General features: G+C 44.4%; 3 protein-coding genes across 7 annotated transcripts in view; all 3 read left to right on the top strand.

Moving 5' to 3' along the window:
* Positions 1 to 2440, top strand: part of LOC119436932 (pro-resilin-like) — a 16033-nt gene extending 13593 nt beyond the window's left edge. For both annotated transcript variants that reach the window (XM_049660120.1, XM_037703974.2), the window contains one exon: positions 1 to 2440. This exon is cut by the window's left edge and continues 1274 nt beyond it. The gene's annotated coding sequence lies outside the window, so the exon portion shown is untranslated.
* A 21203-nt stretch (positions 2441 to 23643) lies between these two features.
* Positions 23644 to 46108, top strand: LOC119437799 (proteoglycan 4). The gene is made up of 4 exons (XM_037704747.2): positions 23644 to 23781; positions 36823 to 37190; positions 40350 to 40646; positions 44928 to 46108. Exons 3-4 carry the CDS (start codon positions 40485 to 40487, stop codon positions 46011 to 46013), a joined length of 1248 nt encoding a protein of 415 aa, XP_037560675.1. The 5' UTR covers positions 23644 to 23781; positions 36823 to 37190; positions 40350 to 40484; the 3' UTR covers positions 46014 to 46108.
* A 19590-nt stretch (positions 46109 to 65698) lies between these two features.
* LOC119436931 (holotricin-3) lies at positions 65699 to 69565 on the top strand. 4 transcript variants are annotated; one of them, XM_049660124.1, is made up of 3 exons: positions 65699 to 65829; positions 68883 to 69045; positions 69121 to 69565. In XM_049660124.1, exons 1-3 carry the CDS (start codon positions 65812 to 65814, stop codon positions 69339 to 69341), a joined length of 402 nt encoding a protein of 133 aa, XP_049516081.1. In that variant the 5' UTR covers positions 65699 to 65811; the 3' UTR covers positions 69342 to 69565. The 4 variants fall into 4 exon arrangements, with proteins under 4 accessions (XP_049516081.1, XP_037559901.1, XP_037559900.1 ...); XM_037703973.2 differs by having other exon boundaries at positions 69109 to 69565; XM_037703972.2 differs by having other exon boundaries at positions 68883 to 69048; positions 69100 to 69565.
* The last annotated feature ends 2524 nt before the right edge of the window (positions 69566 to 72089 follow it).

The raw sequence follows: 72089 nt of genomic DNA, 5'->3' as shown, positions 1-72089 counted from the left end.
CTTAACCCCTTGTTAACAGTGGACCAGAATTTCTGGACATCTGCCTGAGTCGTTCCTTTTGTGCTGTATGTCTTTGTTTTTGCAAGTGTTGTGCAAATGTTTTTCTGCCATCAAAAGTAACAGGAGCAGCAAGTCCCAACCAAAGGTGTGGGCATCTTTTTTAATACGATCATTCAAATATATTTTCCAAGAGAGTTACACTGCCAGCAATCTTTACTGCAGTCCTTAGTTTGAGTTGGAGAACGTTTCAAGTGAGAAAAAAAAGCTATCATTGCGTTGATGCCACTTGCGGGGAATTCTCGACAAACACTCGATGTGTCAGAATACTTCACCGGATAGTATCCACACATTGTTGAAAAATACCGTACCATTGTCAACATACCGTCTAGTGTGCGAAGGCAGCGTTGTAAACGTACCATTGAAAACTATAGTGTTATCATTGCTTCTAGACGAAACTTGTCTTAGCAGACGAATGCATGGCACTAAACGCAATTTCTGGACCTGAAACGATGCTACTGCTTTCAGGTCCTTGTGGTTTCGTACTGCAATGTGCGGCAAGCTCATAGGCGTCAGTGCATATGCTGTTGTTACTCCAGCATTCCCTTCCTATTTTTTTTGCTGAACAACACTCTTCTTTACAGGGTTGTTTGTAATTTAGCAATTCAGGAAAGTTTGCTTTTCTTCTTGTGGTGCGCTGCTTCTTAACCTTCTGACCAACTATGGCACTACCAACAATTTTTTTCTACTGTATTATTGCTTGTGATAAATAAATGGCAATTTCTTCTGCCCATTCGTTGAGGTAAAGTGAGCGCAAACACAGCAGCCGCAATACGTGTTTGTTCATCTGTCACTACGACGCAATGAAGTAGGGCTGATTGTGTAATGGTTGTGCTATTTCTACACCTTGTAAAAGGCGCGATGAGTCTTTTGCCACAGAGATGTGGTTTTACGTGCATACAGGCTACGCTTGCACCACATTATTATATGACAGTTCTTACTCACAAAGCCCGTGCTTACCAACTATCACAAGTGCCAAATACAAAAATCTGCAAATGGATCATAACTATAGTGCCAGTTTTGTTTACGTATTAGAGTGCACAAGCATGACAAATCCTGGTCTGGGGATAAGAGGTTTGCTTGCCCAGAAAAAACTGTACTGATTGCAGGAAGCCAAGTTCTCGTTTGAACGCAACTTTAATCCTACGCTTCGCGCCAAATACGAGCTAGTTTCGGAGCAGCCTTGATGCATTCCCTCTTTGCATAAGTAAGTCTTGTAACGTTTTTCGAGGCTCTTATATTAAGAGCCTGTAATAGAAAGCCGCCATCGTCAGGCTGCTTTCAAATGCGTGCATAGAAAGATTTATTCGTCAATTAAGAATAGAGTGAAAGATAGCACGTCGGATGGCAAGCGAAAAATGAGATCTTATAGCGCAAACAAAGCGTGGCATGCACTGTAAGGTTCGGTTACAATTCCGAAACTCCTGCCGTCTTCAAGTACTAGGTATATCTGTTGAGTTTTGAACATTTTGTACTCGTATATGAGTACAAAGTGTTTAAAATTTAACTCGCACTTACAGAGTATACACGCCGTCGTTTGTTTCAGATTTAATATTGCTGTGATATCGATACAATTTTGTATTGACGTTGAATTAAACCCTTTTCTTTTTGTTATCCACATTTTCTTTATTGGCCATCTCTCTAGCCTTGCAAGGTCAACTTCCCTGCTTTGTGTTTATAGCACGGTCTTCGTCGCTAGAACGAGCGCGACATCAGAATTCTCTTGTTCCATGACACTACCATGCTCATTCGTCCCATGCATGATCTCTTGCCATACACATCATGATGAGTGAGTTTATGCGAGGCATGATGTCTCATTAGCATAGGAGGCCATCTGCGATCCAATGTGAGGGAGCCATCGTCCACGAGGGTTTGCTGCTTCTGTACGAAAGAAGGCTGGCAGCTGCAACAGACACTGCTGGCATAGGCGTTCACTCATTTGCATGATCGAGATGCATATTCAAAGTGCGAAACGTGTAGCGATTCCATGTAGGTTATTTGACATGGCGTATTTATACCAAAAGAGGAATTCGATTTAAGTAGCAAACATCCTAATTTTGCTGCTTCAAGGCTACCAGCCACCAAGCAGTGGATAAGATCGAGCCAACATCAGGCTGACCGCTCGCATTGACCGACTCGTCTTTCTCTTGTGCAACGACTACGTCACAAATTTGTTCAATTTCGTTAGCACGTGTGTATGGGACCTAATATTCTACACAGACGCCCTTTGCTACCTACAGGACACTGGTTTGATCTCCAGAACTGCATGCTTCACGGTCGGTAACCATGATGAGGATCCATAGTGGAAATTTGGAAACGTGAAACCACATCACGAACCCTCCTCCCCTCACATTACAATTCAATACAATAACTTCCAAGGGTGCAGGCCGTATAAGTTGTAACGTATTAAATATGTATTTATGCAAAACTGTGAAACGATGTGTGTTTATAGCGAGTTTGTGGAAAAGCTGCGAAAGAACTAACGGCATCACTTACCTCTCTTCATTAAACGAAAAAAAAAGAATAAGATTGAGTTGAGAATGGTGTGGAGAGCCTGCACAAAATTTCTGTCTAGCTATTGCCCTTCAATCGTTGGAAAGCTACTTTTGGATACTCTATTTAGATGAAAGCAAAGCTGATTTGTAGATTCCTATGTCGCACGCCAGAATGAAGTGCTAGAACTCGTCAGTATGCCTAACAGATAAAGTGTACTAGAAAACGAAATACCTAGAGCCATGTTATAACGCATAAAAGTAATAAGAATAAATGAAGAAAAATTATCAAACGCAAGAAACAGTGCATGGAGACAGACTAAACCGTTTGTAGAATTTACTGAGCGCACATATTACAGTCGAGCCCTGATATATAGAATCTGAAAGGGATCAGAAATACGCTAGATATATAAGTAATTCAATATATAAGAAAAAAAATTCTATGCAAACGTATTCAAGGTACATAAATGCTGTTTGTTATACACAATAATTTGTTTTATGTGGGTTCGATATATCCAAGTTCGAGTGTATGTCGTTACTCTAAAGTGTGCCACAAACATACTCTCATGGTAGACTACGCATATTTTGAAGTCTTGAAGCGGAACATATGGTCCAAAAAATAGCCTCCCAAGGCTACAAACTACTAAGCGCTGTAAGCTTGAAGCCTAACGCCGGCCTCTGTTGAAGCATCGGAAGGTTCTACACGCGAACAAATTCTCACGCTATTCGAACCGCATTCATAATAAAGGTTCAATGAGACAAATTTTGAACAGGGCATACTTTGTCTAAATGACATTCAGAACAAGACGCCACACATTTTCTCATTTTCGGTGTAAGTTCATACGAGGTTTAAAGTTGTATGGACGGTATATCGGGATGTTCTGCGGAGGCTTCAGAGCAATGTTTATATGTCCCCTGTGGCCGATAGCACATTTCTGATCCTTGACCTGCAGTTCTCAAACAGGGGGACATTACTTGCGCGAGAAATCTAAATTTATATTCGACTAATTATCAAATAGTCCTTATGAAATTTTCCATTAATTATATATGGAGAATATTACAATTGAAAAATTGTAGCCAGTGCGTTCGCAAGGCGTATCCACTTATAACAAATTTTTAGAATGTCACCAGTTTTGAGATATTAATCCCCGTACCAGGCGACAAAATACATGGGCGTCCCAGTTACTTTTGTGCGTCAATGTATAAAATGACGTTTCTTTAAAATGTAAGTGGAGCAACAGTTCAATTTTACCTCAAGTTTGGCTGCGTATATCTCGAAACCGGTGCCATCCTTAGTATTCACTCCAAGTGCACGTGCTTTGCAAGGTCACTGGCTACAATTCGTAAATTGCAATATGTACCCTAATATAATTAAGTGTAAAGATAATTAGTGATTGTTTGTTAATTAGTCGATTAAGCATTTCAATTTATCGGGCGAGTAATGTCCGCCCCTTTGAGTGGACCAGCTCGAGGACTAGAATTGTGCTATCTTCCACAGGAATTTTTTGAAAATTGCTTGAAATCTCCGCAGAAACATCTGGTATATACAGTATATGTAATTTTTTGCCGCTTTTTAAAACACGTTGATCAGATCTGTCCAGAACGTTTCAGCAAAGCATTTGTTATAGCTTAACTGACCAGAAATTTACTCTTTGCCGACAGTACAGTCACAGTGGTTTGGCATTCATTTCCTTTCCCTTTTCACACAGGCCAACGTCGCTACGCCCAGAGTGCAATGCAGGTTCCTAACCACAGGTGCTTCAGTGTGATTGCGATTTATTCAAAATTTTCTTTGCACATACACAAGACCAACTTGAAGAAGCATTGATGCTTGTCTGCTGGACAGGGCAGCTCGAGAAGTTGTGCAACAACGGCTAGAAACTTTGGATCTTGTACTAATCAGAGAAAGTACCTTGCAGTACTGAAGAATAATTAACATATAGCTGTTCATTTAGACACAGTGTCTTCACAAAATATTGTTGATATAAATAATCATGAGGTGCATTCCTCCCTTTAAATCAAGCATTAAATAATGCCGTAGGACAAGTCGCGTTTATCTTGTACGACTAAACATTTTAATATCCAATCCTCAACCGCATCACCCCCCCCCCCCCCCCCCCTAGTCACAGGTCGACTAAACCATATGCATTCCGATTAACTTACACGCTGCGCAAAACACGATATTCAGAGTTACGAGATACACACACACAAAAGAAACGAAAAAAACTGAAACGAGTGAAACACAAAAAGCAACCCAACTTCATCGTCCAACCATAAGCAAATAGGTGTACTGTACTTCAACACAGATAATTCCAACGAATGCGTTCAGTCACGCACGCACGCACGCACGCACGCACGCACTCACTCACGCACGCACGCACGCCACGCACGCACGCACCACACACGCACGCACGCAACGCACGCACGCACGCACGCACACACACACACACACGCACGCACGCACGCACGCACGCACGCACGCACGCACGCACACACACACACACACACACACACACACACACACACACACACACACACACACACACACACACACACACACACACACACACACACACACACACACACACACAAAACCTTTTATAGCTCTACAAAGGAGCTTCAGTGCATTCCATGATTATCTTGAGTGATATAGGCTCTATTTAAGAGTGGCCAGCATAAAATTTAGAAACGTGTCCAGCATGCAGTCTCTAGCACTCAAATCGTGACAATCCGCGTAAAAATGGTCCATTTCGCTAGTTTTACCTTCTTTTAGCTAGATGCAGTTCAACATTCAATCATTTATGTTATTTGTAAGTTAGATAGCAGAGGCCGCTTAATAAAGTGAAAATGTATGCAACCTGGTCTTGTCCTTTTACCGTAACTAGTATGAACTTTTGGTCTTTAAAAACTTTTTATTGAGCGTTTTTCACGTTTATGGCTGCAAATTTTTTATGAAATGGTGTTTCGTTATTACTACCACAACAAAAAATGTCTGTACAATTAATAAATCGAATCGAAGTTTATTTCAGTTCAGTTTCAAACAGGATTGCGGGGTTTAGAGAAAAAAGCAGTCGAGATGACCACTTGACTAAGCTCTCGAACCCTCACAACAACATTGACACGTGCGAGAAGGATAAATTAATAAAGACATAAGACATAAGTTTGGTCCAACGGAACACATGATTATGCAAAAGTATGATTAATTACAATTCAACACACCGAAACACTTTTAAAAAAGAAAGAAAGGCAAAAAGAAAGAAGCCAGCAAAAAAATCTAAGCGTATAATTGTTATGCACTTGTACAGCATTGTGTTGCCTGACTGACTGAATAAACTTTATTAAAACCAGCAAGCGGTGGTGGCTGGGTCTAGGCCGCCCACGTGGGGACGTCGAGGTGTTGCCTCTTCGCCGCCTCGCAGGCTTGCTGGGTCGCCCAGAGTTGGTCGTCGAGGTTGTAGCTACGCAGGACAGCGTCGTCGAGATGGCACGCCTATAAAGCTTTGCTTTAAAAGCTGTGTATGCCTATAAAGCTTTGCGAAATGGACGAGAGGGTCGTGGGGTAGGTATCGGGGTATTGTTGTGTACAGTCCCAAAGCATGTGTGTAAGTGTGTGGCTGGCTGTGTCTTGCAGATATGGCACGTGGGATTGGGGTAAATGTCTGGGTAGATCTTGTTGTAAAGGTGTAACGAGGGGTAAGTGTTGGTTTGTAGCAGGCGGAAAGTTGTAGCCTGCGCTAGGGATAGCTTGCTGTGTGGGCCGGGGAATGTCCTACGCTCTAAGTAGGATTTCACTACATCATTGTAGCCTGTCAGGCGATCCCTACCGGTGAGGGCAGCCTCCCCCTCTCCCACGCGGTTAACGAGCCCTCGTGCTAGGGAGTATATAACCTCGTTGAGGTTGGGGTGTGTTGCCTAAGACAAAAAGATTTATACAATAACAATGGTGACAATATGGTAGTTACAGAAACAATGTAGATGAGCTACCTGACAAATGAATCTTGGAAGGTAGAAAAATACATAGTGTTTAGGTTCTCATACTATTCAGTATTCAAGCATTTAGGTAAACTATATTTGAGCATAGTGAAACCGTAATTAGTTCTACATCCAAGTAAAACATACTTGTTGCAGTTTCGAGTTTCGTACGGTGTTTTATGTGGGGTCAGTGTTGCCATTTGAAAAAGAAAAAGGTAATTTTATGCTATTGCCTTTTTCTAGAAGCCGGCAAGCCTGTACTGAAAAATTCGTTTTACTGGCAGTTATATTGCATACCTATAGGATGAGGAGTTAGCAATTATTCGGAGCGTTTTCTTTCGAAGAAGGAGTAATCTTTTTATGTTTTATACAGTCGTGTTACCTCAAGCCACAAATCAATAATTTAAGAGAGAATAAAAGAAAGCATAGTTTGGGCTTAGTTTATTTTTAATGGGTAAAATCTGTTTACTGCGGGACACAAAATTCCTATAAACCTGGAAAGACTGATGCGGATTTGGCTAATGTTGGTGTCCAGCGTCATAGCAGAAATGAAAACTATACCCAGGGAAGTAAATTCCTTAACATATTCAATATTAGTTTCATTTATCAGAAGAGGAGGCCGGCTCAACACTTGCTTGTTTCTTGGGTGAAACATGAAAGCCTTTGTTTTTTCATCGTTTATTTTTAATTAAGTGCGTGACGGACATTGTGTTAAAGACGCGAGAACCCCCTTAGCTGTGTCTGTTAGCAGTGTCACGTTATCAGAAGAAAAGAAAAACAAGGAGGTGTCATCTGCGTATATAATGCATTTAGACTCCTTACTATTGTTGATTACATCATTAATGTAAATCTTGAAGCGAAGAGACCCTATTTGACTGCCTTGCGGCAGGCTATCTGTAATTCAAAAAACTACAGTTGTACAATGACTCTCCATGACATACTGAAGGCGAAAATTAAGGTATGATTTAATTACGTCAAGTGCTTGCCCACGTACAGCATAGTGATCAAGCTTTGCCAAAAGTGTGTCATGGTTAAGCGTGTCGAACGCCTTGCTAAAGCCCACAAATACGCCTAACGTAAGAAGTTGGGACTCAAAGTTAGTTAATACGAACTCTTTCGGATCAAGCGGAGCGTGTTGTGTTGATATATTTTTGGTGAAGGCGTACTGACAGTCAGTAATTCTAGAGTGCTTAACAAAAAAAAAAACAGTGAAGGTGATAGCGAATTATTTGTTCGAATTCCTTTGAAAAAAATTAAAAAAGAGAGAACGGAAGCATGGACATATGTCTGTAATTGCTCAAAATATTCCTATCTCTTTTCTTGTAAATGGCCCCAACTCTTACTGACTGCATGACTGCGGAGATTTGTGCTGACCAGTACAGTACTACATATGCATGTCAGACATGGCACGATAAAGGATAATACATTATTTACCGGTCGGCTTTGTATATTAAACGCGTCAAGGCTAGAACTGTCTAGTAATTCAATAAAGATAGAGTAGACCTTACTTTCATCAGTTGGTTAAAAAAATATCGAGTGTGGCATTCGATCGCCTAGAAAGCGATAGATTTGAGAATTCTAATGACTGTCAACGAACTCGCAACAAAAAAAAATTATTGAAAGCATCATCTACAATTAGATGATGCTTTCTGGCCTTGTAGTTCCTGTCCTTGTATGATTGGGCTTCATAGAACCTGGGTGGTAGTTCTGTTTAGTGATTCAGGTATCTTCATTTATGCTTTGGTTTGCGTAAAAGAACTGCGTTAAATAAATCATTGTAATTGGCATTCTTAGCTGAGCTGATTTCGCTTTTTATGTTGTTGATTAGAGATTTGATAGGGAGAGTTTGTTGATAAAGTTGATTAATTTAGGAAATAGTTTGTGCTTATTTTTTGCAAGTTGGATAAGTCGAGCTGTAATCCAAGGCTTGCGCACTTTTTTACAGACTGCTATATCAATGAACGGAAAACAATGGTTGTAGATGGGCAAGAAAAGAATAAATTCGCTGTATGCACCCTGAGACCTCGTATTCTCGTAAACAGAACCCCAGTTAAAAAGTGCCGCCTGGTTTTTAAATATGGCAAGGCTTCTTACCGAAATTACTTGGTGCCGTGATTTCACAAGGGCTTCTAGGTTAAGTCGTGTTGAACTCGTAAGAAAACAGGCAAATGATCGCTGATGCGAGCAGCAGTACGTCCTAAATGATAAGACTCAGTGTGATTGCTAATTATTTAATATAAAAGTAAAGAAGTTGGTGTTATTAAACGTGTTCGCCTATTTATTACGTTCATAAAGTTGGTGGCCGAAATGAAGACAAAAATTTCTCTTCGACTGGACTGCGGGCGGACATGTCAATATTAAAGTCACTCCCCCCCGTAGGAGGAAAATTTATCAGAAAGAAATGCTATTCTCCTAATATAATTTTGATATTTGCACGCAGATACAATGAAGAACTACCCACCATCGGGGTAGCTTTGTGTCTATTGAGCTCTGCTGCTGGTCACGAAGCCTCGGGTTCACTTCTCGGTCGAGCTGGCAGCATTGTGATGGAAGTGGAATGCAAAAACATTCATGCACCGTGCTTTTTTAGTTCACGTTAAAGAATATCAGAGGCCTAATTCACAAAGCTCTTTGTTCGTAAGTTCTCTTTGCCATTGGCCGACCGCCTTCCCTGATGATATGTCTAACATCAGGAGTGCCAGGAATTTTTTAGCCACGAACAATTTTAGCCTAAGAACGTTTTGTGAATACGGGCCTAGGTGGTCAGTAGAATCCGCAGCCCTCCAAAACGACATCCCTCATAGTCCACTACGCAGCTTCGTGAATTTAAAACAAATTTTTAGAGTAGAGATCTATGTCCGGCCTGATGATCATGAGTTGAACATCATAGACAAGCGTTATTTTTTGAATTATTGGAAGGCCGAACCCTCAGCCTGAAGTATCCTAATTGCGTGGACCCTCTGTGGAATCCCGTTTTTGTCAGCGTGGTTCAGTTTCAGAATTTATTAGTGTAAAGTAACGGTACAATTGCATAGATAAATCTTTTTACATACTAGGGTTCCATAGTCCGAACATTGTAGGGGGACTCATGAAAGATACAAGCTAACATCATCCAAGTAGGCAGCAAGATAACCATGGTAATACTTATGAAACAGTAGGTAATAAAGACGATAAAAGCATACAGGTTTTAGTTCTTCCAAGGCTCGCTCTCAAAGCAGTGAAAGAAGCAACGGCAGCTTATTTTGGTTCAGTTTATTTCTACACATGTTTGTTTTGCCAGCCCATAAGTTTATAGCAAAAGTGCAGAATGTTGGGCCTGTTGACTATTCATGACTATAGGCACAGCGCGAAGTAGACGACTTGTGTGTCTTCTTCTGTGTGTCCTGTCTCCTTTGCGCTATGCATATAGTCAAGTTTATAGCGTTCGCCGACACTAATGACGAGCACAGATGGTGACAATATGAGCGGTATCCGGAATATTGGTAATGTAAATTAGAACACAATTTCAAGTATAAGCATGGATGGCAGAGAACTTCGTTAAAAACATGAAAACCAGGCAGCTGTTTTTTTTTGTGCACGTGCCTTGTAAGATTTCTAATAGTGAATTCAAAGAAAAAAAAGGTAATGATCCTCTGGTGTGACAAACATCAAGAGGTATCCCGCTATCGAAAAAAAAATTTTTTTTTGCTAAACCTGTGCGTACAGTGATGTAACTTTGTATGGAATTGGCAGCCACACTGCAACGAAGGGGTATTTTTCCACCTTCATTTGAATATCACTCTACCGTGCCTAGCGATCCGGGTAGACACAGTTTACCGGGAAAACACGTCCCCGATTAACGCTCGAGTCACTGAGAGTGCGAGTGGCGTCATTGCTAAATGTCTTACCGCCGGCTGTATTCGAATTAAGTCATTCGAGTAATTGCGCTTGCAGCCATAAATACTCGAAACGCAGTATGACGAGTCGTGCTAAGCTATGGTACAGTAGGTTTGTGTTTTCGCAACCAATTGAAATGTTTCATGTGGTGAAGGTTTTTCGGAATAGATGTAAAATTAACGGTCGTGAACAGTTGTGCATTATATCGCATTGGAAATAATTTTATTCGCAATGAAAAGTAAACGCTGACCAGTAATTTAGCGGAGTAGGAAGAGGAAACAACTTTATTTTGTTAATTTGGCTTAGTGAGGGGTGGCTACCAGGTGATGCCTTACAGCCACCTCCTCGGCGCTTTTGATGGCCCGAAGTTGACCCTCCAGGTTCGGGTTCATAAGTATCGCTTCCCACGCTTTAGGTGAGGGAGCGGCCAGAAGATCTGGTGGGGGGGGGGGGGGGGGCATCTTTTCTGCAGTCCCAGAGAATATGATTTAAGGAGGCTATGGACCCACATAATGAGCAGTGTGGGTCCGTCAAGTCATGGTAAAAGTGTGCGTATATTTGAGGGTTGGGAAAGGAGTGCGTTTGGAGTCTGCGCCAGGTGACTTCTTGTCCCTTGGTGAGCTTGGAACGAGATGGGGCTTTGTCCGTCTTGCGAGGCACATGTGCACAGCTGCCTACGAAAGCTCTGCGGAACATCTTGCTTGCGTACGTTATTTTGCTTTGACAGGAAGAAATTGAAGGAAGACAGACAGGAAGGTTAACAAGACGCACATCCGGTTTACTATCTTGCATAGGGGAAATGGGACATAGGGAAGAGATGAAAAGAGGAGAAGAGAGAGAGAGAGTGCTAGTTGCGCGCGCACTTGAACATGTGCAGCGAGTCAATAAGTGGTCTCAGAGATATGTCGACTTGAGCTACTGTAGCACCTTCATCGTTGCTTTCTGCAATAGTGAGGCAGTGGCCCAAGGTTATTCGTTTGCAGAATTATCACTTTTGTGTTATGGCTGTAGGGCAAGGTGCAATAACTGCGTCGGAAAGTTCGTGAACGTTGTCGCCAATTGAAGATCATGACAGACGAGTCTAATGAATATTGTAAGGGTGACACGAATAGTGTAGTGGAATCTGGAATCTATGCAAGCACTAGAGAATGCTCAGGAACGTCTAGAAGGACGATCATGCATGCATAAATAGAGGACGCCATTTAGCAACTCGATTCGATTGGGCGACCGCTGGGCGAGCTCGCCACATTTGTTGTGCTTTAAGTGTTGGTTGGCATTGTGGGCACAAGTTAGCCAAATAAAGAGTTTGATTCTTTCATTCACTCTTTCTGCTATTGTTTTCGCCCCTGCACCGTAATTACCATGTGACAATATAATTACATACCTACTGAAATCAAGAAAAAATGGCGTTGAAACAATTAGATGCACGGTTTTCGTGCACAAAGAAAAAAATAATAATATGCTTGCGGGCACAAACGTTTCTAAACTCATTACTTACTAGTGCAAATCTTTTGATAGTAAGATAAAGCATGATGTGATGGGAGCAAAATGCGCGCCACGATACACAATGATTGCGTAAACAATCTTTTGAATATATTGTGTATCGTTAGGTATACTTATTTGCGATTGTGGCTGTATACAATCGACCGAATCGGGGGCGTCAATCTCAATCATGCTCTCTACGCGGACGACATCACCATCTGGTGCGGCGGTGGGTCGGACGCAGCGGCGGAGGGGGCTCTGCAATAGGCCCTGGACGTCACGGAAGAATTCCTCGAGGGCACGGGACTGGTCCTGTCGCCGACCAAGTCGGAGCTCTTGCTGTATCGGCCCGACAGAAAGGGTCGCAAGTTCGACACGCCACTGGATCAAGTACCGATAGATCTCAGAACGAAGACGGGTCAGCACATCCCGAGGGTTGATTATCTCAGGGTGCTCGGACTGGCAGCAACGTGCAAACGATCGCGCGCCGGAGGGCGAAGATGGAGAACATGCTCAGACTCGTTTCACGAGTGACGAGCCGGAGGGTGGCATCAGCGAAGCCAACCTCCTAAGGATCTACCACGCCTTCCTCATGAGCCATATCAACTACGTGGCTGCCGCACTAAACTGGTCGCGGTCTGTGGAGAACAAGATTGATGCACTCATCAGGAAGAGCATTAAACGAGTGCTCGGTATCCCTGTGACGACCAGCACGGAGAAGCTAATGCAGATCGGGGTCCACAACACCCTGAGCGAAATCGTAGAAGCACAGAAAACGGCACAGATCGTTCGCCTGTCTGCCAGCAAGTCCGGCCGCCGAATACTCGAGATGGCGGGTCTCACCGACATGGCCGCGGAGTCGTGCCCCGTCCCCCTCCACCAGGAAGAAAGGGACACCTTTCCAGTCTCCGCGTTCTCGAGGAACGTTCACCTACAACACAACGAGGCCAGGCGCGCAGCCAGGACCCGAGGACTCATCAAGACTGCCCTGCGGAACCCAGAGCTCGCGTCCTTTGTCGACGCGGCACAGTATCCCAGATCAAACTCGCACGTGGCCACGGTGGTTGACCCCCAAGGCAAAATCCTGAATGCAGCGTCCATCCAACACTCTACGGCGTCCGTCGCAGTGGCGCTGGCTCTGTGCAATCCCGGGTGCACCCAGATCTTTACGGACTCCAGGTCGGCGGCGATGGCCTTTCTCGCCGGCTCCGTCTCGGCCGAGGCTGCGGCGGTGCTTAGGACCCGCAAGCCAGGCACGGTCCGTCACGTCATCACTTGGTTATCGGCTCACATGGGCCGGAACGTCTCTCCCGGCTCGATCAACCCCAATGAGCTGGCAAACGACCAGTCGCGAGGTCTCGTCAACCGCGCCGGTCTGTGGGGCCCGGATTCGCAGGGGACCGACGGGACCACGGACCCAATGCTTACTTTCCACGACACTACCAGCTGGGACGCAGGCAGTTCCCGGCTCCTCACCCGAAACTTGGCAGACCCCAGGCCTCGGTGTTGAGAATGCTTCAGACGGGCTCATTTCTGTCTCGATCCAGGCTGAGCCACTACGCTCCAGGTGTGGATCCCCGCTGCCCCGACTGCGGCGAGGAAAGGTCCACCTTTAACCACATTCTGTGGCAATGTTCTGCATTGCACCACTCGCCTTTCAACAGGCAAGAAGACTGGGAAGAAGCCGTCAAGAGCGACGACTTTCAAGTCCAGCTTCGGGCTGTCCAAAGGGCCTGCGAAAGGGCTGAAGATAACGGTCTTCCACCCCGGCAGCAGGTGCGGCCCGCGACTACGACAAAGTAGTCTCTTAGGACAATATAAAGTTTCTTGTCTGTCTGTCTGTGTGGCTGTATACAATGACTTCGTATACTGCGGTTGCACCTTCGCGTATTACGCATTGTGTTTTCTGACCTGTGCACTTGCAGACGCAGTTACTTTGAATTTATTGTGTCGTCTTCGTTAATAACTTTTCCTTATGATGCTGACGATAGGATTACCTAAACGAAGAACTAGGGAGAAATCATGCGAGCGAATATATGAGAATGCAAATGGAACTGCGGAATTGTGTAGAGGACTATGAGAAACAGAATGAATTTTCTCGAAATTTCAGGGTTTCCCATTTTATACAAATTATACTTGGCATCCTTGATCACGAAACATATTCTAAGTTTTACAAGCTAAGTTTTGTACCGTGTACCTATGAGCACTTGTCATCCTCGATTTATGTTATTTGTTACCTTCCTAACTCAACACTCTCTTAGAGCCTGTGAGGCAATTTGAGTAAAGGAGCAAGACGTTTAGATGAAAACTTTCCCAATGAAGTTCTAAGTGATGGGTAGGAGAGGCTTGCTTGGAGCTGGCAGGAAGTAGCAATTAGTTTCTTGTTCCCGATTTCACCCTATTTTCAGAAATAAATGTGTAGAAGATAAATGAAAGCGTGTATTTTACAATTTGTTCAAGTACAACCAAGGGTTACCAAGCCGGCAAACTATGTTCGGGTTATTGTGTAATTTCTACCAAGACCGACTTAACACCGTTATCATCATAGAAACCAAACAATCAGCACAAATCACCGATTGGTTTCATCTCGGCTACGGTCAATTTTCAGAGCAGGTTTGGATGCAGAAGCCGCATACATTTTGATTTCTTATTGCTATGGGCATCACCTTCTATATCACTTTCTTTGTTATCACGGTTGGCTGGATCTGGGGCCGTATTCACAAAGTTTTTCGTTCGTTATTGGTGTTTGCCTTTGGCACCTTCATTATTATTATGCCCAGCATCCCGATTGGCCGGAACTTGCTCTAACGACTAACGCTAGCGCAGGAACGTTTTCTGAAAACGTGCCCTTTGTCCGCATTCACAAAAATATCGTACACTAGAATTTTTCGTAAAAACAAATTCGTCAGACAGTGGTGGCCTGCCAATGGCAAGGGGCACTAACGAGCGAAAAGTTTTGTGAATACTGCCCCTGGCATGGTATTCAGTCCATCATTATGTTATACTTATGATTAGCGAATTGAGACGGCCGGCCAATGGCAAAGACCACGTTGGAACGAAAATTATTGTGAATTCGCCGCTGGTTCTTAGGAATGCTCAGTGATTAACGACAGCTCCGTGAATCATTAAACAGATTTAGACGCAAACGTGAAATCAAATTCCTATTTTGAGAACTGACAGTACATGCCCAAAAATGCAAAAGGCAACAACTATACGCTCACTACTACTTTGAAGCATGCAATCCTCAAGCTTTGCACAACATACCTAGTCAAGAAAGGCAAACAACATTTATTTTGCATGAATGTTTCCTGCGTTTGCTTCGCCTGTGCCTACCCATGCATGATACCATCTGCGGGACTGATTCAGGCTATGCCGTAAGATTGGTCGGTGGTCGAAGAGATTGTCCGTTTAGCTTGTCATTTAGCTATTACTTCTGCTTACACATTGCAAGCATCACAAGAACAGAATCGCGAGTAATATGCTTGCCACTGGATATTTCTTTCTACTCTAATAAGTAGATCTTTATACAAGCTACACCCTACCAAAGTTGGAGAAACAGCGTTTACGCGTTGCGTGATAACGAAAGTTCTTGGTTCAAGCTCCCTGCTTAGAGCAAAGCGGCGGGAAAACGTGCAACCACCACCATCATACTACGAAAGACTCCACTCTTTCTTTTCATGTCCATAATAAAAAATAAATAGCGGGGTGAGCCATTCATTTAAAAGGATGGAAAACTTAACGAGTTAGTATTGATTCATGGCAAATAAGCAACAGCGCACTGAAAATGTTTTCAGCACGCTGTTGCTTGTTTGTCATGAGCCTTTCATTGATTTATTGAGCCCTGCCTTTTAAGTAATACATTTGTCCGCCTGAGTACTGAAAAACCAACGATTGGGATGTTTCCTGAAGACATGAGAACTTTTTGTCTGTAAGCCCGATGCTTAAGATTGATTTATCAGGCGGATCAGGCGGATAGTTTGGCAGCATATGCTTCATGCCGAATAATTTCCCTTCTAGAATGACTTAGATGTTATGAGTGATAAAAATTGCTCAAAAATTTCTGAATAACATGAAAAACATGGCACATGGCCATGCTTAAAATATTCGAAAGAACATTTTGCTGATGAAATTCCGTGTGTATGCGGTTACGGCGTACTGCGAACTCTCGTAAACATTGCGTAAGAAAACTGCCGACTCGCCCATCATACGTCTGGACAGAAAGAGCACGGATGTTCTTCCTAGAATGAAGAATTCTATATTACAATCTTAGAATTCGTGGGAAAAATTAACGTAGAGTAGCCCATGAAGAACTGGGAAAGTTTTGATTGAATAAAACAGAAAGATATGTTATCATACGCGCTGAAATATCTCGGTGACGAGTTCACGTGGAACAATGAGACACTCGTTTTGATTTCGCAATCAAGACTAAATAATCACTAGAATCTTCAACAGGCGCACGAGTTTCAAGCTGCAAACATCGGCCAGTGGGCTGTAGACGAAAGTGTATGCCCACTTAATTTCAGGACAACCACAGAATCAAATATGTATACACATTAGTGATCGTACAAAAAAAAAAAAAACTGCGTAACGGAATGAGTTTCCTTTTGTTGTTGTTTTTGTTGTTGCTTTTCGCGATCAATAGTCGTTCCATTTTGCTGAAACACAGCTATCGGCGTGTATTTTATAGGTCCCGGATACGTTATGCTTAGCATTTGGCAACAACATTAAAAGTGATTTCACTGAATTCGCAAAAACAAACAAACGATAAACTGGTCAGATAGGCAGAATCCAGGTACTGTTCTCACGAAATTCTCCGAAATCGACTCACCGATATCGCTGAAGCTCGTGGCCATAAAAACCGTCCCATGTTAACCTAATCAAAAAAAGTGATGCAACAATTCTTAAAGTAGATTCCACACATGTCCTCACCGAACTTAAACGTGTTCAATTGAACCAGCGAACAGCGCAGGAAGTTCAGCGACTCAACAGAACATACCAGTACAAGATCACTGTTGAATGAGTTTCAGGCCACGCGATCGTATACTTGGAAATAAGACCGTCGTCCTACTGTCTAAGCAACCCAACAATAACGCTGACCCCCGGGCGCTCCTTGTTCCTCCATGACTGACGTCTCCAAACTATGCCTTTAGGCCTGCAAAAACAGCATTTGTCTCCATAGTCGCGGACCATACTCCACGTGCTCCGTAGTGATACCTAGTGGCTTAAGCGACCAGGAAAAAGGAGGCGATATTGTACAGATTTCATTTGGGTGTCGCACTGGCGCCTGACATCACGCACAGGTGGAGGCACCGAAGTGACTGACTCCGATGAACCACACGAACCGACCAGCTCTTGTCCCTTTTTTCATCGGAGTGATGAGCCACTGGAAGCGAAACGTGTGCTATGGACTTGCTCGGCAACCACTGTAGCTCAGCATCGACACGCCGCCCAAACCCGAGATCAGCACTCAAGTGGAAAATGCCCTAATGGCTAAATGGCCCATCTTATCGCACGTTCCTCTTTCACGCACAGGAATACAATTTAGACTCACTTGATATCAGACGTGTGATACTCCGCCCCATCCTTTCATAGTCATCCCTGTATATAAAGGCCATTTCACTACCACCAAAAATAGCCTTGAATTTTTTCCTTGGGAAGACTGTATTGCTTATTCTGGCATTATATGTGCTACACTAACGATGAAATTGTATTTTGAAAATTGAGTGAGGACTGCTTCTATATCTAAAACATGAGTTGTTTTTTTAAAGGTCCACTGGTATGACGCTGCACTATTTTTGCTTCGGTTGTATTTAGATCAAGTGGAAAAAAACATCTCTAGAGAGTTTGTCTAACTGAATGACTGACTATATAGCTGAAGTATACTTAGAGAAAAAAATCACATGTTTCTGAGAACCCAAAACAATATGACGGGAACAGGAAAAAGGGGTTTGATTTTCAGCTGAACAATATGTAGGCTCATGGTACGAAGTGAATCATGAGGACGATATTGTGCTTTTCACGCTGTAAGTAAGTGCTATTCTGGAAAAGTTAACTTAGACCCAAAATATGCATCTTAGCGATTGTAAAGCTCGCACGGAATGCGCCTTTCAAGGGTCCAGAGTGCTCGCTATAACGATTTCCGCCCTCCCGGCAGCTAGCGCGTCTCGATATCGCGGCACCGCGACTCTCTAGCCATGCGCGGGTTCAAGAGCGGCGAAAACAGGGGAATTCCCCCTTTCTTTCTTTCTAATTCGGCGTCGCTTGCAGCGAACGGCTGTTATCAAATCTACAAGGCTAGCGACAATCTGGCGCACTTCCTCTGTAGGCTTTGCGAGATGAGTACCATGCAGTTTGGCGCCGTAAAGAGCTCCCAGTCACCTAGAACGAGAAGGTTCTGAAATGTGCACGTGCTTTTTCAGGCACCAAGGTTGCTTAGATCGGAAATTATCAGTTTGACCAAGAGTACCAGTTGCTAATAATCGGAAATCCGAGTCCCCAATTTTATGTAATTTTTTGTTCGTAATGAAATATTTTGCGTTGGCTGGTACCCTAGATGCCTGCTCCAGTGCTTTTACAACTGGCCGGCGCTCCTTTTCACGAACAGCTGTTGCTATTAAACGGCTTTGTGATATCAGGCCTTCATTCAGTAAGCTTCTCTTACGTAACACTGATAAGTGTTGCAAGGAGTGCAAGCCCTGTTATAATAGTCCACGTCATCATGGCCTCAGCTAGTCCTCAGCTAGTCGCAACCACGTAACCTTTTATACAGGCATAACTTTCGTACATCAAGCCGCATATATGCTCAATGAAACTATGAGGGCGATTCTGAACAATATAAAATGGCGCCATATTGTCAAATTTGTGACCTTGTCAGCTCTGATTGGTTAAACAGGCCCTCACTGAATGGCTCAAAGCGCCAACGTGGAGGAATTCGACAACATAGTTGAATTTCACCATGACCTTATTTATTCATTTTATTTATTAATACTGTCAACCCACAATGGGTCACTACAGGAGTGGAAAGTACAGAAAGAACATACAAAGTGGTACATTCCTTGGCAGGTAGTGGAGCATCATCATGCTACTTGGCAAAAGTAACATGCGGTATGGATCGGAACATTGCACTTGTATTACTCTCTTCATAGTTAAGAAAATATTGTAACGGATGAACACTTTCTGGAAAACCACTATAGAGGTATACTCATGAACAAATTAATGTCACAAGGGACAAATTATGTAAAATATATAGACTTAACTTTTTCCTGAAATTCACCTATTGACCTTCACCTATTCCTATTCACCTTTGTTTTCTAACCGTTATATACAAAAGTGAATCCAAAATGCGCCAACTTGCGAGCGCGGAAGCCACACAAGGAAGGCTTGCGAAAACCGTCAAAATCCGTTCCTCAAGCATAGTGGTGCGCGCTTCTTGAGGACACTTCTACAACCAACCCCACAGTTATGCGTTACTCTGCTACTCAAATAGTTGTGTTAAGCACTTTTTAATATTCTCATGGCTTATTTACCATTTGGAGAAACAGCCATGGTAGGAGGACTAGCTGCTTAAAAATTTGACAGTGGGCTAGTTGTGGTCCAACGTACTTAAATTTTAACTATGGCTACTTGAGCGCTTGCACGAAAGTGTTGGTCGGAGAAAAAAATGAACGTCTACACCAAGCAACCCCAGCGCGTCGTCGTTTGGTCGCCACAGGGGTTACCTCGCTCCCTCCAGCTCCCCCGTGTCGTACGGAACTGCGCTGCGCATAAATTTATCTGGTGAGTGAGTGGTACATCCTGCTGGGGAAATAACAAGCCGGAAGGGGAGAGTCCGAGCATTCCCAACCAAAAATAAAAGAATAGAGAGAGAGAGAGAAAGAGAGACACTAATCAAGGGCAACGCGCCGCTCACCTACCAGTTTCACGGTCTCAGCATGAGTTACCCTGCCTGGTTAGATGGTGTATACCTGTACTTTACGCGCATGAGCATGTGTAACGAGGTGCGTAGGCGCCATCGTTTAACCGCTCAGGTAAGCGACGGAAACGCAGAGAAATATTCTACCGGCGTCCTTGGTTTCTGTTTCACTCCGAACCTTTTCTTTGCTGGCGTGCCGTAATGCTTGACCTGCGAGAAAAACAGAAAAAAAAAACCAAGCGCCCGTTTAACGGGCTGACACTTATTCTAAAAATGAGGCAATTACGCTTCAGCACTCTTGAAGACGCTAGAAGTAATTTTTTAGCTACGCAACACAAGCAATTTTCGCAGTGCAATTTTCTATGGAATTGATAGCCCTCGATGGGTACATATTCTTTATCTTTTAACAGTCATCTGAGGAAACCGCAGATGCCTGCTAAGCGCTTAATGCGATACGGCACATCCGATTCCACCTGCGTGAGACTAGTGCCAGATAAATGACTTAACTAGCGCTGGTAACTGCAGCAACTCCTTTGAAGACATCTTCGCCAATTACAACCATAAGTAATTGGAAAGCCCGTACACAATGTGCCACTAAGATGTGGTTCAAAATCATTGCCGATTCTAAGGCCAGAGAATATTAAGTGGACAGGTAAGGCTTGTGTGGTCAAGCGTAAAAATAACTTGGCCAGTAGGCAGGCAGTCTATGGCGTCATGTGCATTAAGAAATCAAAATTATTTTAATTCTTTCATATGCCTTCATTTCAAGCACCGAAATGCCTGGCAGATCAAAACATCACTTCGAACGTGCGTATAATATTCTGCCTGCTACACTTGGACATTGAATTGACCATCGAACTCTCAATGTCCGACCGCAGAGCAAATATATACTTGTGCTCTTTTTTTTGCTAAAAGTTATCACCATGAGAAACACGTATTGAACCTTCAGTTAAATGCATCTTTAATCGTAGCAAGATATTTTGAGATGATTCATGAGTCTAATAAAACCCAGTGCCCTTAACTGCGCAAGTTTCCCAGAGGAGCAGACTTTTGTACTTAGGGCCTTTAGGGCCTCTTGTCACTGAGTAAAGCGTGATGTTACCTAATTTTGGCATTGAGAACATGTTTCATAGGAGTCATGTTAATACATATTCCTTCCAGAAAACGAGTTCCAAGAAAATGTTATTACCATATCATCGAAAACAACATAAAAAACAAGAAAGAAGAGTACCTGAAGTGTTTATGTTGGTCGTTTTTGGAAGAGGAATCATTGCATAATTTTAAGCTTCAATTGTCAAGCTCTGATATATTGGAAACGGCAATTTACAGAAATAAATTTAACCTGTCTACGAAAATTGACAGAAACCGATGGGACCGAGGCTCTTTTGTTACTGCAGCCAAACATAAATGTGATATAACTGAGGGTCTCGTTCAAGAGCTTTCCTGAACTGTAAGTACAGAATCGAAAAGTACATTTGCATCAGATGTCTGCGACACAAAGGAAAACCAACTCTGCAGGTAGAAAATTGGCATATATTTGCTACAATAATTTTAAGTTCCTGTTTGAACTGGCGCTTCAGACGGGGTTTTACATCAGTGTGGCTTTAAGATTACCCTTTTTAATGTATGCTCATATGGGGTTGGGGGTTAGGGAAAGGGGAAGGGGGGAAGGTGCTTACCGGTATCTCATGGTACTCTGTGCTACTTTTTAATAAAACTACGATATGTCAAAATGTCAAGGTCACCACCTGTATTGGACTCTCATCCTTCTGCGCTTTGCCAACATGTGTTACTTCTACACTAAATAGTTATGTTGTTTATTCAAAGTGGCAGCAGCTTCTAAAGTTCAAGTGAGTACCTTAACAATAAATTAAGGGGAAAATCTCGGTAGCAAGTAATTCTCTCAGCTGAAATGGGAATTTGAACAAGTTTTTTGCACTTAAACTAAGCCAAGTTTATCAACCTGTAAGTTTGAGGACGTTTCCTACCAACATTATTTTTTACTGGTTCAGTTAGATTACATTGCTTTGACCAAACAGCACAAATTGCGTACGGTCTTTTCTCTAAAATTCAGTAATTTAAATATTCTCGTACTATCTAGCTGTAAACATTCATTTGCCATCGCGGGCACTAGATTCACATTCGCAAAGCTGTTGAGCCTGGTGATGCCAGCTATGTGGGGCCTCTTTCCTTCTGTCACGCATGTTCAATTTGATGCTGAAATGACAACTTGAAGCGTACAGAACTTACACAGAGCGGTGCCATCAGGGGTATCACGAATTATCGGTCTATGCCGTTTTCCACTGTCTATATCAATTTGAATTCAATGTTCAATTGCAATTTTATTTTCAAACATGCATGCATAAGCTGGTGGCCTCCTTGGCAAGAAATCGACATGAAACAGGTTGAAGGAACCAATGAGTCACTGGCACGCGACAGAGCACTACGAATAGCAAAATGTTATGTGACCATGTATCGTGATATAAGACATGGTTCACACAGAGTATTACATTTGGTGCACAGAACATCATTTCTATAAAACAGTGTATGACAATAAAGTTGAAGGAATATTTACATACACTCAATGCACGAAATGTGGAGACATCCTTATTTTTCCTTATTTAACGTGTCGTAGAAAAACAATGTGTTACCTAGTACGTTTTATCCGCTAATGCTATTTTTTGCAGAGTATGTGGAGTCGCATTTCAGTTGCTGGAAAGTTTTTAAAAATAATTCCTCATTTTAAGGATAGGTATATTATATGCAAAAAATGCAGTCGATTTGGCGGGCGCTATATCAATAACGTGCTCTAGCTCTCAGTCCTTTGAACCGAACTTAGGGGCAGAGTCAATGAATAAATTCACTAGAGACAGTTAGTAAGGACAAGTGGCGTCACATCCTTTATTTTCTTTTTTCCAATACCCACATAATTGAATAAACGACACATCTTAGGCCTGAATTTTTGCAACTGTTCTATTCCAAACTATTCTTTCTCCCTTTTCGTCAGTGGTCCGAGTTTCACTACGCCCATGCTATCACTAAGATTTGCCAGTCGTGAACTGTGGCAAATAAGAAAGAAATGGAATAGAGTGAAAGCAACGCTCACATTACACCAGCCCTATTTTCTGGAACACAGTGCGATTTTGCCGTTAAATTATTTAAACTAAATTATGTGGTTTTACATGCCAAAACCACGATCTGATTATGAGGCACGCCGTAGTGGCGGACTTCGGAATAATTTGGACCACCTGGACTTCTTTAGCGTGCACGTAAATCTAAGAACACGGGTGTTTTCACATTTCGCCCCCATCGAAATGCGGCCGCCGTGGCCAGTGACATTTGTTTTACCCAGATGTTATAGTGTCATGAGCATTTAGTGCAGCACAATCTACACAGTAATATCTCGCTCCGCAGTCGTGTAAGGACAGTGAGAGTCAAATGTCCTGCATCGGTTTTTTTTACGACAGGGCGCATTTCAGCTTCATTTGTTGCAATATGGGGTTGAATGCTGCGGTGTGATGAACTCAGAATGTTTCAGTAAACCAGTTACGTGCCTGCTTTTTTGTTCGTAACTAATTCCTGTAATCGTATATAAATCTCAGCACCTTACAACATGAAGACCGCTAAGTCAAGGATATATTTTGGCACTAAAACTAACAATTGGGAATTATTTTCGCTCTTTTAAACTTTTTTTAAACGTGCACCAATAACGACGCATGCGTCGCTTCCCTATCAGTGTCGCAGGAGGCGCGCGTAATTGCGCTAGCGTCGTGCGCCCGAGTCGCGGCCGTCGCGCGGGAGGCGTGCGCGGTCGCGATAGCGACGTCACTGCCAAGGCGTCAGCGGCCAATGGAACCGGAACGGATGCCGCCCTCGAGATTGCGCTTTTTGTTCGTCAGCAGCCCCGGCGAGTACAAAGGAAGCAGCCTCGGGGACCTTGTATGCAAAGTCTGCGCTGACAAAGCGGATCCCACCACAGCGGCACCAAAGGTGAGTTTCACGCGTCCGCGCTGTACTATATTTACCGAGAAACCCTGCGATCGGCTATAGGGAAACTGAAATTCCTTTGAATCGAAGAGACGGACGAGTTCACACGAGCGATTCACTGTCGAGTTGGAAAACGGAGGTGAAAATGCACTGGTGCTCTGGCCCGCCATTCACCATAGATATTGCGGTGTGCTTCCTTAAGTTTAGTATTCATTCTGAAATTTTCCATGAGCGCTTGCGCGTATCCCACAGCGTGAATGAGTTAACGGTTTTCCATTCTGCCGCGTTTCTTTGCTTCTTTTTGTTTTTGTTTTTTTAAGGTGGGAGAACTGAGACGAATGGTAGGAATAACTCGTATGCGCCGCAATCCACACGCCGCGTCGAGGTATCTTTAAACAGAACATTTACATTAGGAATAAATTACCGACAATTTGACGGAGAATAAGCAAAAAAAAAAAACCTCCCACTTTTGATGGTTGAAATACATGCATGTGTCATTAGAATGCGAAATTATTGCGTAAAAACGCTTATTTTATGCTGGCTGAAGTTTGCCATTAAGAAATCGCCACGAGAAATCATCTACATAAAGCGTAGTACATTTTTGAAAAATAAGCAGGAGACAGGCCACTTGCGAATATGAAAGGGAAACTGTCATCCACCGGAAAGCAGCAATTAGCTACATGGAAACCCGTACTGGTTCTTCAGAAAAAGCGTCCCAGTTAAACAATTCGTCCTTGTCCGCGGAAACCCCTACTCGCTGATAGAGAAGGCTGGCTGACAAATTCTGGTGGTTTACAATTGATCTTTTCATAAGAACTTCCTCCTGTTGAACATTTCCGCAAAACTCATTTGCTTGTAACTTGTGGTGCCTTCTATTGGCGCTCAAACACATATTCAACTAACTTCTGGCCTAAAGCAACCTGCAAAGATGTGAGCAGTTTTTCTCGAGAACGAAGAGCCACTGAAGGAGTGAAACCGTATTTTGTTATCCTCGGATCAGATGCAGTGTAAAAGTATAAGGAAGATAGTTACGATGCCGGCAACACTGGCAAACACGTCGCTGTGCCACCTTTTTCCGCATAACGTCGCTAATACCACCAATCCCAGCCTCTTCGAGGGGGTAAATGACGTGGTAAAATTTGATTGGTTCTTTTTGGCTGTCATTAAGTGGCTAAGCGCTGTACAGCTAGGCTTGATGTTGCAAGTTCGATTCAAATCCACGGAGATTGCATTTTGATGTGCGTTGAATGCAGAAACGCTCGTCTAACATACTTTGGGTGCACGTTATAGAAACCTAGATAATCAAACTTAATCTGTTACCCCACTACGGTGTTTCTAATTGCCCGTGACTTAATTAGGGACCATTATAGGCTCCATAAGGCAATCATTTCTCAATAGTTCAAGCAACCCCGTTCAGTTACTCGCAAGATGTCTTTCAGAGGATGAGGTTGCATAGCCTCTGAGAGGTTCTGCAACATCTTCGGTTCTGTGTTATTTAACATTCGTGGTAGCGAGACTGGCAACCCTTATTTTGAACTTTTCAAAAGTAGCATCAGCGTCAAGCAGATATGCATCTTTGTTGTGTTGGTGGCGGTGTATAAGGTTTGGTTATGAGAGTCAAGTCAAGACCGGAATAAATTTTCCAGACGGTGGCAAGTTTCGTTTGTGATTTTCAGAGCATCAGCAGAATAAGAAAGTAAAGAGAAAAAAAAAACGAGGTAGTGTGAACTGACGAGAAATCAATTAAATTGACACGAACGAATTGACGGACGAAATTATGCAATTCACAACGTGACCACAGGGCTTCATCATGCTGAAAAGACACGTTTTTCAAGAACTCCGGGAACTAGACAACAGACTTGCGGAAAATGATGTCACACCCAACTTCATACTGAACCTCTCCGAGCGGGAAGACTTCTTGACAGTTAAAACAGATTCCCATGAAAAAATATGTGCTTAAAGGCTGCGGTTGTACCTTGCTCTTCTCCTAGCTCATCATTGCTTCAAAATGACAGATTGATGGGCTAGTTGGTATGGCATCATGTACAGCGCATCGAGGACGGAATACTACTCTATTCCTTTATCTTGTGGGAAAGAGTTCGTCGGCCAGATGGGCAGGTGCCGTAATGAGTGATTTCGGGAGCATCAGAATAACGTTGGTAAACTTATCATGACTGGTCTTCTACATTGTGCTCGCTGCGGATGCAAGCCTTTGTTCCATCCCACACAAGCGCCTGTCAGGAAGACTGATCAACATACTAGGAAAATTGTAGAAGCCATAGAGATTAACGATAGAGGTGATAATTACGTCAGTCGCCCGGAAGTCTCTATCCTTGTAAGGAAAACAAATCCTATTTCTTTCCTGTAATGGCGCGTGATAGCTAGTTTGCCTGGGTTGTTTAATTTGTGCTCTTTTATCTTTTTCCTTTTGTTGTGCGATGACATATACATATGGATCGCATATGTCGTCCTTTGATGTAAAGGAAAAATGAAGGTATTGAAACTGAAATTGAAAACCCACGTGCGATAAAACCCTCGCTTCTTTGTAGCGTCACGAATCCGTCTTTCTGTCACATTAGGTGTTTCGTTTGCGCTACACTATACATGGCATCATTAGTTTCCCTCATTTTGTAAGTCGTACGAGTATAAATGCACAGTCGAGGCTTCGGCTTCTCCTACTGACACTCACTCACAGTTCAGGCATCGAATATCTTACTGTGTTCTTGTATGATGTATCGTTTCATATATACACTGCTTTTTCTGTAGCCGCGTCATAAATGGGTGGATTGCAGAATAACTAATTGTCTGGGCAGATTGAGTATATCGGTTGTGATGCCTGGTGGGCGACGAAATACTTCTGGAAAGTAGGTACTTCATATCCAGCCGATATTTTTTGAGGCAAATTGAACAAGATGTTTCAAAATCCTCGGCTTAATCTCATAGAATGATAACATGACATATTTAGTCAACGAAGCAGCTGGATAACAGATATAGAGGGGTGCATTCTCCCTAGAGGGGGTTATTAGTTCTGCCTCGGACTCCAGTGACATGAACGGGACCACACTCAAAGCACTGTACGAAAAAGAGGGAGTGCCAACTTTCTGAAAAGTTATTCTGGAAAAGAGTCCCTGTGAAAGGTATCGATACGTGCGCACAGGAGCGGATTGGGATTGTACACAAACCATGATACAATCAAATCATTTGTAGAAACATAGTTTGGTAGGCTCCAAGCGGCCCCACGACAAGCCGCACACTAGTGTTAAGTCTCTGTGTCCAGCTTTTTCTTGAGAACGACCAGCGGCACCTTTCAATTTCGTTTTCAGCATCCTGCAGCATGTTAAAAAGGCCGTGATATGGGAGAAACAATGCTCAGCATTTCGAGAATCCAGCTGCGACAGCAAGCATATGGTTACTCGCTTGTGACAGAACAGAAGATGATAATGCAACATGATCCCTTTCTGCTTTAGTATATTTCATTAACTTCGTACAAGACCTAGAAGTGAGATTGCACTGGTATGACACTTAGGAATTCTTGCCGAGGTCTACCAAGTCGATCGATGACTGGCAGCTTTAGTAATGGCTGAAAGCCAACGCAGACAGTGAGTACATACAGGCAGCTGCATGCTAGTTTCTTGGACAGAAAGGCGCCGGCAGGAAGTTGACATTGTGTGCCCACGACTTTCCGTCGAATCGCTTTGGGCACCAATGCGTGCGTAAGCAAACAGGAAGGGTCCGTGTATGCGTTGGCGTAAACGCCAAGCAACCGTTTTATTTAAGCAGTAGACGGAAATCCCAAGAGAAGCTCGTCTTGCCTCGTCGCATCAGCATACGGTGGAAAAGCATTAAGAAACAAGAAAAAATTAAGGGAGATAACAGGGCCCGTATTCACAAAAAGCTCTTACAATCGAATTGTTTGTACGAGAATCTTCCAGCCACTCCTGACACAGTGCGTATTAGCGAAGGCAACCAGCGAATGACACAGAGCCCTTACGAACCAAACGTTTTGTGAATTCGGCCCCATGTCTGCTACGATGCTCACAAAATCCATCATAAGTATAGGGTTTCCAGTGACAGCCGGCTTCAAACAGACCACATTCACAAAGGTTTTCGTTTGTGAGTGTTTTTTTTTTCAATGGTCGCTCACCTTATATGCAGCATCAGAATTAGCTAGAATTGGCTCCAGCTAACAATTCTAGCGTAAGAGCTTTTCATAAATACGAAGCCAGTGTGCTAGTTTCATTTGGCAACGCAATGACTTGGTCTTAATGGCAGTGCCCTGACGCGGTGATCAATGACACCGCGTTAGGCTTTTCATTTGAGGCTTGCGTCGAACATTGTAGCAAACGTTGCAAGGAAACAGCCATGCGGAGCTCAGATAATGAATACCTGCAATGCACCTGCAACATTATATCACTAGTCTCTTTTTCTGCAGGAGAAATTAGCGACGAATTACGCGGCCATACAGGTTCAGGCGCTTGCCATAACTGATTGCAGCCTCGAAGGTTGACAAACGCAACAACTTAACCACGGTACATGTGTGTGATTTCTTCCAAGATATTGAGAGAATAAAACAGTTTAATGTCATGTATGGTCTGAATAGGAAGACAGACAGAAACAGTGGGCGATTTGGAGCGTGAAAGTTTACCTCATTCTGCGGCCCTATAACATCAAATTATTGCATCGGGCGGTGACCCGCAGCGTTGTCTGAACAGCACAAAAAACGCTCTCCTCGTTTATAGGAGGTCACCTTTGTTCGCTTTCAAAACGAATAACATTGCTTACACTGAGCGCTTTTTATTATCTAACTGGCTGACAAGAGGCAAGGAGCACGCTCAAGTGGAGAGGGTTTCGATGGGGCCGAGCCAGCACAGTGAAAATAGATAACCGCTTGAAGAGGGGTGGTGCCGGCTTCTCCGATTGGTCCGCTTCGCCTTACCTAGCTTGCGGTGGCGGGTCGAAAATTGCGGAGGCGTGCAACGGAAGGATAAGAATGCCGCTAAAACGGATTCTCAGCAAGGAAGAGTTGCCAGAGCGATGTCGTATGCATGCCGAAAGGGCTCGATAACGTTTTACTGCCACGCAAAAAAAAAGGTTTAACATGCGCAAATAAATACATGCTCACCGGCAGATGCGAGTAGCGAGTGCCTGAGCGATCGGCGGGCAGCCATCTTCTATTCCTTTTGGAACGGGGAAGTCCGGTTATTCGAAAAAAAAAATCAGTTTTGTTTGGCATATTAATGCATCTTTAAATCGTACACGTCATTTTGACGTGTGAATTTTCACGGTTTAGTGACGTCGCGCGACAGACAGGCGAAGTGGGCGTAGCCCGAAAACTTTTGACCAAAGCAGAGGGCTAATGGCGAATAGGCGTCGAATCAGGAATAATTATTTTTCTTTTGTTTGGTTTAATTGCGCAAAATCAGGGTGTTCGCCTCATATCAGATGGAGAGCTATCGCGGTTTTCGTGACGTCGCATGACAGACAGGGGAAGTTGGGGCTGGGCCGAAAATGTTTTTACCAATCGTGGAGGGCTGATTGCAGAATTAGAATAGAAACGTCTTGAATAGCTTTGCGTTATAGCGCGCTTCTTCAAAATACCTATTTGGTGCCTTCAGCAGGTTCACGCAAATTCGTGCGCTATTCACAAGTGATGGAATCATTTTCACGTAACAATCTCAAATGCGTTCACAGTCAACGTTTGTCATGTCGGAAATGTTGTTCCTTAGCAACTCGCAACGCCGCTGCGCACCAGCATGTTTTGTCGAGATTGTCTTGGGCAATCAGCCTCGTTTCTTATAGGGAATAAATGACTCTGTGAAAAACGATGTATTTTGGCAGGGATGAGCGGTGTTCTTAAATATACGCAGCTTGTTGTCGCCGCTATAAACGAAAAGACATCAACAACAGTCCCCTTCCCGCGACTGTCGTCCTTTCCGAAAGGGAAATTTGCCAAGTTCTCGCGCCTTTCGCCCTGGAGGGTAGAATTACGTTCTACGTTACGAAATGCATCCAAGTATTTATTCGCTTATACAAGCAAGGACACTATAAAATGCGAATGTTGTCGGATGGCGCATTAGCACCACAAGAGGGGCGTTTCTTACGGGTCCCCGTGCTTCTTGAAAGCCCGTCTCATAGATTTATTCACGTCGTAACTTTGAAACTGCCATTGGTAATGTTTTAGTTTGAATATATTTCACATAAAATTTACGTTGTAAAAATTGTGAAGGAAAGTAAAAAAATATATTCTACTTAAGAAGCTTGACTGGCTCTACCTCAGACAACTCAGCAGCGACCGCACAAAACAGGGCAACTGTGCTCAAATTTGCAGTTAAATGATTGCTACGAAGTTTTACAGGTTCAGTAAACATTGCAACAAGAAATCACAGGCTCACCCTTTACGAGAACGTCCCCAAAAGAAAATAAAAATAAAAATAAATGATCTGATCATAACAAATTAAGTACATTAAGTGTAATTTGTCCCCTTGCAGAGAACTAGGAGTCCTATGAAAGTAAATTTTCGGGTAAGAAAATGGCTGGAAAGGCATCTTTCTGAATAAAAAGGGCATATAGAGGCTAATCATAAAAAGCTAGCAAACTCCTGTCACAATAGGCACAATATTGGTAACTGCACGTAGTCCCAGCAGATTTGTAACACTCCTTTACTTGAAAAGCTAGTAAACTCTACTGCGCGAACGGCAGAGTACACTGTGAAAAATTCTGCAGTAAATAACGAGAAATATCTTGGCAGCTCTTTTTCCAAGCGTTTAACCGTGAAAATGACGGCAGGCCATCATTTTGTAAGCTGCACATGGCAACCAATCAAATCGCGTTATTATCATGAGCAATTTCTTCTTTCTTCTTTTTTATAAGGTATTCTTCAGTCTCTCCTTCCGTCCTTGTTCACAGGGATAGAAACGTCTTGTCACAATAATGCCGATGGCTTGTCAAAAATGATAAAACATTACCGTTAAAGTGACGGCTGGTTTTTGCAGTATAGCTATACGAAAAGGTTCAATGACTGGTAAGTAAGACAAGTTAAATTTATGAGATAGGTTGTGGAACGGGAGAGAGATAGCTTCATTCTTTACAGAACAAAAATAGGTGTGATTAGCTTACCAGCAGTCTGGTAGCATTGGTACACACTTGAAAAACAAGAAAAAAAAAACAAGAGGAAAAGAAATTGCGGGACAGGCCGGGTAACATGGGCTTAACGATGACAACGACGGAGGCCGATGAAAGCAACTAAAGAATTCTTTTTCTCCGCATATAACACCGAAGCTATCTGAACACAATGACATCACTGCATTATTGCTCTACATCAAACATCGCATTATGTATACAACAAGATAATAGAGTGTGCTTGCCTCACAGTATTTCCCAAAGTGTGGCATAAAATACACGAGCATTCCAGTTACTTTTGGGCTTCAATGCATAGAAGAACGTTTTGTTAAAAAAGAGAGTGAAACAACTGTGCATTATTTAGGCGAGTTTGATGGCGCATATCTGGTGTCATTCTGGGAATTGATTGCAAGTAGATACGCAATGCAAACTCACCGACTGCAATTAGTCAATTGCAGTTGGTGACGTGAATTTATTTATAAAGATGTATTAGTGAATATCTGTTAATTAGTTAAATATGTGTTTTGATTCTCGTGCAAGTAATGTCCGCCTCTCTGAATAATCAAGCTCACGGACTAGAATTATGTTATCTGCTACTGACGATTTTTAAAAATTGTGTAAAACCTGAAAATTATCACCCCGTATACTTTGAACCCTGGCTTCTCTCTGTACCATGCTACAGCCCTGAAGTATAAAAGACACGTATTGTTTTCTTCAACTACACCAAATAAGATCAGATGACTTGCAGTAACAAGGTTACTTCACCTTTGTCGTTTTACGTTTGACCAAATGCGTCTTCTACGACGACTGCATGCTAGTCGAAGTTCCCAAGACAGTCAAGCTCAAATTCTGCTTGTGAGCTGCCGTTTCATTACGCAGTCCTGTAGGAATATCCCCAATCACCACCCGAATGCCCCTTTTCAGCCGCCTTTGGCTTCAGGTGTGGTGTTATTTCAGAAACGCTTTGTCTTGGGAAACTATTGTTTCAATCACCGTATTGAGATGAGTTTAAATCACATGGCCAGAAAGTTCTTGGTAAACCGGGTAGGCCAATTAATCATTTTCGCTTGCTTCGTGTTAAGCGGATGTGTGATAACTGAAATAATTGTAACTGAAGTTCCCTTACAGTATTTTTAAGCAGAGCGTGCTAGTTACGTTTTTACAATTTGTTCAAATTAAGGGGAATTTCGAATTACTGAAGTCCCAATAATTGCGAGTTAACTGTATCAGGCACCCGGAAAAGCCGCATGTCATCTTATTACAAGAAACGCTCACGTAGATGGTCACCCTACCGGGCTATAAATCGCATACCCGGTATGGAGATGGGAAAAGGGGCATCAGCACGCTAGTCACCAACAAATGTACGTTCATAGTCCACGATCTCAATCTTGAATCCAATAAGGTTGAACACTCGCTCGTGGAAATCATCCCCAGCGGACAGTTCAAGACAAGTGTATTTATACTTAACATATACAGTACACCCAAAGACCTCAGGCAAAGATTCGCAGCAATCATCAACAGGGCCGTTAGCAAAGCCAAGACATTCCCACTCCTGGTGGCCGGAGACTTCAACGCTCCGCATCAAGCATGGGGGTACACACAAGCTAACCGCAAGGGTGGTGACCTATGGCAAGCCATTGTCAATAATAATCTCACACTTATAACAGATCCGGCTTTTCCGACCAGGATCGGCAACTCCTGCTTTAGGGATACCACGCCTGATCTCTTTTTCATACGGAATGTAGAGTCCGCATCTTGGTCCAACCTGCACGTGGACCCGGGCAGCGATCACAATATCCTGGCCACCTGCGTCAACGTGAGAAGCGGGAACCTCAAAGAGTTCACTATTACAGACTGGGACTCCTTTCGCAAGATTAGGGAGGAGCGAGCAGAAACACAGGACTCAGCACTTAGTCTAGAGCAGTGGACTGAACAGTTAAAAGACAATATGAGGGCGGCGACAAAGAAATTCCAGACTGAACGGGAGGTGGACAAGATGGATAGCCGGCTCGCTCATCTTCTAGAAGCTAAAAAGTCCATGTTAAACAGATGTAAAGGGCAGAAACTCAACCGAAGGCTCCGAAAAAAGATCGCGGAGCTCTACAAAACTTTAGAAGATCACTGCCAAACCCTGAGCAGACAATAGTGGGATGAGGTCTGCAATTCAATAGATGGTCAGATGAGAGTTGGAGCTAAATGAAACCTACTCAAGCATTTACTCTATGACACAAATACCAAGTCGAACCAAAGACAAGTGATAGCGAAGGTTCTCCACGAGCATCACAATAAAAGACGGTGGAGACCGTACTTGAAAGACTCGCTCGCAAGTACTTGCCACTGGGCAGCTCGAGTGAAGAAGACTATCCACCCTACAAAGGCTCATCTTGCCCCGAACTAGATGTCCCCTTCAAGTCATGCGAAGTACGGGAAGCCCTCCAGAAACTAAATGGCAGGTCAGCCCCTGGTCCTGCAGGCATCCCCAACCGGGCCCTCATAAACCTGGACGATGGTTCTATAGAAGTGTTGACAGAAGAGATAAATGGAACATGGGAACGAGGGGTTGTCCCGCAGTCCTGGAAAATGGCCTCGGTCATCTTCATCTCAAAGCCTGAAAGACCCACGAGTCTCACAAACCTCAGACCCATTTCACTTACGTCCTGCGTGGGAAAGGTGGCGGAACATGTCATAAACAACCGCATCTCCAAGCACATCGAGCAACAAGGATTGTTTCCCTACAACATGATCGACTTTCGTCCGGCCTTGTCAACGCTGGACGTGATGAAGCTTATCAAGTGCCAAATCATTGACAATACCACAAGAGATATAAGAGGCATCTTAGGCCTAGACCTGGAGAAGGCGTTTGGCAATGTCTCCCATACGCAGATTCTGAACTCCATCTCAGAGCTCAATTTGGGAGAAGCCTTCCACAGATACATAAGCTCATTCCTCAGGGATCGCAAGGCCACGCTCAAAATTGGTGACCTCCAGTCTGACAATTTCAGTTTCGGCCCCAGAGGCACGCCACAAGGAGCGGTAGTCTGACCACTACTTTTTAACATTGCCATGAAGAAACTATCGGAAAGGCTGTCCAACATAGAATGCATCAATCACACGCTCTACGCCGATGACATAACAATCTGGTGCACCGGAGGAAGCGAAGATGTTGAATTAGGCTTACAGGAGGCTGTAGATCAAACAGAGATGTACCTGGAAAGTACGGGGCTTAGATGCTCCCCGAGCAAGTCTGAGCTCCTCCTCTACAGGCCAGTCAGGAGAGGTGCCAAACCTAGATGCTGGAAACCGTTGTCTGAAATAGACATAAAAATATACACCATCCCCAGAGTGGACACCATTCGGGTCCTGGGCATGTTCATCGAATCCAATGGCAGTAACAATACGACGCTGAACAAGCTCACAGCCAAACCGAGAACATGATCAGGCTCAACAACAGAGTCTCGAATAGGCGTGGAGGCCTTCAAAAAGAAAACCTCCTCAGATTATTCCACGCCTTCCTCATGAGCCACATAGTTTATGTGGCAGCCATGCACAATTGGTAGAACTCCGAAAAGAAAAAAAAAAAAACTTAACACGCTCATCAGAAAGAGTATCAAAAGAGTACTATAGGCATCCTGTTACGGGCGAGCACGGACCTCCTTATGCAACTAGGAGTACATAACACTTTAGACGAGATAATTGAGGCCCAGGAGTCGGCCCAACTGGCCCGTCTATCCTGCACCCCGGCTGAAAAGAAGATCCTGGCGGTTCTTGGGATCAACCCTATACTCATGGAAGAACGGAAATATCAAATCTCAGAAGATCAAAGGAATAATATACGAGTCGCACTGTTTTCCCGTAATGTTTATCCTCAACACAACGTAGGCAGACGCAGGGCAAGAGCCCTCGCTCTCCTCAAGAGTATCAAAGACGATCCCCACTCGGCATGTTTTGTCGACGCAGCCCAATATGGACAGTCGTCTAACTTCGCCACTGCCATCGTTGATCACAACGGACAGATAGTGAATGCAGCTTCCCTGAAGTGCTCAACTCCATGCAGAGCGGAGCAGGTCGCAATTGCTATGGCACTCCTAGACAGCAGCAAAACACAAATCTTCACTGAGTAGAGATCGGCAGTCAAGGCTTTCGCCTCAGGGTTCATTGCTGAGGAGGCTCACAAGATTCTCAAGAACAACATCATCTCTACACACACCATCACGTGCTTTCCGGCGCACCTCGGCCCCCAGCTTGACTCCTTGCCCAATCTCAATGTCATCGCCCACTCCCAAGCTCGCGCACTAACCCACCGCGCGGGATCAGGGGCGAGCTCAGAGGCCGGGGTTCTCGAGTTTCGGGACACTCTCATTACTTTCAACGAAATCACTATGCACTATCACCTGGGTAGGAGGACTTATCCTCCACCTCATAGAAAACTGGCTAGACCTCTGTCGTGCACTTTACGCATGCTTCAGACTAAGTCCTATCCCAACCTGGCCCTTTTTCATTCGATAACTTCAGAGGCTTTTAGCTCTAGTTGCACCGACTGTGCGGCTGTTAGCAATCTAGAACACATGCTCTGGCGATGCCCCTCGTTACAGGGGCCCAATCGCATCACGGAAGAAGAATGGAGCTCTGCCATCCAGAGCTCAGAACTGTCACGACAAACTTGGGCTGTCCAGAGAGCCCACGATGAGGCGGTTAGGCTCGGCCTACCGGTCCCCACGTGGGAGCGGCCCGCAGCTCTGCCCTAGGGCAGGGCTTCTCAGGACCTATTTAATAAAGTTCTTCGTCTGTCTGTATCAGGCAGATGTTCATGCAAAATCTTTTACAAAGAGCGCACCTGGCAGTCTGACTAAACAGCTTACAACTTAAATAAGCAAGCAGCGTAGGCTTCAAGCACAAGTGCACAGTGAACTGCTTCTTCCCAGCTACACGCTCAGGCAGGACGAGACCGGGCTTTCAACGGCTTCAGTGATTAAAACGCTTTTGTAACCTTTATTTTTTGCATCTTTATTTTGCCGCGAGGTGGCTCAGGTCTACACCGCCTACGAGCTGTGACGTATTCTCAAAGAGTGAAATAAGGACTCCTACAAGCTGAATTTCGCACTTTCATAGTTTTTCTGGGCTTAGCAATGGAACGCCGGTCACCTGCGCGATCACATGGCTTCAAGCGTTCAAGCCTTCCGCCACATCTTGGCGAAGCTTTTCGGGTGCCTGGCTCGAGAAAAGCACTTTCGACACACACGGTGATCATTTATTCACCGCAGCCTGTATTCACAAAAAGCTCTTAAGATATAATTATTCGCAAGAAAAAACTGCAGCCAACCCTGATGCTGGACATATCATTTGCGAAAACGGCCGACCAATGGTGAGGTGAACTTACGTATGAAAGGCTTTTTGAATTCGACCCTACGAGAATAACAGCAGAATAACAGTCTTCATTGATTGGTTTCTGGGATATTGTTTGCTGTGACCGTTGACTGCCTAAACCGGCGGTTTAGGCAGTCAACGGATGACCAATGTCCTCGGAGTAACCAAAGTCAACGGAGTAACCAATGTCCTCGGTTCCAAAACGGCGCCGCGCCGGACGCCACGAGCAAAAAGTGACAGTATCATCGAAACTGAGCCCGCATTCACAAAAAAGCTCTTATTTTTGTGCAAGGGCATTTTTATGCCAATGCTGATGCTGGACATATCATTAGCGAATGTAGAAAGCCAACGGCAAACAGCAATTACGGACCACAAACCTTGTGAATTCGGCCCCTGATCAACCGAAAATGCCGCCGCATACTTTCGTAACACATCGCCCTTGATATGAGTGCGTAGTATTTGCGTTTTGTTGTGTATACCACTGCACGGGCGCTATCAAAAAGGAAAGCTTGTTTCTTGACTGACACCGATAATCTGTCGGGAACGTCGTATCTTTGGCAGGGTGTGCGACTGGACACGGACCATGATCCTGCCGATAACCGCGCTGCGGCTGGCGGTCGCTGCTGCCGTGGAGAACGTAACCACTCCGTTGCCGGGAGACTTCCCCGACGGCGACGTGATCATCTGGCGCCGAAGCGACGAGGGCGCCGATAACTCGTCGTGGCTGCCACCCCCTCTTCCGCCGTCCTTTGTGCCGGACAAAGCGGACGGGAGCTTCTCACCGGACTACAACACGCGAATAAGGCTGCCCCAGAACTCGACCGATGTGCTCACCGTTGCGGATATCGCTGAAATCGAGAGTATGCTCGTGAGGCTGAACGAGACAACGAACGGCACGTCGTTGACCTGACAGCGAGAAGCCTGCTGAGGTGAGTTCGAAAAGGCGAGACCGTTGGAAGGCCGCTCCTGTCAGGGGTTTAAATGAGCGGATCATATTTGTAATTTAGGTTGACGTGAACTCTTGGGTTAGGTACACCGGAACCAGCGCTGCCGCTCTGCAAGTGTCCGGTGAGTACACATCCACCTATTTCGACTGGGGCAACGTATTCAAGACTGATTAGTGCGAAGACACACAAACACGTGCGCGCGTGTTTAGGTGAGTGTGAAGTGTGTGAAGGTGAGTGTGAAGACACACGCACGCACGCACGCACGCACGCACGCACGCACGCACGCACGCACACACGCACGCACGCACGCACACACACACACACACACACACACACACACACACACACACACACACACACACACACACACACACACACACACACACACACACACACACACACACACACACACACACACACACACACACACACACACACACACACACACACACACACACACACACACACCAAAGAAAAGATCGTGCTTATCACAGAAGGCAATGAAGAAGTAAGAAGCATGCAATGAAGAACTGGATATGGCGAAAGGGTGAGTAGGGCAGGTGGTCTACCAAAAAGAAACATGTCAGGCTGTAAATTAGGAAGACAGGCCTATATAATCGCTTCCTGCTTTTGTTGATTTCGCCATTCATGTCCACACAACGAACACTACCTTTTTGAAGGCCTCCTTTGTATACACAGCCAGTTTGCAAAATTTTCCAAGCAAATCGATAAGGCTGAGCGAACTCGGCAAGGTGTGTTTTCAGTGCACCATCAAAATGTGCCGTTATCAAAAGTTAACGAAACGGCATCAGTTATGCATTCAAATTCAGAATATATTTCACGAAAGTTCTATTTGTTCTACCGTCTGTCATCGCTTTAAGGTTTATACTTTTTTATTGCGTTTGCAGAGAGTAATAACTTGGTGGGGCTTCAATCGAGAGCTCCGACTTTTTAGGCACCTTTTTCTCAAGAGTCGAAAAATAGTTATATGAATCGCAGTTATATATTTATAAGAATGCTTATTATTCCTCGTCATTAATACTGTTTAGTCTGCGATACTACCTCGCGAAAAATTCGTTACGTTTTTCATCATGGATACCTACTGTGTTGCCTTGTTAGATGAACGTACTTTGTACAGAGTTGCTTCCTTTATTGCCTTATTTCCCTTTACATTTGCGTGGTTCTTACGTAAGTGTACTTCCGTGCTTGCAGCACTAGTCTTTTTTTTCTTGAATTATGTAGTGCATGTATTTATCGTTTTATCTGAATGAAAAATGTGGTTTGTACTGTGACATGTGTTACAATATAGTATAAGCCTAATTGACTTTTGTTGTGTGTTGCACTGCTCCGCTTGTTCTACGACAATGTGTATCTGCCTTATTTGGCCTTTCCGCTACCGCACGCTATGCCCGACATTCCCATATGCTAATTTTTTTTGTTGCTTATCTGGTGTTTCAGCTTTCAATATTTATATAAGCGTCCTACCTTCTATAATCTTCCACGAGATGGTCAGTACAATTAAATAAGTAAACAATGCATAAATGAACAAATTAACTTTGATTGGATATTTCGGCCCTTTACCATGTGACAAATGAGAATATATGCACGTTATCAAGGAGCCGCATGATTATTGTATGCGTATTATTATGTTGTCGCTCGATGCAAGGCAAGCTGTCTGCAGATTAAAAGGGTCGCAGATTGGGCTAGTTGGCTTCCCATTTTTTTCATTACGAACTAAACGACCTCTGTGGTTCTTTCGTTCGTATACCCACAAGCAGCCAAGCCCGAGCGCTCGTCCTTGTCTGTTGTCGTTTCGTTTACCGCTTCGCGTTAAGCACCCGTGCAACAAAACTACTGCCCACAACGCGGATATTTCAGTGACTACTGAATTGATTACTTCTTTTCTTCTGTTTTGGTAGCCAAGCTAGAGTGCGGACGAATAGGTGCGGAGAGAATATATTCAAGGGAAGGGGCACCACAATAAAAGGAATACTCGTGAAATAAAAGGGTCATCGTAAATCTCTTAACGTGCTCACAGTTCACTGGTGGGAGGCAGGTCGGTTTCAAATGTGCAAGTTTATGCTTCCCTGTGCGCCTAAACGTGAATATATCGCAACATTGCCAATAGTGCCATATCTGTATGTAGTAAACAGCAGTAGCTAAAGGACGCCTGACACGAAATATCGGACTCTTTCAATTTCATGACTGCAAGAAATATTCATGCTTGCGCGCGACTTACAAGCTACGCAACAGGGCGCAAGCAGGCTGTTAACGCAATTGATGGCATTAGACAAGGTGAACGACTGAATGAATGTTTCAAGGAGCGCCTCCACTTAAGAACTTTGCTCAAAGGGTGCGCAGAAATACTTATTTCAGTAATTAGAATTGAGCCTTGTCACAATGATCAGTACATCAATCATACATGTATTAGGTAAACAAAAAGGGAAAAAAAAGGACGCCTATTTCTTCAAAATATGAGAGATACATTGGAAAAGGTATTGCAGGCTTTCAAGTAAACCTTGCTGCCGTTAATTCTAAAACGGAGGCTGTCCTCAATCCAAACAGACTAATAATGACTATATCACAAATGTGATTGCAATGAGAAAAAAAATTATTACTGTTGCATAGGCCTGCTTTTAACGCAATGCCTGTGCGCATGTCTTGCGTGCAAAAGCAGCAGGTGACATCACCGCCCCGCTCGCCCTTCTCTCCCTTTTCCATTTCTTCTTTTTTTTTTTTTGCACGTTTAATGTAAAAGCTTCTTGTTCTCCCATAAGTGGCACCAGCTTGGTGTAGATGCTATTTCTTCTCTGAAGACAGTGAGAAGTTGGTACATAAACATGTATGTTTATTGGAAAGCATATACTTGTTGGCTTGGCATTCAAGTGAGTGCGATAAATTCGTTTGTGTCGATTCATTGCAGAAATTTTAAACTAAGAGCGGAAACGTACAAATCAGTGGTCCTTTTGTTGATGTTGAGCAGAAATATAAAAAAGCGGTTCAGTGTATTAGCGAGAGTTCTCCCAGTTTTACTTGGAATAAATTCATCAACACATTGAAGAGCATATTTTCGCTCCGTTTCGCACTGATTTCGCACTGAACGTTTATCGAACATCTGACCAACATTTGTTCTATTCGCAGCGCGTCCGACGCTCGATCGACGACGAAGACAACGAAGAAGACGATGACAATTACATCCCGTCGTCGAAATCCCAAACGAGCCCAGAACTTTTTCCACAGCGTACGTCGGCTCCTGGCTACTCGGGAGACGCTCAAATGAGGCCAGCGCCGCTGATGGACGACGCAACTTCGGATTTCTTCGGCAAGTTCCTCAGCGGCCTCAAGGCTGCAGATCATGTGGAGGAAACTCACTCCGTGCTAGCTGAGCCTGCGTTTGCCGCGACACCTATGGAGAAGGACAAAGTTGACGATGAGCAGGTACAGTACACCTATGAATAACAAAGATATTATTAGCACCTTTTCCGTTCAATAATGTATGCCTAAAACTAATATTTACGGTTATTATTTAGTAATAATCTTGTTAATTTACCAAATTTCCTTGAAGTTTCCCTTTCCTTTTTTACCTACTATAACCCGATTCATGGCCGATCTCCCGTAGTCGGTTAAGCCACACCATCAGGCACCATGCCAAACCAAACCACACCAATGACCTATACTACCGCCCCATTCATCGCCTATGCCCCGTAGTGGGTTCACCTATATTGCCTGTGACCAACAAGCCAACCATACCTAGGGAAGAACGTTTTTGGGAATAAAGGTCGTGAAGATAATAACCTTCTCGCGTGCAAAATGATGACGAGTCTGTTGACCTTCGAATATTTGTTACAGTTCATCAATAATAATGGATGAGTGAAATAAAGAGGTTTCCTCGTTCCACTTGGTCAGCTTTCGAGCGTACAAAAAAAAAAAAGGAAAAAGAAAAACGAGCGCGAGGCACATTACTGGTTGGTGCAAATTTCTTTCTTATACGCATTCATTTCTTTCGTCTTTTCTAAGTATACCGTCTTTTTTTTTTAGGCTCTGAAAATGCGTTTTTCTCCTCAAATGAAGGAATAATAATAAGAGATCGAGAGGTTTATGACTGTTGCTGCACAAACATAGTCGTTTTTTTTTCTTTTTTTGATGTTGAAGATGGATAGGGAAGATCGAGCATTTGTTTTCGCATTCTCAACGCAGCAGACTTTAAAGAGGACCAAGGCCCACATTCACACAAAGAAGTTCATAGATTAAAATTGTTCGTAAGAGCACATGCCAGTCAATTGTGACGCTGGACATGTTATTATCGGACAGTGGCCAGATCAATGAAAAAACGACAAAAAAAAACGCGTACGTGAGCTAAAAGCTTTTAATTCGGTGCCAGAGAAGTAGGCACATCCATAAGGACTACCAAATATTCAACACACAGGCCTGTATGACGACATCCGCGGAAAACTGCGAACGAACTAAGTTTATGACCTGGTGCGACTTCTTAAGATAACGATCTCGGAGAAGCGTTGCGAGCACAAGGAAAGTATAAATGTTCATGATCAGGCGCGGCACTAGTCCCTTCGAAAACACTTATTTGCCAAAATCGAGGGACTGTTTGCCATGCCTAATAAACCACGATTTAACCGTGCACAATTATTTGAAGGTATATTTAGGAACAAGAGTAAAAATTACGCGCTATTTCCTGCTCTCACCTGTTTTCCTTCTGTCACCCGTTACCGACGGTTTCAAGCGCACATTTCACATCGACCTGAGTACGCGTCCATGCATATCGCCGCCGTGTAATAGATACGACACTCTCAAGTTATGTTCCTATTTTTTTAAAGACACGAAACCTTTCATGGCGAGTTACCGCCGCTTTTCCGCGTCGGGTACGTTTCTAGCCTCTTTCGTGCGCCGAGCCCGGAGACAGTGCAGTATAAACATGTAAGCCGAGATGAGATGCGCCATTGCGTTCGTGGGTATAGGTTCCTGCGGTCACTGGTCGCCGAGAGGTTTTTAAAACATGCACAAATACACTTGTCAGCACCGATTGCTGTCACAGTGTTTACAACAATGGCATTTTCGTTGAGCTTCACTGGCGCTCACAAAATTACTCGTTTTTAACGTCATTCTTGGACATCGTCATGCCGCATTCTGTAATCAGCAGTGACACTGACAATATAGATGACAATATGTAAAATTTCAGCACACACGACGAGTAAAGTTTGTCACGTCGACCCAGAACGTCCCGACGACCCAGTTGTCAGTCGCAGACTGTACGATTCGGATGCCGGAAGAATTATTGTTCCCGCACTGTTTTCTTAATATCTCATGGGGTTAGAAAGGAACAAACAGTGCTTAAGACGGTACGGGGAGAGCAAGACAGACAAGGCGCTAACAGCCACTGGTTTATTGCGGGGAATGCAATACGTACAAAACGCCGATACAGCGCAGGATATCAACAAATGCTTCGTATCTGCGCATAGAAAGAACCGTCATCGAAATCATCTCATCACATGCGTCGTTGTAACAGGCTCTGGCGTTTTTAACAAATACCTGATCTCACAGCTATGCAAGGATACAGAAGGTACACTGACGGTAGAGTTTCCGTGTGTATGAATGAAATACGCTTCGCTAATCTCATGCGGCATTTGCTTCTTATATCTTTCTAAGACTGTGCAGTTATAAAGGATAGGCTGACAACCACATTCTTTACAGTGCTGGGCTAAATGGCTGGGTACAGAGCCCTTTTCTTAGTACGCGTGCTCTCTCAGTCAGTTATTCAAACATCGGCCTGTTTGGCCGATGCTGCTTGTCGGGCTCTCACCGTCCTGTCTGAAGCGCTGTTTGTTCCCGTTCTAATGATGTATCAACCAGCCTAATTTAGCTCACCTGCCACGGTGGCTCAGCTAGCTAAGGCGTTGTGCTGCTGAGCACGAGATTGCGGGATGGTATCGCGGCCGCGGCGGCCGCATTTCGATGGAGGCAAAATGGAAAAACGCCCGTGTGCTTGCGTTGTAGTGCACGTTAAAGAACCCCGGGAAGGGTACGCTCGATAATCTGACGAGTGACGTCGCTGTGCCTTTCTGCTTGTGTCGCGCGTGCCGAGTCTGGTGAGGCGTATCAAATTGCCGCCCTTCTTTCATTTTGTCCGCTGTTCTGTTGATTTCATGTGATAGCTGCTGTGATCTCTTTAAGGTACTTCTAAACCTTTATGTGCGACTTGTCACTCCATAAGTAAATATGCCTGAGGTTAAAGAAAGATAGCTAATAGGTGTCCCTTATTACTCGGAGCCCAGTCTGCTACGTGAGAGCTGAGAGTGAAATAGTACAGATCCACACCAGTTGCCCCTCGCAGTTGTTTCACGATGCGTTTCCTACGATGTACAGGCGTGCCGCAATGAGCTCTCAAGGAGGCACAAATTGCTCCACACATGGGTTGCGCTTCATGTTTCTTAGTTTCAGCCTTATGGCCATAGCACACTCTTAAGAAAGTTTGCACCTTTGCACTTACCTTGTCCCAAAACAATATTCGTCATCTATCTTGCCCACATATATTTTCTTTAACGCAGCGCGCCCGGTACTTCCAGGTCACGAACGGCACGCGCATTATCAACGTGAACTTGCATTCTTGACAGGAACATCGCGAGCGCAGAGTTTTCAAGAAAGGAAACGCAAGCAAGGCAGATGACGATTATAGTTGTGGGACAAGATAAGCCCCAAAGGGTGCAAACGTTTTTAAGAGTGCAAGGCGTAAATACAAAGAGATGGCTGTCGTTCACGCGCCTCCTTCAATGTGTTGCTACACATTGCAGTGGCAAAAACAGCAGGTGTAATTGGTGCTTCAGTTACGTAAAGCACCACTGATGGTATATACGTAAGTAGAACTGGTCGCCCAGCCATAAGCTTGACGCTTAATCACTGTCTGAAAGACTAAGTATTTCTTGATGAATTACCCCCGCTGTTCCGTATCTTGTATGTTTTTAGTCTCTTTCGTGGGCTGAGCACGGAGCCAGTTCAGTTTAAAAATGCGGTCCTACATGTGGTACTGGGGCCACTGGTCACTGTAATGCTCCCAATATATATATATATATATATATATATATATATATATATATATATATATAAGAAAATTGTCGGGCGACAGGATTCGAACACAACACATCTAGCACAGAAGCCCGATACTATAACCTTTACCTCACGGACGCTGTTGTCCCACTACGGCGTGCCTCATAGTCACATCGTTGTTTTGTCATGTAAGACTTCAGTGATGATTTAAAATTAATTACCACGTCCTCATACATCAAAACGTGGGCCCTTCCCGAATATAGTGCAATTTAACTACATGGCCCGACTTCAAAGATATAGTGCAGTAAAAAAAGTTAGGCAATCCGACGCTCCTCCTACTCCCCTCTTGTGAGTGGTGACGTGTTGGCACCGTGTGGGTAAAGCAGCGCACTGAACACTACAAAGCAGAGAGAACACAAGGAAATACGACACTCGCTGCGAACACTTTCCTTGTGCTTTCCAAGTTTGGTCCTGCTCAGTGCGCTGCTTCACCCACGCAGTATGATGATTAGTCACACACTGGCCCAACGTTCCATATGACAGAGAGTACCGTGTACTGTGACTCCGCGCAATTCTCACCCCTAACTCGCTCAGGAAAACTTTGTCTTTCATGGACTTCAACTTGAGGTTGAATCGCCTTCCAACTTTTTCCCTTGTTCTTAGGTGAGAGACCGTCGCCAGGCCACGCCCACTCCTCCAGTGACGTCGACAAACGACGACGTCGTGCCAACTTCAGTGGCCCCTCCAGAGCCAACCACCATTGCACCTCTGGAACAATCCACTCCTGCCGCTCCCGAGGCAACCACTATTGCATCTCTTGAAGTGACTACTCTCGCCGTTACTGAAGCAACCACCGCTGCAACTCCAGAAACAACAACTTTCTCTATTCCCGAAGCAAGCAGTGAAATCCCCCAGTTAACTTCTCTGGCTGCTGGGAAAGCTGAGGAGCAACCGCAAGAAAAATCTCCGGGTCTGTCGACCACTCCGCCTGAAGTTGTACCAGAACAGCCAGTCGCGGAATATCCTTCGTACCCTATCCCACCAAACGATTTCTACTCGCAGGGCTTCTATCCTCCAGGCTACTTTCCGCAGGGTTTCTACCCACAATACCCGCAAAGTGGCTACCCCCAGTACCCTCAAAGGGCCTACCCGCAATACCCGCAGTACCCTCAAGGCCCTTACCCCCAGTACCCGCAAGGCTTCTACCCCAACCCAAGTGGCATCATAGATCCTGGTTTCGCACCAGACCCAAACCGTCATCTTCTGCAGAAGGTTCGTGAAGAACAAAGGCGGAAACGCCTCGGACAACAACCATGGCGCCCTCTCGCACATGGTCCCTGGCAGGGCTACCCCGCTGGCTCTGGAATCATCGACCCGGGATTCGCGCCACAGCCAATTGACCCGCTACTGCAAAGAGCCCTTGAGGAACAGAGGCAGCAAAGGGGTGGAGAAGCACTCGGTGCTCAGCAAGGCAACCAAATGTCTCCAGAACCACAGCTGAACATTGTTTACGCAGATGGTGGAGCCCAAGGTTATCCTCCGAACGCGCCATTCGGTGGCCAAGAAGTAGCAGCGCCGCATGTGGAGGATACTCTGATTCAGCAGACGCAAGACCAAGCAAGTCAGCAGGAGCAACAACAAGAACAGCTGAGGCCATCGGCTCCGCAAGTGGAAAACGATAATTTGTCAGAGGTCATTACCACTCAGCAGCCTGCTGCTACAGCCGTGGCCGAGAGTAACCGGGAGTAGGAAGGGGTGCATCAGAGGCGCCCATGTGTTCAGCCTAATTACAGTACCACAGCAGATTTGGAGCCGTATCATACCCAAATAAAGACTGTGTGTATATGTTTTGGTTGATGAACCGAAGTGTTTTCCATTTTTGTCTCATTGCTGAGGATAATTTCCTTGCATGAAGGCTACAATTTGCTTATCTGATAATAACAATAATGAAGGTTTGTCAGGTTTTGTATGGCAATTGATACGTGTTGTTTAAAGCACCCCCAAAGTTAGCCCACTGGCCCTATACACGAAAGCATAACTGAGACCCTAAATGGTAGTCATACGCCCCTAATGTTTTATGCGAGGGGAATTACTCCCATGAAACACACACACACTAAATAATAATAATAATAATAATAATAATAATAATAATAATAATAATAATAATAATAATAATAATAATAATAATAATAATAATAATAATAATAATAATAATAAAAATAACAATAATAATAATAATAAACGTTCTCCCGAACTACTGACTGTAGGCAAAATTGACAGCGTCTGTTGCATATTTCCGGGGAAACATTGCTACCTTGTAGCATTGTCGCAAATGAAAGAGAAATAAACATATTTGCATGTTAAGACTTGTGGTCACCGTCCTCTTAGGTATACCAGCGAAACCCATGTAACAATGGCTGCTTGTTGGCACATACACTGGATGATCTAAACATGTTTCTCAGAAATCATTAACATTCATGTCTATTTGCTCGGAATGACTCGTAAATTGTTAAAGACATGAGTAAAGCTTAACTAAGCCACGTTACGCAATACAGCAGTAAACAATAATGGGTCGAAGGAAAATATTGCTTCAGAAGACATTGAAAGAGAAGCCTACGAGTGCATGAAAAACTAATTTCTCCACCACCATGTTAAGATGACCTAAAATTTTATAGTGAAAGTGGACTTGCCAAATATGAAGTGTCCCGATGGCTTAGGCACGAACGTTAACTTCTACTTTTCAAGTCAACGACTCTCTAAAGGGTTCATGTATTCACTTAGATGCGTTAGATTGGTAAGAAACGCTGGGTGTGATACCGAACGCGCTGACCATGGTAAATAAATTCTTTATATGGTGGATAAGTTCAGTGAAGTCAGCCTTCAAGTTTCATAACAGAACATGTTACAATCTTATAACAGAACATGCCTCTCCACAATTACTTTTTTTAACTATGAGCACGCTTTAACTACCACTTATTGCTTTAGAAAACATAAACAGGGTGAACAGTGATGGTCCACGTAATCTCTATAACCATACAAACATGGGGATCAAGCCATTTGCCAAATTTTCTGGTTTCAAGCAACGCATTTACGGCCAGAAATGCAAGGAGAGAAACGGAAGCGTCTGCGTCAGTTGTATTATCCTCATTGTGTCTGCTCGTCACTGTTCTGCCTGAAGTTATGGGATAGGGCGGGGCGAAAAAAGTAAGGAGCTATAGAGAAAGAAAAGGTGGAAAGAAAAAGAGAAATAAAGAGACAGGTGACTAAATTACTTCTGGTAAGAGCGGTAAAAACTACAAATGGCCAGTTAAAAAAAAAAATCACGGCAATGCAAGCGCAAGTACAGCTGAAAGCAATCACTTCTGCTGCAGAAAGGGGAGGGGGGGGGGGGGGGCATCAGATTTTTCTGCCATATTGCTACCTAGCCACGTCGTCGGGTCAACAAAGCCTACAGTTATGCGAGTTGCATAATCTAATTTATAACATTCAGTGGCCTTCCTTTCGTTAAGAAGGAGAGGACGGTCAGTCATGTTTCGCTGGAATGGGTACTACATTTCTCCACGTAATGGATGGTTCCGTATAAATTTTGGTCACCGGGATTGCTTTCACGTGCACCTAAATCTTATTGTGCAAGCGTATTTGCATTCTAACCACGGAGGAAATCAGCCACGAGACCTTGCGTTAAAATCAGACTACCGTTTCCGTGAACGCGGGTGCTTCACATAATCCGTTCTGTATCTATCTACTCTCATGTCCATTCATTGGGACGTTCCATATTATGCGCTGGGTTTAAACACAGCTTTGACGCCTGTCCGGGTACCAAGGTCACCCAAGCCGAGTACTTCCATGTATATAAATAAAATTTCAGGGGTTACGAAAACCAACGCTTTTTCCCGTTCTGCTCATGTCTTGTTCAGCTACTGTTGCAGTATAGCCATTCGTAATCACCTGTGGACACAAAGGCAAGTTCGAAAGCTGGTATTTCATCTATTAGGTTACCTGGATTTACACATGTACGCTCCATGTAACCATTCCAAACTATGCTTATATTTTCATGAAACAAGCAGAGGGTTCGTGACTGCAAGAACATGCTAACATAAAAAATATGGGGTTTTACATGCCAAAACCACGATATGACTATGAGGCATGCCGTAGTGGGTGACTCCAGAATAATATAAACCACCTGGGGTTCCTAAACGTGCACCTAAATTTAAGTACCCGGGTGTTTTCCCGGCCGCCGTGGCCGGGATTTGACCCCGCGACCTCGTGCTTCAGCCCAACACCATACCCACTAAGCAACCACGTGCATGGAGGGCTACATGCTAATATTCTTGGTTGTAAACATTTGCTCAGCGCAACGCAACATACACAGCCACTAGATGTATACTTTAATTAAACCCGTAGTCTTTCTTGAGTTATCATTCGCGAACGATTTGTTATACAGGGTGTGCCAACTATCATGCGCCAAGATTTAAAAGTATGCAAATGCCACGTAGCTGGGCAGAACCAATGTAATGTTTTTTGCCATCGCTTGGAGATATTCAGATATTTTTTTTACATTCCGCCTAATTACCTAATTAGTCTTAATTATTTAATCAATCAACTTAAGTATTGCAATTACAAGAAAAGTGTCAATGACAAAATTGTAGAGCAACATAAAAAAATCCGTCGGCCCTTCCACTACATGAAGATGTTAACCAGCGAAGCTTAATCGTGCGGCCCCGGTGTTTATCACTGGGTTAATCCCGAGGGTTCATTAAAGTATTTCTCAATTATGAGGTTACACACACGTTCGGCTACGACGGAGAGAACGACTCACTGACGGTATGCCCACAGTCCACCGTTGCGGCTTGCATTCGATGTGTCGAGTTTGCTCGGTGGCGTGGTTAGCAGCATTCGCCTGCCCCCCATTGCCGCTTGCGATTCTTCGAAATTAAATTGCTTCAAAATTAAATCTGTCCGTTACGTAAGACAATGAATGGCTCATACCCCCTTAAGCAACTACTTAAGACGAATTACGTAATTAAGCGGAATGCAAAACATAATTTGAGCTACGTGGCAATTACATATTTTCAAACCTTGGGGCATGGTAGTCGGGGCACCCTGTATACGGCTGCATACTATACCACGGTGAATTCAAATGCGGACGACGCATATCGTTGCCTGTAGCTGTATAAGCAGAAGCCCCAACGGCTTGTGACCAACTATCGCGTGCTTCGACTGGCACTTTGTAAGCCAGATTTTGCTGGAGGCGTCGTACGCGTCGCGTTGTCCCCACAGTTGTACTTTTACATTCTAAGCTCGCGCGTGTGTGTGAGGTATGCGCGAACGGCGCCCATTGGTTCAGGGCGTCGGTGGCTCTAAAGAGTTATTCGTATTCAACCAAACATGGCCGTGTTCACCGTGCATGTTGTGTCATTACCGGGTCCAACACCCACGGGCTGCAAAGGTCAGAGCGATGCGAACTAAAGAGAAATACAGAGGCGTATAACATTACATGGTGCCGCTTTACGGCTGTGCGTTGGAGTGTTCGCCGCTCACGGCAAATATCTCGACGGAAGCGAAGCGTTGCATATTAATGAAACTAGTAAATGTGATGTGCCGAATTTCCCGACTGGTTATCATTACGACCGCTTATGAAATTGGTCGTCACGCGTTTACTTGGCGAAGTTAAACCTGAAACCCAGATTATCGCCGCATGACGCGTTTCCCATCGGATTAGTGTAGTCATATGATACGCACGCAGTGTGGGGCCGCTGGCTGGCGAGTGTACTCTGACGCACGCGCACTGGACGCTTTTTTTTTATTTAGTGCTCGCTTATTTCTGGCTCACCTAAAAGTTGGCACCGTCGCATACTGAATAATGCGGGCGTGCGTCCGAACACTATTCGCCCAACCATGACGCGATGCTCCGTGTTCAAAATCGCACCATTACAATTTGAGTGAAACGTGGTATATATATATATATATATATATATATATATATATATATATATATATATATATATATATATATATATTTAATACCACGGTGAATGTGTACCGTGCACTGAGAGACCGTTAAAGAACCCCACGTGGTCAAAATTAGTCTGGAAGTAATTCTTCGGATCCCGTGTTTCATAAATTGTAAAGATGTGCAGGCACACGTGAAAAAAGCAAAAACTAAATTTTAATTTCAACGTTTCGGCCGGGGGCTGGCTCCCGGGCAACACAGGGGAAATCCCCACCTGCGGTAAGTTGTTTTTTCATCCAGTTTAATTTCCATTAATTTATCATTTCTTTAATTCGCTTAGTAAGTACAAGTAATTCCCCCTGTGTTGTCCTTGGTGTCTATGTTTGTTGGCTTCCTATGATATGATTAATAAAATTGGGCCCCTCGGTTCCTTTTCTTCTCGTTCATTGCAATACGAGGGTCTTGAATCCGGCCACATTAATGCCTTCAGGTAGCATATGTGGGTTTATTGACCAGTGGCCTTCACCCAAAAAGATCACGTACTCGTGACGCCTGCGGCAGAAAGGATGTTCCACATCAGCCGCCAAGGTTTGTAAGTGATGGCGCTGGCTAACACTCACAGGGTTAAGTCTAGTAGTAAAACATAAATACCCCAGAAAATGGACGGAAAAACAGCGCCGCGGTAGCTCAATGGTAAGAGCATCGCGCGCGTAATGCTAAGACGTGGGATCGTTCCCCACCTGCGGACAGTTGTTTTTTCATCCACTTTAAGTTTCTGTTACTTTATCATTCTTTTTTAATTTGCTTAGTAAGTACAAGTAATTTCCCCTGTGTTGTCCTTGGTGTCTATGTTAGTTGGCTTCCTACGATACGATTAGTAAAATCGGGCCCCTCGGTTCCCTTTCTTCTCGTTCATATATATATATATATATATATATATATATATATCCAAGCTAACACGGGTAAAGTTGTTTAAATGGGCTTATTTGGCTCATTTAGAAGGTCAAGTACGTGGGCCATCATTTACAAGTAGGTAATAAGTTTGAATGTCTATCATTTGCCTCCGTGTCGAGCAGCGCAATTCCAAGACGCGAAGCGTGTTCAGCGCTGCATAAAATTGTGGACACAGTCTGCGACCTATACATCAGAGAATCGCCTTGCCGTGCTCACTCTCACGTTCCCCAAAAGTCGAGGTACCAAAGAGTAATCAAGTTACGGAATCGGACATCTGTGCTCCCTCTCAGTCGCTTTGGATTTCGCCACATGCGCCCTGCGTAACCAGTCACTTTTGTCGAGAGCATCATTACTACATCCGATCAAGACAGGATCCGCCTATACGTAGAGATGCGCGTGGTTGAAAAAAACAACAACTATACATTGCGGAAAGAATGCTCTTTTTCTTTTGGTTTTCTTTTCAGGACCTGAAGGGTTGGGCAAAATTGCCCACCCCAAAATAGTACAGAGTTTAACTTAAACAATATTTCCTTCAGGTAGCATATGTGGGTTTATTGACCAGTGGCCAAAATATGCCCTATCTGCCCAAAAAGTCACGAAGCAATAGTAGTGATACCTACATAAAGTAGGCAGAGCGCTATCATTTTGTTTTACGTGTTTGTGTTTCGAAACATTCGCACTATGTTTGTAGAAAAATTATGTTTTGATGTCATGCTGATTGCAGCAGATAAGGTTGTTGTTTTTTTCTAGTCAAGCGACTAAAATATATTGAAAGCCTGTTCCTACCTTTTGTCTGTATAACGTACAAAATCAACTTGCTACAAATGTTTTGAGGGGAAAGTGCGAATCCTAGATTATTTCTATTGTTTTTCTTTAAAGAAATGAAGGAAAAGAACCTGTTTTTTAGACTATGCGAAATTTCTAGAATTTCTGCATGTTTACGCATATCGTATACCGGCATTGCCATTTTAGGCCGGGACTTACCGATATCTCCGCTCACTTGTTTATGTAACGAGACAGGAGACACCGAACCCTTTCTGTGATAGTGCCTAAGCTCCTGGGACGAAAGGTATGCTCGTCTTGAGAACCTACTGAATAAAGATATTCCGCGTGCGTGTCGGCGGTACCTTGTTATTCTAAAAGGGTCAGTTATTGCACGTAGGGAACTCTTCTTGCATTCCTAAGAGCAACTGGTTTGCCAGACACGCGGTAAAATCTCCCACTGATATTGGAAGAGACGCTCAGGCGGAGCAGTTGCCGGCCTCGACCGCCAGGGTATAAACCCGCCTGTTTGTATACAATCCACCACCACTATAGTACGGAGCGTCGCGTGACGTAGTAAAATGTGACTCGTCCGCGTATGTTTATTCGCTCGTCCTTGTCAGTGTGGACACATTGTTCGCTGCCTTAGAACCGGTCTTCCGCGCCTTCTCACCCAAGAAATTACAATTCACTACACATTTTCTTGTTTTTCCTTCTTGGCAAATTATCAAGCTGAGTAAACATCGAGAGTTCATGCGCTTCCATTGTGACATTGACCGATGACTAAACTATTGCGCCGTAGTTAAAGCCGCTCCGGAGCTGTCCGCGTTGTTGATTGGTCGGTTGGATGACCCTACGTGATATGGTGGAACCCACTGTACAGGGGATAATGCATCGTGATGTCCTTGAAAGGTGACCATCCTTCTTCTTCCTCTTGGACAGCCTCTTTGTTTTCCTGGACATGAAGCGCACATTTAAATCCAAGATTATTCAAGGTGTGCATGCATTATTAATAATTCATATTTTCACTTTATATGAACGACCTGACTTGAGACAGCCGGAATCATATAAACGAAAACCTCTTTCCGATTTTTCTTCAAATCAACAACTGAACTTTTCTGCTGCAACATAGAGAAGAAAACCGGTGAACGTTGTATTTGAGAATGACAGTTAAAGCGTCAGCTTCTAGTTAGCGTTAATGTTTCCAGAGTAATGGGTTATGTTGAAAATAATTTGGGGGTTCAGGAGACGCTAAAGCGGTAGGTATTATTGCTAAAAGGCAAACGATCCCAGGTTTACAGTTCACGTCCTATATTCCGGCATTTCGCCGCGCGACGTCGCTATAGACTGCATAATAATAATAATAATAATAATAATAATAATAATAATAATAATAATAATAATAATAATAATAATAATAATAATAATAATAACAATAATAATAATAATAATAATAATAATAATAATAATAATAATAATAATAATAATAATATATATTTATTTATTTATTTACTGTGCCCAAGAACAATCATGAGGTCTAAGTGCTGGCATACGTATAAATAGAAAAAGAAATACAGCAGGGGAACATCAGTAAAAAATGAATAAACAATAACAATCTTGAAAAGAAAAGTGTACATGCATACAGGAGCAAACTGCACACATAAGAAAAAGTAGGAGAAGGGAAATTGAACAATATGTGAAACTAAGAGACAAGAACGCAAAGCTCAAAACAGAATAATGACAGCTAGTTGCTAAAAACATCAAGGTCATGAAAGTGGGCATTATAAAGACTCCGTATTCTGTGGACGGTTGAGTGCTGATGGTGACAGGCAGCAACATGGAAAGGTCTGTGTTCTCTGGTGAACTTGCGCGGAATACGAAACATGATACATCTGAGGAGTTCGGGGCACATGAGAATACCGTGAAGGAGTTTGCAAAGAAACAGAAGGTCAGCCCGATTACGTCGGTAGCGAAGTAAGGGCAATGACACTAACCCGACAGTGCTAGAGCAAGGTCCAGCGTCCGTGTTATCAAAGCGGTGATGAGATATGTTTAGAAACGTTTTCTGGACCCGAATTATAATATCACTGTTGGATCTAGAGATGCCGTTCCAAACGACCGACGCGTATTCGAATTGATGAAGACAGATTGTTGTGTACAACTGTGAAATGGTGTAGGAGAATTGAATTTTCTTGATAGTCTGCAAACAGAGCCAAGAGTGCGCATACCCCGCATTGCAACGCGTTTAGTGTGAGCTGAAAAGTGTAAGGTTGCATCCAAATTAAAGTACGCCGAGATCATTGATCTCACGGACCCTACACAATGGTACAGAAACTACCGAATAAGAAAAAGAACTGCTTGCTGTTTTGCGGGTGAAAGTCATGACTTTGGTCTTAGCAGCATTCAAGGTGAGGTTATTATCTGTGCACCATTTAGAAAAAGAAAGCAGGTCAGACTGCAGGATGCGACAGTCATCAACAGTGTGAATTGCCTTAAAGATCTTTATGTCATCAGCATATAGGAGGAATGAAGAATGCCGAATGGCGGAAAGAACGTCATTAATAAAAATTTAAAAAAGGAGTGGTCCTAACACTGATCCTTGAGGAACGCCGCTGGTTACCATGTACGATGAAGACGTTTGGCCGTTGACGTTAACAAAACATGATCTACCAATAAGATAACTCCGCAATAGATTTACAATTGACGAGTCAACACCAAAGTGCGTAAGCTTGATGAGAAGCAGTGAGTGGCTTACCACATCAAAAGCTTTACTGAGGTCGCAATATATGGTGTCTACTTGCCCCCTTTGAAGTACCGGCGCGGAGATATGTGTCATGAAGCTTGCGAGATTTGTGATAGTAGAGCGGCCGGTGAGGAATCCATGCTGATTCGGAATCAATGTGTTCTTCACAGTACAAGACAATACGTTGTGAAGAGCAAGCTCAAAAACCTTAGACGTGGCACAGAGAAGAGAAATCGGGCGATAATTTGAGACATCGGTTTTACAGCCAGACTTAAATACAGGAAAAACACGAGCAGTTTTCCACATGTGAGGGAAGGTGGAAGTATTCAGAGAGCTATTAAATATAGATGTCAATACTGGGGCAAATATACCGCCGTACGCTTTTAAGATTGCGGAAGGGATGCCATCAGGACCGCAAGATAGGGAAGGCTTCAAGCGCTTAAGGCATTCGATGATCAGCTTTGCATCAAACAACACAGGACTAGATGTAGGAGCCGTTGTGTGCTGCTGACTGACACCAGCGTTGAAACCTGAAGGCTTATATAAGGAAGAGAAATGGGCAGCAAAACAATCCGCGACTGCTTGGACTTCTACTCCACCAGAGTCGAGCAGGCGAAAACACTCTCCGCGATTACTGGTACGCTTGCGGATATACTTCCAAAATTCCGCCGGCCGGTCGGAGGCGCTCTTCTCCAAGAATGCAATATATGCGTCATAATCCCGCTTATAGAGGCGTTTGCAGAGAGTTCAAAAAAGCGGAATTCTTCTCTCCACTCATTAGGCACAGGAATTCTGGATTTACGGTGCGCGCGATCTTTATGCTTTAGGGTAGTTATAAGTTCAGATGAGAACCAATTGGGATATTTAGAGTGCCTAGGACTGTACTGAGGAATGTATTGGCGCATACCGCTCAAAACAAGCTCTGTAAACTGATCTATTTGGTCATCAACATTAGTTTTATCTGTGACCAGGGACCAATCTCTGGTGGACAATAATAATAATAATAATAATAATAATAATAATAATAATAATAATAATAATAATAATAATAATAATAATAATAATAATAATAATAATAATAATAATAATAATACACCTCTGATTATTTCTGGAGAACACAGTACATTCATCAGGCCTGCCAAAGCTGTGGTGAATAAAAATTAACTAAAGTAAAGTTAAACAAATGGTCCGCTTTAGCTTTGCCAAAGATTGAGAGGTTATTGGGAGAGATATTTTGAGCAGAACGCTTTATGACTGATGCCCAATCTCTCCAATAATGTGCACTTCTACGCATCCAACAGAACGCCAAGGTATTCTGACGGCACACAAGCCCATTCAATGCCAGCGTACTGTGTCGGTTTGAAGATACATGAGTCGAACCACCAGAGTCGCTTGACGTCGACATGGAGGGAGGGGACAAGTCGAAACGCGTATCAGAAAAGCAGAGATCTGGACATGCCATGCAGACCGCTGCGACCGCCGACGGCGAGGTCTCGCATGTTTTAACGCGATAGCGTTAAGGGCCTCGTGTCGCAGAAAATCCGGCGTCGGCGTCGGTGTCAGCGCCGGCTTGGATCTCGGCGTCTGCGGCGGAGATAACCATTCCGAACCACCCCGACCGCGCAGGATCTCCGCGTGGCGCAAGGTGTCAGTGAACAAAACTGCAATTTCTCACAGTGAAATCTGTCCTAAAGATGGTAAAGTAAACCTACATACATGGTGGCGTCGGGCTGTTATTTGAATGTACGAGAAAACATAATTCTGTTACGAGGAATCTCAAACACCAACCCCTTTTGCCAGCATTTCTACTATACCTACAGCTGCACGCTCGGGTATGCTACTTGCGAAAATCGTATCCAGATGGTGCTCGCATTCTCGGCAGGTCAAATTGGGACTTGGCCTGCCTAATGCGTTTTGGACAAGCGCGCGTGTCGGGGCAATAGCGAACAATAAAATAAAAAAAAGGTCCTAAGGCCTTCACATTTTAATATAAGACGAATTATATTTCCCCTGGAAAAATGTCTTCCCAGCAATGCATTTCTGTTTAAACGTGAAGCCGACTTCAAGGGGATTGGTGTAAGCCATGGTCTTTCCAAGCTGGCTTTTCCGCGTTCTGTGTGAAACTGACTCAAACAAAAATGCGATGCGAACGGGTCCCGATAATGCTATCGCATTCTACTCTTAAAGGCGAAGCTTAAGCGTCCTGAAATTTTTCTTCTCGGCGTTTTGACATTAAACAACGCGACAAAACGCTAACCGACGCCGCGGCGCCAAGATGTGGCGTGCCCGGTCCTGGTCTTCTCGGCTTGTCTCTTCGCTCCTTGTCGACGCCAGGTAATGCAACGCCACGGCTGACATTGGCAGAAACGCTGAAGACGCGATACCTTTTCACGTTCTATGCAGCGCGCACTCCGAGGTGTTCGAGATGTGGTTTCGCGCACGTCCTCTTCACGTGATACCGCCGCGGAAAGGCTCGGTTTGGGACGTGCATTCACGCAGGGTGTCTCGCGGTAACGTGGTGGCGTATCACGTATCACGCCCAGCTAAAAGTGCCTAATACCGCTCTTGTGCTCTCCGTAGTAATCTTAGCGGGGCCGCTGAAGGCAGGCATGGCCGGTGCTCTGCGCGATCACAGTAGATATGCCGGTGAGGGTAAGCAAAAAAACCGCTGACTTATATAGCAAAAGATCACAGGCCCTCATGCTACACTTCAGTGAAATTAATGCTTCGGCTTTGGTGCTTCCATATCATCACTCCCTAGGCGGACAAAAATCGAATAATAGGGAGTTTTAAATTTTTCATGTGGAATACTTGAAGAATCCGGGAAGCGAGAATATATCTCGGGTCATGTAAGTTATAATGGCGGCACACTACTGAAGTCCTTGCGACAAAAAGAACTTAGCTATAGGTCAGTCTTCAGTTCAAGCTGTTTGAAGTGTTTTGCATTAACAAGACGAGCTTGTAAAAAGGAGTTCTTAAGTAGAAGTGAGCTTTCTTTCTGTGTAATTTCCTTATGCATGTCTGTAGACGTACTGCAAATATATATATCATATATATATATATATATATATATATATATATATATATATATTTGCTATGGAAAAATGGCTATAAAGAAAATCACATTGAGAACACTTGAGACTAATTTGTCTAAGTATCCCGCGGGGATAGGACCTTGCAGCAAGTGCAAGCAATTCATTTATAGCATCCCGCTTTAAGCTTCGGTTCCTTCAGGCGAGTATGCATAAAGAACACACAGAGTTGAGTGCTTTTAAGGGTGGCGAACTGCGTGGAAGAAGAGAGCCATGTAATCCTTGGACAATTCCGTTGCGGATATACGGCTGATATGCTTCATCCTGCGGTTCCGAAGCCCGGACATGAGGAGCCAAGCAGTAGGGAAACATTTGCACGTAAAGTACGTCAAGTTGGTGCAGCATGCTCGAGGAGAAATAACTCGAGAAAAAGAAAACATTACAGTCAAGACAGTAAAAGCACGTAGACGCAGGGCTAGCGCTGCTCATATACAAACTGAAATTTTATTTCGGAAGTTGAACTTTTCTATCCAGAGGGTACCGCCTAAGATTTGTACATTTATGAGTGCGTTTTTGCTAGATTCTTGGGTTCGTTGACTGCATTTTTGGTATGGGTAATCTGAACCAGAATTTTGTGTGAGATAACACGGGCAGGGGCTTTTTCCTTTCTTTTGATGAGATCATGCCCAGCGTGTATCCCGTGACTCCTTTTTTTACGGTGATTGGGCTTCGGTAACGCGTCATTTATTTATAGAACATGCTTTCTGTCACCCAGAAATTGAGCCTTATGGGTTTACTTATGGCAATAATGCCTGTAACGGTCTTACGGCTGACAGTATTATTAAATAAATAATGCGCCTATTTCGGTTCAATATGAGGGGCGGCGAGGGAGGGCAGAGGGGATGACATGACAGACACCGTTTCGCTTTTCCTCTCCCTCCCGTGATATGACGTGCCAGTATTTACGTGAGATGTCTGAGACGACTTACCCTGGTCGGTTGTAATGCTATTCGCCTTCCTAGAGCGTAAGCACCGTTGACATGGATGCGACGTGCTAGAAATGCAAAGCAGCCAAGTCGAACTATGTAAACATGGCTACGTATTCGGAAGCTGCCTTTGCATAGCTTCGTAGCGAGGGGCGCACGTGCGAGAAGATTTAGCGGAATGGCATTGGGTACGCTCTTTTTTGTTTGGTCGTTAAGTATACGTGCAGTAAATGATGTACGGGTGAGCGGAAAAGGCAAAAGGGAGTGCATCCCCATGTCTTTTGTGTGCTTGTTGTGTCGGGTTTTCTGGTGCAAGAGCAATTAAGGAAATCTTGCGCTAAACCCAACCATTTATTTTTTATCCGTATAATTTATATATATATATAGATATATATATATATATATATATATATATATATATAAATTATACGGATAAAAATAAATGGTTGGGTTTAGCGCAAGATATATATATATATATATATATATATATATATATGCGTGTACTTTTCGATCAAAATTCAGTAGGGCCACAAGTAAACGTAAAGTAGTGCTGTCAAGGGAAACAAAAGCCGAACAGGAGTGCACAGTAACAACAACGGAAGAAAAATGTGCGTTTCGATCAATCTATACCGAAAGAGCACGCGTTACAGCTGCATGGCTTTGAAGTTGTCTAATATGTTCGCTTCACAATGATCAGTGATCGAAAGGGCAATTTTCTGTACAACTTGCTGCTAAACCTTTCGGCCACATCCACCCCCCCCCAAATAATATATATATATATATATATATATATATATATATATATATCTGATGAAGGCCGGACCCCGGCCGAAACGTCAGTAAAGTCTTGTTATGTTTTTCCTACGTGCTTCTATTTTTTGAACTACTTCTGTGCCGGCTCCGGTTACTCTTTACTTCACTGATATATATATATATATATATATAATATATATATATATATAAATAAACAAATGCACGTGCACTAAAATTCTTCGTAAGAGAAAGTGCTAGCCAATAAGGATGTTGGGCATATTATTAGAGAAGCCAGCCGGCCAACTGCAAACAGCACTTGCGAACGAGAGCCTTTATGAATTCTACCCCTCGAGTTTTCCCTTCTTTAAAGCGCGGAAGGATGCTGTGCCGCTATGGGGCCTTTTTTACGAGATGTATTCTTTCTGTAAATGTCATTGTACACGAAGAGGAGTCACTGCGAGTCGATTGCAAGATGTTACCTGGCGAGGATCTGGCAGTCGAGTACCAAGAGCCCGGGTCAGGGATGGAGCAGCTGGATAAGCGGGCGCACCTTGTGTCGCGCACCTTGTGTTTTCAGCCCACCCACCTGACTCCAACCAATGACGTCGCACCTTTCTTACGCTGCCACTTATATAGCGTTAGCTGTTAAGAGTTCATTGATGTAACAAAATGGGTGCCAAGGAGATATCAGGATGATTGAAAATGAGATGATTTGTGCTCGCTACTTGTGACGGTAACATCAATTCCTTCGCGGTGCACTTGGAAGCCTTGGAGGAAAAACCATACGTGACCAAAACGTGCTATCATTACTTTACAAGGCAGAAGGACGGAAAACACGTGCGCAGGAACACGCTGGTTGACACGTACTACACTGCGAAGTATTTTCCCGTTCGCGGCGAAGACAGCGCGCACGTATTTGGCAGGCGCTGGTTGTGAGGTGGCGATTTCCCGCGTGCTGATCCGACGGACACGTTTTTTCCCCGCAAGTCGGCCCTCGTGCAGGGCAGTATAGCAAGGAGGGCCTCCGGATCGGGGCCAAGCACCCCGATTGCGCTCAACGCTAGATCGCGCGAGCGTCGCATAAGTTCGAGACCACCCATGGCCGGAAGCGAGTTTAGAGACTCGGTTTCAATAGGAAGGAAGGAAGGAAGGAAGGGGGGGGGGGGGTTAAAAGGGCGCCCAATGACGCAAGTGTGACGCGAGAGGCCCGCAACGAGTGTCTCACCTTGTTCGCGCGCTCTCTCATGAGAAGCGGAACGACAGTGGCGACCTTGAGGTGAAAGAGAGCGTGCGTCTTATACTGCACGCTCGCTATCCGGATTACTTGGCTCAGACGCGAATCGCGAGCGAAAGGAAGGGTGAAGGAGGCCGAGTAAAAGAGAACGCAAACAGGGTCATTCGCGGCCACGTCTTTGGGGCGGAAACATTTCCGGCTATAGGGACAGCCAGGCAGGGAAAACTGGAGACTTTATAAACACCGTCGGTTGCTAAAGCTGAGCTTTCCGTCTGCGACGCCCAGCAAGACTGCGGTCCGTTCTTTTTTCGCTTACCCGGGAAGCGCAGCGATCGGCGGATTCGAGTGCTTTATAAGCAGAAATGCAGAAACGTGGCGTTTGTGTGTTCATCGATAGCCTCGGGACGTCGCCTGCGTCTTGAATAACAGTGAGCATCGCATCTGTCAACGTGCCCACCAATGCTGCCAACGCCGGTGTAGCCAACTGGTTTCGCGCCGCATTGGAGCGCGCGCCGCCGCCGACTTCGTTACGTAACGAGCTCTGCTGCTGAGAGCTTGCTGAGTGCGTGCTTCAGTGGTTTGGAGAACGGGGCTCTGGTAACCATCCCTTCGGTGACGTAACACCCCCAAGTGATCAAGCGCTCGTCCGTTCGAAGGTGAGTGTAGCTGTGGGTCTCCATTTGTCTTTTTTCACTTCAGGTCACAAAAGGGGCCACCCGGCCGTCGGTTCACCATATCGTCGGTAAACAGCGAAGCGGCGCCAGAGGCTGTGGGAAATAATTTGCACGACACACAAAGCGAAACGCGGAAACTATTTTTCCCCCTTGCTAGCGGATGTTCATCTATAGCGCTTACTCAATATTTCTGACATTTGGCAAATTATAAATGCGCGAATATTTACATGTTTTCCTCCGCAGAACTACCACAAAAAATACCCGTCTTATCTTGCTAGCACTTTGCAGAGTTTTGGGAATTTTGAAAATAAAAACGGTTTGCGTATGCTTGCATGAGTATTTCATGTGTCACCGTTCATTTGACGTAAGCAAGCTTCAAGTGTAACAATCAAAATATGCTTGAAGCTTGCTCAAGGATCACTCTAAGCATTTTTTTTTTTTGGTGCCACGGCTCTTTTTATTCGCCCCAAATTTTGCTTCAGTGGCTCAAAATACGGCTATCGATACGCAAATCGTGGCCCGTACTCTAATTATAGGCTGTGTTTCAAGCTTAGGAAGAGGCCCCGAATTTCTGCAAGCGAGACGTATATCTATATGTTTTTACGCATCTTAGTAAAACGTTACAGTATCGTTATACGCGCCAATGTATCTTTAAATGTGGTACAGGCAAGATAAACAGGCAAGTGTCTGCTATGTGAAAGACTTACCGTGCTTTTTACCGTGCTTCTTCTCGAAGTAGAGTTCGAGGGCACATAATTCCAGGTGCACAACCGACACTGGCATTAGGCAGCTGCCTGCATTAATCGGCTTCTACTGCGAAGAGAAGCTTTCCCTCATTCTTACCCTCTTCCTCTCGCACCAAATCGTTTATCGCGGCGCCTATGAGTATATAGTAAGTCAAAAAACGTGGAGACCTAAATGATAACCATTGTCTTTCAGAGAGAACACTTTTCAATCGCTTTAATGGGATTTCCGCGAGAGGTAGACATTGCTTGCAGAACAAATAGCAATGGCAGTTAGCTATTTAACTATATTACACTGCAGTGGGTGCGCATTAAAGAACACCAGGTGGTCAAAATTAACCCTGAGTTCCCTACTACGGGCATGCCTCATAATCAGAACATGGTTTTGGCACGTCAAAACTCCATAATGAAAGAATGCTACATCAATTCTTTCCCAATAAATTGAATTCGGGTGCATCTTGCAACAGAGCAGTTGAAGCCAGTCAGTGAATCCTGCGACTCTAGAACCGGCGTACGCCACCATAACTGCGGTGGTATACACTACCATTCTAGCATATCCTATCCCCACCCCCCTTTGAAAATGAAAAAAAAAAAAAAAACTGGGTTATGCTTTGAGGGGATGAAACTACAAAGAATACTATTGTATTTCGTGGCACATTTAATGTGAACTGATATATCGAAACTGGTGACAGCCTCAGGATTTGTATGGAGTGATCAGGCCTGAAGAATGGACCAACTTTAATTGGGCGATGGTCCTTTGTGCCACAAGGTGATTGTTGAAACGTTAAATACAAACATTCGGTTCATTAGGTAATTGGACATCGTATTGGTCGCGCAAGCAAGGCAATATTGTTAAAGTTGTCTAGCTGAACATATAGAATGTTGCTATGGGCCATCTCCTTTTTTTAAAAGCAATATCTTCACGCTTTAGAAAGTACAAAAAAAAAAAGAGACTCGACTTTGCACTGTTCAGGCTTGACTGTTCTGCCATTTTTTCTTCTCTTACCTCTCCTACAGCTGTTTGCTGATGCAACCGTTCCATTTTCTGCACTTATGGAGACTGATTACTTTTCTGGCCTCTTTAGTTTCTTATCGCGTGTTTCGTGTTCTTCTGCACAATCTCTCTCTACATAGCAGATTCCCAAGGCGAAGACCCAGCGCCGCCGGCTTTGCTTGACTTCATTTACATTCGTGCAGACTCTCCTCTGAATGAATGCTGCGGGTCTCAAACCGGTTCAGTGTCACTGGCCTCTTGCCGACCTTGTGACCACAAAGAGTCTTCATGGTTTCATTCCCCTGGTTATACCTGCATTTCCACCACAAATGTTTTGCGGACTGGCCCCCCCCCCACAATAATGGAAGCGAATAAGTGTCCTTGCTTCCACTGTAAGTAAGCGCGACGTTTTACGAGCGCTATTTGATAATCTGATGGCAAAAATTGTACTATATCGCAGGTATCGTTTGCTCTGCAGCGTGCGGTTTTTTTTTCGTGTTTATTTTTTCGCTTTGTCCAAGCTGATTTCACCTGCTACGACCACGCGGCGGTAACAACAGGGTGATCGCAGAAGGAATGCATGTGTCAGCTGCAGTCGGCTCTGGCCGGGAGGATGCTTAACGCAGAGTGCGCGGTGAAAAGCACACGCGAAAATAAATATATAAACGACAGGACGTGCGCCAGGAGTGATATTGAAAAAAAAAATAATCTGGGCCTGTGTTAGCAAAGGCTATCACGGTTGGCTGGAGAACGGGAGCTAACCGATTCGTACCACGGACGATACACTAACGAAAGCATCGGCTATCACAGACGTCACGAACTCCGCTTGCGAGCTAAACGCTTTTGTGAACCAAGGCCCAGAAATACCGCGTAGTTGAATTATTTCCTATAGCAAGGATACAGTGCTGACAACTGTACAAGCTATTTTGCGTGTGCGTAAACCGCGCGCACCGGAATAGTTTTACTAAATGCGTGCCCACCCCACGGAGAGGGTGGGACCAGAGGCCACTCTTCCGGTACGACCGAGCAGGGGGTCACGGGCAGAGGCACTGTCCGATAGCGCTGTGCCACAGTTGTTTCTGGCCGTGGGAAGCCCGGTGCCTTGCAAGAGTTCTCACCGCGTTCTCCCGAAACCGGAGATCTGATAGGAGTGAAAATTGTACTCGGGGCCCTTGCTCGATGGGAAACGAAAGTAGCCGATGGACGGCAGCTTCTCTATATATAGCTGCGGACATAGCCGCCGTAGTACAGCTTACGGCTGTTAGTTCAGTAGTCTCGCCCGTGCTATGAAATATTCTTTATATTTTAACGTTGCGCCAGGATACTGCGTTTTACGCCAATAGCGCAGCCCGGCCTCAATTTCCACGATGTTTTTGCTTTGCCGTCCAATTCGGGAGGCGTTCTCCAAATAATCGTTACTTGTTTCTCACTTTTCCAATTCAGATCAATAAAATAGCGGGAGACGTTCTGACACCGAACAACCCCTAGATATCTCGTTAACTGGCCTGTTGCAAGTCTGTTTACACAACTCGCGCCGTTCCACGGTTCTGTCCACGTTACTGCTATACCCTATGCTGATTAGGTCATACCGTATGCGCTGTACTGGTGTATCGGTCACTTACGTTCATACAAATGGTCATTGTCCTGCATGCTCATGCTTTCCTTCACACAAGTACCTTTTGTAATCACGGAGGTAGTGCACAGAACACGTGGCAAGTTCGGTTTCGCTTGGTAGCTATGGTGCCATGGCACATTCTACGTGTGGCGCGCGCGATGCTACAGCGTTATATAGTAATGCTAAGGCCCATGTCTTCCTCTCTACTTGATGCAACTCAAACGCTGAAATGATTCGCCAATGAAAGCGTGACCCTGTGCAGTCAGTAATCGCCTTAATTTTCTTACGATAGTAATTGAGGGTCATTATTTATTTCCTCCGAGAATGCTTTCGTATCTACCGTTAACCTTGGTTACTACGGACAGCGCCTCGGCAACGTGCGTCTTCATGAAATTTTGATGCATCTTTTTTTTTCGGTGCAGCTAAAATTGCAGATAAAGTATCAGAGCTCCCAGGGAATAATGACACTCGTTAACTATCTGTAAGTGGTTTCTCGAAACACATTACACAGTGAATGAAGAGTTTTCAAACAAGCCATAAGGAATAAAAATAGAACCCGACAGACGGAAGAAATAAATAAGTAAGGGAAAAAGGAAAGAAACTAAAGAGACCAAGATAAGGAGTGATTCAAGGTCCCTATTTAATATGAGAAGGAAGCACATATCGGCGCTTCCAGCCCACACTCAAAATTAGCCTTCGCTGTATGGTTTGAGAAACTTAAAACGGGGAGCGCGAGATGCTGATTTGCAAAAACGAAACAAGAGCCCTGCACAATTGCACAACGACATAATTGAAGCTGTTTACATCACACGCATATTAATGAATAAGCAACGCAGGAGGAAAACCAAAGCGGGGAGGGCTGTATACCCGGGACGAGGGCAGCAGGCAGGGGAGGAGGGGAACGGCAACTTTCACGTCTTGGCTTGCGCGCCAAAATCCGTGAATGCGTATCCAAACGCTTGGAGGGCGGAGAAAACAGTGGCTACTGCCCAAGACCTTGGAGCTTTCCAGTACAGCCGGTTAAACTTTCGCGCCTGTATATAAGGCATCCACCGAGACTGCCACACACAACAGCCCCATCGGGTTGACGAGACGAACAGTACCATGGCTTTCAGCAAAGTGGTGAGTTGAATCTCGAAGCGCAGTCGGTTCATTCAAGCGTGACGGAAGCTGCGCTGATCACCGGCATGAATCGGCAGTATAATGAAGGCTCATCAGATTGTCGCTTCGAGTTAAATTTCCAGTTTAATAATGCTGTGTTAGGCTTTAGCGAAGAGCAAGTATATAGCGCCTGTTTAGTAAATTCAAGGACATGAACAGAAATGTAAAGACCGTCACATTATTCGGAAACACGAAAATATGGAATAGATAGAATGCGAGAGACTGTGAAAGTTGCTTTGGTGGAGTCTGGAGGATGGCCTTTATGTTAGCGAAGTTATTTTGCTCTCTGTATTGATATGTGTGCACACGCGTATTCATTTACTGCTAAGCGGAATTAGAACTTATTATATCAAGAAAAACTAATTGGCATGGACATGGATGGTTCCATTAAGGGCAAGATAAACGTAATGAAAGACGCAATATTATTGAACGAGAGCGCACAAAGCATGAATTCTTTAACGTAGTTGAGCGAACCACTGCTGTAAACGTGCTTAATTTAACACGGGCCCTCAATGTCTTTTAGAATACAGCTATAGATATTGAAGTCGTGAACACCAAAGACAAGTATTATAGCTTGCATTCAACAGGGGATCTTGCAATAGTTATCTAACCACTTAGTAATGTTTTCTTGTGGTCACTGAAATGTTGCTACTTACCTTGTTGCTCCCTCATATAACGGAGTCGCACAATGGTTACTGGCTCTCCAGGTTGCATTCCTTTAGCGGTGAAGACGCGTAAGTAAATGACCTCACATACAGGACGAATCGCGAATGGCGATAAAAGTGACCGAGGAAATGAATGCTCACAAACTAAAGGAGAGACCAGCCACAGTGTACCGCATCAGAGCCGCGTTCGATCGCAGTGGTAAGCGCGAGAACCCGCACGTGAGCGCGATCATGTGCTCGTAAAGACTGCTTAGCATTGTGCAAGCTACAAGCAACAGCGAGACATAAAAACAATGCGTAGGAAATGCCCCAGGAAACGTGCTTTGTTGTCCCCATGACTGCACATCGTGTGCAAAATTCCACCTGCCTTAATTCTTCTAATTGGCTATCTTGCATAACCAGAATATTGGGCTCGCGATAGGGTGCGCTGCTCGAAACGGAACACGAGAAAATGCTGATGTTCCGCGTGCAAGCATTCTCCGGTTTCTACATGCAATAAACGAGGAGAACAAATCGCCGTTCTAGCGATCCGTTTTGTGCGCCGGCCAGTCAAAGCACAGATAATCATTCTTCGAAGTTCCTACAATTATTGGCGTCCAGGATGATCATGAACGGCTCCAATATCGTTCATAATCATTCTGCGGCTTAGCTTACGGGTGAATGATAGCAATTCAAACTTTAGTGCGATCCTCACCGTGATCTCTGGGTTGCCTTGGCACTAGTTAGATCCTGCAGCTTTCTATTTTCGGGATGCCGACTGACCACATCGTCAACGGCGCCAGAAAGTCTCACCTTACCTTCAGCCTATATTTACGTTAACGAAGGAAACCATCGTGTGCCTCGGTCCTCAAAGAAGGTACTGGAGAGCAGTAAGTATGAGCTTTCAACGTGGGCAGGGGTCAACTACAGCGAGAATCATATTTCTTACTGACCCAGCTGCATTGAAAATTTATATAGCACGCTGATTGCTCGCTGAATGTATCCCTTTTCCTAGAAGTGTCACCTATCATTTTGCAAAGCAGCTAGTGAGTGCCGCCTTCCTTTCGTCGAACCGGGCATATCTGACATATTATCGCCCCGAATGAGCCTTGTAAAAAGCCAAGCAATCTGTGTGGCCTGCGATGATGTTGATGTGAAGCACTGCTTTAGTGATGCAAATATTAAAAAAATGGTGTTAGTGGCGATGGGTTTGAGCAATTTTCCTTCGTGCCATATACTTGATCGCTAGCCCAGGAAAGATTGAAAGCTTTCTAGCAGAGGGTCATTATGACTGTGACAGTGCCACAGTCACTATGACTGTGACAGTGCCACGACTAAAAATGTGAACTTTTCTGGTCGCTGTAGCGGAAGTAGATGAAGAAATATCCCCTGCCAGTAATCGACGTCTCAAAACCCACGACGTAGGTTTTGAGTAGGCCATAGCATACAGAGGAGCTTCTGGTCAACTTGATAAAGACGTAGTGCTTCAGAGCAGAAGTTTGCATGTTTCAACCTACACATCTTAGGAAGTGTTTGGTCAGGATGCGAATTGCCTACATATCTGAAAGTCTCAAAGACTAAAGTGCGAGCTGGCGCCTTTTCATTTAACAGGTGTTGATTCGACGGACGCTATATTATAGTATACGAAAACCTATTCAATAATTATTTTACTTGCACTTGTAGCCTCCTTCCTGCTCGATCGAAGGTCCAGCGTGTGCTAGGCTCCTAGTACATTATATCATAAGTAACTGGCCAGGTACCCAACCAGCTCAACGTATAAACCTGGTGGAACTACAACAGAAATCCTCATAATAACCTTAAGATGAAACAATCATTACACGTCTTTGTGAGTGTGGCCCTTCATATCAAGGGCTTTGCGTATTCAAGTCCAGAAGTGCTGGGTTAATGGTTTGTGCCCCTCTCACTGGCAGTTGTCAGCTTGCTCCCTCCCTACTTCCTTCGTGTCCTTGTGTGCATATGTGTTCATACGAAATAATAATAATAATTAATGGTTTTGCGCTTGCGACCACACATTACGATAGCTAAGGCCAAGAGCACCGTTACGCGCTCTTGCTTCTGTACGAATGGGCATTATCTGCGGCGAACTTAATCATTACTTTGTTTACTTTTGAAATTTGATGCTCCCAACCTATTTTCGAAGGTCATCCTTTAAAACTACTACGCGTGGAATCGGCTCATCCATGAGACGCCTCCATTCATGTTCCTAAAAGTGTGTTTTCTTGTACGTTCGCAAATTGAGGCGAATTGCAGACAGGATCAGTGTTCGATAGTTGACATAGCATGAGTCGTTTTCTCACCCCAAATTTTTAGCTGGACTAACACCACGTTCCTTTGATTGATACTGCGCAGGTCTTCTGCTTGGCAGCTCTGCTGGCCGCCTCGATCTGCATGAGCTACGCGCTCGAAGATGTCGAAGAGCGTCAGGGTGGTGGAGGACTAGGAGGTGGCGGTAGCTACGGCGGCAGCAACTATGGCAGCTCTGGCAGTGGTCGTCTTGGCAGCTCTGGCAGTGGTGGTGGCCGCGGAGGGAGCCACGGAGGGAGCCACGGAGGGAGCCACGGAGGAGGTCACGGAGGAAGCCACGGAGGAAGCCACGGAGGAAGCCACGGAGGAAGCCACGGATCAACCTACGGCGGCCTTAGTGGTGGCAGCGGGGGCTATGGTGGACGCGATGGCCACGGTAGTGGCGGTGGCTCTGGCGGCAGCGGGAGCCATGGTGGCCTCGGCAGCCTTGGCGGAGGTAGCGGAGGTCGCCACGGTGGCCTTGGCGGAGGTAGCCGAGGTAGTAGTCGGGGGGGACGCTACTGAGCAGGATGATGACTCGTTTACGAGGGCTTTGGGCACCTGCAAGACAGCACCATTCCTGGCCAAAGTGACTGGATGGTGCCTCATTTCGTGACCGGCCCCTGCTTATTTGATGTGCCAATCGTCTGTACCAGAGACTGAGACCAACTTCCTATGGGCATTAATGCTGTGATCTATTTGTCTACGTGCTATTTTTATGGGCTATCTTCAAGCAATAAAAAAAAACCGTTGACAGAATTGTTTCTAAAATCAGCTGAATTTTGATATTTTATCCGCCGGTCCTGATACACTTCCGCTGATATGCTCTTTAGTAGAGAACACAAGAGAAGGTGCCAATGTGGGCTCCAGTGCAACATCCGTTATGAAGTCGCCTCGTGAAAGAACTCGACTTCTTCGCACAAGACTTTATAGTGGTAAATGTGCACCTTGACGGGCTAAATAGGCGAGCTGTTTAATATCCTCTCTCGGAGTACTATAGCTAGACTCTGTAAGAAAACAACGAGGATGTATTCGTTGTTTTCAAGTGTAGACAAGAGCACTTGCGCGACACTATAGCAAACACACACTAACTAGCACAGAAGAAAATATTCTGTGGTTAGTTACTATATCTAGGCTTCTGAATGAATTATGCAAGGGATAGGATACTTGGCGTTGTTGAAGGTGCATCCGATGTCTCGGTAAGCGCATGTAAGCGCACATTTTCCTGACAGTGCAGTCGGTTCAGAGTCACTCTCGGAACTGACAGCGTCCATGATGAATTGCAGCCAAATACAAAATTCAGAGGCCACTTAGTGTGCACCAACTGTTTGGGCAAATTATACATTTATTGAGCAGTAGATGGCAGCTGCAGATATTTTAATATTCTGTTCAAGAGATGAAGCTTGTGCGCTATTTAATCTCGCTGAACGTAGGATATTCGCGAGTTATCGAACACTTTCGATCAAGCCACAATACGAACATCATAGCGATTTCTATTAGCAGCAGGGCTACACAACTAGACATCGAAGGCATTTGCATTCAGAAAACATCAGTTGACAGAATGATACGCCGCATGTATGCGCGTAGGTTTTTTTTTTTTTTTTTTTTTTTTTTTTAATGCGAGAGCATTACTTGGCTCATTGTGTGACCCCGCTGTCAGCAGAAAGCCGTGGCAGAAAGCTGTGGAAGAGAAGTCGGGGCCGGAAAACGGCGCACAAATTACGTCATATTAATGTAACTAAAAAAAAAGTGGCCACGGTGAGTAATTCTCTGCTATATACAGCTCCGTAGCCGAGTGCGCTGACCACTGCGCTACCGTTGCAACAGGCGACAATGATGAATATCTTCGAGGGTGTGCACGTGGTTGGGCTCTGCTTGGTGGGCGATTCACTAGATGGCGTATGATAGGAGTGGCGCCACTGTCGGTGGTATGGAGTCTTCATCGTCCGAAGTTGAATCGCTCGTGTCTACATAATTAGGGGAGACAGCAAAGTGTGACCAGAGGCGCCAGTTCACTGCCGTCGAAGTACTAGACCATCACAACGCAGCGAAACGTGCGAAGGAAGCTGCCGCAACGAAACAACGTTTACCAGCCAAGTCCCCGACAACGCGAAAGGCAGAGCGAGCGGCTGCGGAGCGAGCACGATGATCTGCAGAGGCTGCAGTGAGGCATCGTGCACCCCTCACGCAAAAGGTAGAGCTTATGATGTGTAAATGCTCTCGCATTTACACATCATAAGAATCGCCTTCGCTGTCCCCATAGTTTGATTTCCTGCTTCGAAAAAGGCGTTTTTTTTGCCTTTTTTAATAGCATGGAGAATGTAGAGCAACTGGGCCTGACCTAAAGACGCGGACGTTACTTGCGCGACAAAGCGCAAAATGGAGATGAATAACGAAAAAAATAATGAGTTAAGTTTTTAATCGTGAATTGTAGCACACATATTCCAATGGCAAAATTGAAGCCGAGCAGTCGGTAAGTCATTTCAATTTAACACAAATACTAGAACTTGCGTCACTTTCGAGATCTGCTAAAAAATGCATTGGTGTTATGGTTCAGACAGCCCCGAACTGCTTGACGCACACTTATAAGAAACAGATGTAGCTGGAACGCCAATGAATTTCCCAGCACATTATAAGGCATGGGTGTCTCGAAAGTGGTGCTAATCTTACGACTGGAGGAAACGCATCATTTCACTAATGCTTGCACTGCTGATTTTGAACATCCATACAGGAGTGTAGGCCGATACCGCTCTTACTGCATATATGATGACTTCCGTGCAGTCAACACACAGCTGATTCGGGGGTTTCCAAAGCGAACGGAAGTGGCGATGAATTGAGTGTTTAGCAAGGTGGTGATTCACCGAAGCTCTCACTGTTGGCTGCCTTGAAAGCGCTTCATTAGCGAAGGCATCTGCTCTTTCGTTGCGAGTGACACCAACATGTTAAGGTTAACTGAAACGTTATGCTAATTCCATCTTGCACTAAGTGCAATGAAGTGGGTGATATAGAGCGCTTATTGTGATCCTGCGAGCGCTTCTGTTTTGAAAGGAGGAGGCTTCTGGACAGCATGAGAAGAACAGGCTTTCTCGCGAACGTGCAGCGTAGTCTTCCCGGAAGATCCACGAATAGTGCGCGATAAAGTGGCGTGCATGCTTCTCCCATTTCTGCGAGAGCCATTACTGATTGACACATGGTGACATATTTCACGTGGAAAGAGACACTCACGTAGAGCAATTGCCGGCCAGGTCGGCCAGGCTAATCCCGCCTGTCGCA

The sequence above is a fragment of the Dermacentor silvarum genome, chromosome 1 (genome assembly GCF_013339745.2).
Source record: "Dermacentor silvarum isolate Dsil-2018 chromosome 1, BIME_Dsil_1.4, whole genome shotgun sequence".
Taxonomy (NCBI): Eukaryota; Metazoa; Arthropoda; class Arachnida; order Ixodida; family Ixodidae; genus Dermacentor; species Dermacentor silvarum.
Note: the sequence above shows the minus strand (reverse complement) of the source record. Positions and strands in the feature narration are given on the sequence as shown.

Coding starts and splice junctions, on each gene's coding strand:
- LOC119437799 (XM_037704747.2), top strand. CDS start 40,485: ATGAGGCCAGCGCCGCTGATGGACGACGCAACTTCGGATTTCTTCGGC. Junction 40,647..44,927: donor ACAAAGTTGACGATGAGCAG/GTACAGTACACC, acceptor CCTTGTTCTTAG/GTGAGAGACCGTCGCCAGGC.